This window comes from Phyllobates terribilis, unplaced genomic scaffold, assembly GCF_046119375.1.
Source record: "Phyllobates terribilis strain yellow unplaced genomic scaffold, ASM4611937v1 Scaffold_5__5_contigs__length_657084704, whole genome shotgun sequence".
Classification (NCBI taxonomy): domain Eukaryota; kingdom Metazoa; phylum Chordata; class Amphibia; order Anura; family Dendrobatidae; genus Phyllobates; species Phyllobates terribilis.
The window spans coordinates 400,301,354-400,373,243 of NW_027362765.1; the positions used below are offsets into that span (position 1 = coordinate 400,301,354).

At 47.5% G+C, this 71,890-nt stretch overlaps 1 protein-coding gene across 1 annotated transcript; it reads right to left on the reverse strand.

Annotated features, from left to right (window-relative positions):
- Window positions 1–24,772: 24,772 nt before the first annotated feature.
- Window positions 24,773–48,097, reverse strand: CLRN3 (clarin 3). The gene is made up of 3 exons (XM_073685063.1): window positions 47,793–48,097; window positions 30,640–30,822; window positions 24,773–25,485 (listed from the first exon to the last, which is right to left on the reverse strand). Exons 1-3 carry the CDS (start codon window positions 48,025–48,027, stop codon window positions 25,211–25,213), a joined length of 693 nt encoding a protein of 230 aa, XP_073541164.1. The 5' UTR covers window positions 48,028–48,097; the 3' UTR covers window positions 24,773–25,210.
- Window positions 48,098–71,890: the final 23,793 nt, after the last annotated feature.

Genomic DNA, 71,890 nt, shown 5'->3' on the forward strand with positions numbered 1-71,890 from the left:
CTGTCACTCGCTACCTGTCCTCCATCTGTAGTGTGGGGTCTGTCACTCTCTACCTCTCCCCCATGTGTAGTGTGGGGTCTGTCACTCTCTATCTACCCTCCATGTGTAGTGCGGTGTCTGTCACTTTCTACCTGTCCTCCCTGTGTAGTGCGGAGTCTGTCACTCTCTACCTGCCCTCCATGTGTAGTGTGGGGTCTGTCACTCTCTACCTGTCCTCCATGTGTAGTGTGGGGTCTGTCACTCTCTACCAGTCCTCCATGTGTAGTGTGGGGTCTGTCACTCTCTACCTGTCCTCCATGAGTAGTGTGGGGTCTGTCACTCTCTACCTCTCCTCCATGTGTAGTGTGGGGTCTGTCACTTTCTACCTGTCCTCCATGTGTAGTGCGGGGTCTGTCACTCTCTACCTGTCCTCCCTGTGTAGTGTGGGGTCTGTCACTCTCTACCAGTCCTCCATGTGTAGTGTGGGGTAAGTCACTCTCTACCTGTCCTCCATGTGTAGTGCGGGGTCTGTCACTCTCTACCAGTCCTCCATGTGTAGTGTGGGGTCAGTCACTCTCTACCTGTCCTCCATGTGTAGTGCGGGGTCTGTCACTCTCTACCTGTCCTCCCTGTGTAGTGCGGGGTCTGTCACTCTCTACCTGTCCTTCATGTGTAGTGCGGGGTCTGTCACTCTCTACCTGTCCTCCCTGTGTAGTGCGGGGTCTGTCACTCTCTACCTGTCCTCCATGTGTAGTGTGGGGTCTGTCACTCTCTACCTGTCCTCCATGTGTAGTGTGGGGTCTGTCACTCTCTACCTGTCCTCCATGTGTAGTGTGGGGTCTGTCACTCTCTACCTGTCCTCCATGTGTAATGTGGGGTCTGTCACTCTCTACCTGTCCTTCATGTGTAGAGTGGGGTCTGTCACTATCTACCTCTCCTCCATGTGTAGTGCGGGGTCTGTCACTCTCTACCTGTCCTCCATGTGTAGTCCGGGGTCTGTCACTCTCTACCTGTCCTCCATGTGTAGTGTGGGGTCTGTCACTCTCTTCCTGCCCTCCATGTGTAGTGCGGGGTCTGTCACTCTCTACCTGTCCTTTCTGTGTAGTGTGGGGTCTGTCACTCTCTATCTACCCTCCATGTGTAGTGAGGTGTCTGTCACTTTCTACCTGTCCTCCATGTGTACTGTGGGGTCTGTCACTCTCTACCTGTCCTCCATGTGTAGTGTGGGGTCTGTCACTCTCTACCTGTCCTCCATGTGTAGTGCGGGGTCTGTCACTCTCTACCTGTCCTCCATGTGTAGTGTGGGGTCTGTCACTTTCTACCTGTCCTCCATGTGTAGTGCGGGGTCTGTCTCTCTCTACCTGTCCTCCATGTGCAGGGTGGGGTCTGTCACTCTCTACCTGTCCTCCCTGTGTAGTGTGGGGTCTGTCACTCTCTACCTGTCCTCCATGTGTAGTGTGGGGTCTGTCACTCTCTACCTGTCCTCTATGTGTAGTGTGGGGTCTGTCACTCTCTACCTGTCCTCCATGTGTAGTGCGGGATTTGTCACTCTCTACCTGTTCTCCATGTGTAGTGTGGGGTCTGTCACTCTCTACCTGTCCTCCATGTGTAGTGCGAGGTCTGTCACTCTCTACCTGTCCTCCATGTGTAGTGTGGGGTCTGTCACTCTCTACCTGTCCTCCATGTGTAGTGTGGGGTCTGTCACTCTCTACCTGTCCTCCATGTGTAATGTGGGGTCTGTCACTCTCTACCAGTCCTCCATGTGTAGTGCGGGGTCTTTCACTCTCTACCTGTCCTCCATGTGTAGTGCGGGGTCTGTCACTCTTTCTCTGTCCTCCATGTGTAGTGTGGGGTCTGTCACTCTCTACCTGTCCTTCATGTGTAGTGTGGGGTCTGTCACTCTCTACCTGTCCTTCATGTGTAGTGCGAGGTCTGTCACTCTCTACCTGTCCTCCATGTGTAGTGTGGGGTCTGTCACTCTCTACCAGTCCTCCATGTGTAGTGCGGGGTCTTTCACTCTCTACCTGTCCTCCATGTGTAGTTCGGGGTCTGTCACTCTTTCTCTGTCCTCCATGTGTAGTGCGGGGTCTGTCACTCTCTACCTGTCCACCATGTGTAGTGTGAGGTCTGTCACTCTCTACCTGTCCTCCATGTGGAGTGCGGGGTCTGTCACTCTCTACCTGTCCTCCATGTGTAGTGCGGGGTCTGTCACTCTCTACCTGTCCTCCATGTGTAGTGTGGGGTCTGTCACTCTCTACCTGTCCTCCCTGTGTAGTGCGGGGTCTGTCACTCTCTACCTTTCCTCCATGTGTAGTGTGAGGTCTGTCACTCTCTACCTGTCCTCCATGTGTAGTGTGGGGTCTGTCACTCTCTACCTGTCCTCCATGTGTAGTGTGGGGTCTGTCACTCTCTACCTGTCCTCCATGTGTAGTGCGGGGTCTGTCACTCTCTATCTGTCCTCCATGTGTACAGTCATGGCCAAAAGTTTTGAGAATGACACCAAAATGATATTTTCCCATGATCTGCTGGCCTCTTGTTTTTATTAGTGTTTGTCTGATGTTTATATCACATACAGAAATATAATTGCAATCATATTATGAGTACCAATAGGTTATATTGATAGTTAGAATGAGTTAATGCAGCAAGTCAATATTTGCAGTGTTGCCCCTTCTTCTTCAAGACCTCTGTAATTCTCCCTGGCATGCTCTCAATCAACTTTTGGACCAAATCCTGACTGATAGCAGTCCGTTCTTGCATAATCAATGCTTGCATTTTGCCAGAATTTGTTGGTTTTTGTTTGTCCACCCGTCTCTTGATGATTGACCACAAGTTCTCAATGGGATTAAGATCTGGGGAGTTTCCAGGCCATGGACCCTAAATCTCTATGTTTTGTTCCATGAGCCATTTAGTTATCAACTTTGCTTTATGGCAAGGTGCTCCATCATGCTGGAAAAGGCATAGTTGGGTGCCAAACTGCTCTTGGACGGTTGGGAGAAGTTGCTCTTGGAGGACATTCTGGTACCATTCTTTATTCATCGCTGTGTTTTTAGGCAAGACTGTGAGTGAGCCGATTCCCTTGGCTGAGAAGCAACCCCACACATGAATGGTTTGAGGATGCTTTACAGTTGGCATGAGACAAGACTGGTGGTAGCGCTCACCTCTTCTTCTCCAAATAAGCTGTTTTCCAGATGTCCCAAACAATCGAAAAGGGGATTCATCAGAGAAAATGACTTTACCCCAGTCCTCAGCAGTCCACTCCCTGTACCTTTTGCAGAATATCAGTCTGTCCCTGATGTTTTTTCTGGAGAGAAGTGGCTTCTTTGCTGCCCTCCTTGAAACCAGCCCTTGCTCAAAGAGTCTCCGCCTCACAGTGCATGCAGAAGCACTCACACCAGCCTGCTGCCATTCCTGAGCAAGCTCAGCACTGCTGGTAGTCCGATCCCGCAGCTGAAACAGTTTTAAGATACCGTCCTGGCGCTTGCTGGTCTTTCTTGGACGCCCTGGAGCCTTTTTGACAACAATGGAAGCTCTCTTCTTGAAGTTCTTGATGATGCGATAGATTGTTGACTGAGGTGCAATCTTTGTAGCTGCGATACTCTTCCCTGTTAGGCCATTTTTGTGCAGTGCAATGATGGCTGCACGTGTTTCTTTAGAGATAACCATGGTTAACTGAAGAGAAACAATGATACCAAGATCCAGCCTCCTTTTAAAGTGTCCAGTGATGTCATTCTTACTTAATCATGACTGATTGATCGCCAGCCCTGTCCTCATCAACACCCACACCTGTGTTAGTGGATCAATCACTAAAACGATGTTAGCTGCTCCTTTTAAGGCAGGACTGCATTGATGTTGAAATGTGTTTTGGGGGTTAAAGTTCATTTTCTGGGCAAATATTGACTTTGTAAGTACAGTAATTGCTGTTAAGCTGATCACTCTTTGACATTCAGGAGAATATACAAATTGCCATTACAAAAAATGAAGCAGTAAACTTTGGAAAAATTACTATTTGTCTCATTCTCAATACTTTTGGCCATGACTGTAGTGTGGGATCTGTCACTCTCTACCTGTCCTCCATGTGTAGTGTGGGGTCTGTCACTCTCTACCTGTCCTTCATGTGTAGTGCGGGGTCTGTCACTCTCTCCCTCTCCTCCATGTGTAGTGCGGGGTCTGTCACTCTCTACCTGTCCTCCATGTGTAGTTTTGGGTCTGTCACTCTCTACCTGTCCTCCATGTGTAGTGCGGGGTCTGTCACTCTCTACCTGTCCTCCATGTGTAGTGCGGGGTCTGTCACTCTCTGCCTGTCCTCCATGTGTAGTGCGGGGTCTGTCACTCTTTCTCTGTCCTCCATGTGTAGTGCGGGGTCTGTCACTCTCTACCTTTTCTCCATGTGTAGTGTGGGGTCTGTCACTCTCTACCTGTCCTCCATGTGTATTGCGGGGTCTGTCACTCTTTCTCTGTCCTCCATGTGTAGTGCGGGGTCTGTCACTCTCTACCTTTCCTCCATGTGTAGTGTGGGGTCTGTCACTCTCTGAATGTCCTCCATGTGTAGTGCGGGGTCTGTCACTCTTTCTCTGTCCTCCATGTGTAGTGCGGGGTCTGTCACTCTCCACCTTTCCTCCATGTGTAGTGTGGGGTCTGTCGCTCTCTACCTGTCCTCCATGTGTAGTGTGGGGTCTGTCACTCTCTACCTATCCTCCATGTGCAGTGCGGGGTCTGTCACTCTCTACCTGTCCTCCATGTGTAGTGCGGGGTCTGTCACTCTCTACCTGTCCTCCGTGTGTACTGCGGGGTCTGTCACTCTCTACCTGTCCTCCATGTGTAGTGCTGGGTCTGTCACTCTCTACCTGTCCTCCATGTGTAGTGTGGGGTCTGTCACTCTCTACCTGTCCTCCATGTGTAGTGTGGGGTCTGTCACTCTCTACCTGTCCTCCCTGTGTAGTGCGGGGTCTGTCACTCTCTACCTTTCCTCCATGTGTAGTGTGAGGTCTGTCACTCTCTACCTGTCCTCCATGTGTAGTGTGGGGTCTGTCACTCTCTACCTGTCCTCCATGTGTAGTGTGGGGTCTGTCACTCTCTACCTGTCCTCCCTTTGTAGTGTGAGGTCTGTCACTCTCTACCTGTCCTCCATGTGTAGTGTGGGGTCTGTCACTCTCTACCTGTCCTCCCTGTGTAGTGTGGGCTCTGTCAGTCTCTACCTGCCCTCCATGTGTAGTGCGGGGTCTGTCACTCTCTACTTGTCCTCCCTGTGTAGTGTGAGGTCTGTCACTCTCTACCTGTCCTCCTTGTGTAGTGTGGAGTCTGTCACTCTCTACCTTTCCTCCATGTGTAGTGTGAGATCTGTCACTCTCTACCTGTCCTCCATGTGTAGTGTGGGGTCTGTCACTCTCTACCTGTCCTCCTTGTGTAGTGTGGAGTCTGTCACTCTCTACCTTTCCTCCATGTGTAGTGTGAGATCTGTCACTCTCTACCTGTCCTCCATGTGTAGTGTGGGCTCTGTCACTCTCTACCTGTCCTCCATGTGTAGTGTGAGGTCTGTCACTCTCTACGTGTCCTCCATGTGTAGTGCGGGCTCTGTCACTCTCTACCTGTCCTCCATGTGTAGTGCGGGGTCTGTCACTCTCTAGCTTTCCTCCATGTGTAGTGTGGGCTCTGTCACTCTCTACCTGTCCTCCATGTGTAGTGTGGGCTCTGTCACTCTCTACCTGTCCTCCATGTGTAGTGTGGGCTCTGTCACTCTCTACCTGTCCTCCATGTGTAGTGTGGGGTCTGTCACTCTCTACCTGTCCTCCCTGTGTAGTGCGGGGTCTGTCACTCTCTACCTTTCCTCCATGTGTAGTGTGGGGTTTGTCACTCTCTACCTGTCCTCCATGTGTAGTGCGGGGTCTGTCACTCTTTCTTTGTCCTCCATGTGTAGTGCGGGGTCTGTCACTCTCCACCTTTCCTCCATGTGTAGTGTGGGGTCTGTCGCTCTCTACCTGTCCTCCATGTGTAGTGTGGGGTCTGTCACTCTCTACCTATCCTCCATGTGCAGTGCGGGGTCTGTCACTCTCTACCTGTCCTCCATGTGTAGTGCTGGGTCTGTCACTCTCTACCTGTCCTCCATGTGTAGTGTGGGGTCTGTCACTCTCTACTTGTCCTCCATGTGTAGTGTGGGGTCTGTCACTCTCTACCTGTCCTCCCTGTGTAGTGCGGGGTCTGTCACTCTCTACCTTTCCTCCATGTGTAGTGTGAGGTCTGTCACTCTCTACCTGTCCTCCATGTGTAGTGTGGGGTCTGTCACTCTCTACCTGTCCTCCATGTGTAGTGTGGGGTCTGTCACTCTCTACCTGTCCTCCATGTGTAGTGTGGGGTCTGTCACTCTCTACCAGTCCTCCATGTGTAGTGCTGGGTCTTTCACTCTCTACCTGTCCTCCATGTGTAGTTCGGGGTCTGTCACTCTTTCTCTGTCCTCCATGTGTAGTGCGGGGTCTGTCACTCTCTACCTGTCCACCATGTGTAGTGTGAGGTCTGTCACTCTCTACCTGTCCTCCATGTGGAGTGCGGGGTCTGTCACTCTCTACCTGTCCTCCATGTGTAGTGCGGGGTCTGTCACTCTCTACCTGTCCTCCATGTGTAGTGCGGGGTCTGTCACTCTCTACCTGTCCTCCATGTGGAGTGCGGGGTCTGTCACTCTCTACCTGTCCTCCATGTGTAGTGTGGGGTCTGTCACTCTCTACCTGTCCTCCATGTGTAGTGTGGGGTCTGTCACTCTCTACCTGTCCTCCATGTGTAGTGTGGGGTCTGTCACTCTCTACCTGTCCTCCATGTGTAGTGTGGGGTCTGTCACTCTCTACCTGTCTTCCATGTGTAGTGTGGGGTCTGTCACTCTCTACCTGTCCTCCATGTGTAGTGCGGGGTCTGTCACTCTCTACCTGTCCTCCATGTGTAGTGTGGGGTCTGTCACTCTCTACCTGTCCTCCATGTGTAGTGCGGGGTCTGTCACTCTCTGCCTGTCCTCCATGTGTAATGTGGGGTCTGTCACTCTCTACCTGTCCTCCATGTGTAGTGTGGGGTCTGTCACTCTCTACCTGTCCTCCATGTGTAGTGTGGGGTCTGTCACTCTCTGCCTGTCCTCCATGTGTAGTGTGGGGTCTGTCACTCTCTACCTGTCCTCCATGTGTAGTGTGGGGTCTGTCACTCTCTACCTGTCCTCCATGTGTAGTGCGGGGTCTGTCACTCTCTACCTGTCCTCCATGTGCAGTGTGGGGTCTGTCACTCTCTACCTGTCCTCCATGTGTAGTGTGGGGTCTGTCACTCTCTACCTGTCCTCCATGTGTAGTGCGGGGTCTGTCACTCTCTACCTGTCCTCCATGTGTAGTGCGGGGTCTGTCACTCTCTGCCTGTCCTCCATGTGTAATGTGGGGTCTGTCACTCTCTACCTGTCCTCCATGTGTAGTGTGGGGTCTGTCACTCTCTACCTGTCCTCCATGTGCAGTGTGGGGTCTGTCACTCTCTACCTGTCCTCCATGTGTAGTGCGGGGTCTGTCACTCTCTGCCTGTCCTCCATGTGTAATGTGGGGTCTGTCACTCTCTACCTGTCCTCCATGTGTAGTGTGGGGTCTGTCACTCTCTACCTGTCCTCCATGTGTAGTGTGGGGTCTGTCACTCTCTGCCTGTCCTCCATGTGTAGTGCGGGGTCTGTCACTCTCTGCCTGTCCTCCATGTGTAGTGTGGGGTCTGTCACTCTCTACCTGTCCTCTATGTGTAGTTCGGGGTCTGTCACTCTCTGCCTGTCCTCCATGTGTAGTACGGGGTCTGTCACTCTTTCTCTGTCCTCCATGTGTAGTGCGTGGTCTGTCACTCTCTACCTTTCCTCCATGTGTAGTGTGGGGTCTGTCACTCTCTACCTGTCCTCCATGTGTAGTGCGAGGTCTGTCACTCTCTACCTGTCCTCCATGTGTAGTGTGGGGTCTGTCACTCTCTACCTGTCCTCCATGTGTAGTGCGGGGTCTGTCACTCTCTACCTGTCCTCCCTGTGTAGTGCGGGGTCTGTCACTCTCTACCTTTCCTCCATGTGTAGTGTGAGGTCTGTCACTCTCTACCTGTCCTCCATGTGTCGTGTGGGGTCTGTCACTCTCTACCTCTCCTCCATGTGTAGTGTGGGGTCTGTCACTCTCTACCTGTCCTCCATGTGTAGTGCGGGGTCTGTCATTCTCTATCTGTCCTCCATGTGTAGTGTGGGATCTGTCACTCTCTACTTGTCCTCCATGTGTAGTGTGGGGTCTGTAACTCTCTACCTGTCCTTCATGTGTAGTGCGGGGTCTGTCACTCTCTCCCTGTCCTCCATGTGTAATGCGGGGTCTGTCACTCTCTACCTGTCCTCCATGTGTAGTTTTGGGTCTGTCACTCTCTACCTGTCCTCCATGTGTAGTGCGGGGTCTGTCACTCTCTACCTGTCCTCCATGTGTAGTGCGGGGTGTGTCACTCTCTGCCTGTCCTCCATGTGTAGTGCGGGGTCTGTCACTCTTTCTCTGTCCTCCATGTGTAGTGCGGGGTCTGTCACTCTCTACCTTTTCTCCATGTGTAGTGTGGGGTCTGTCACTCTCTACCTGTCCTCCATGTGTAGTGTGGGGTCTGTCACTCTTTCTCTGTCCTCCATGTGTAGTGCGGGGTCTGTCACTCTCTACCTTTCCTCCATGTGTAGTGTGGGGTCTGTCACTCTCTGAATGTCCTCCATGTGTAGTGCGGGGTCTGTCACTCTTTCTCTGTCCTTCATGTGTAGTGCGGCGTCTGTCACTCTCCACCTTTCCTCCATGTGTAGTGTGGGGTCTGTCGCTCTCTACCTGTCCTCCATGTGTAGTGTGGGGTCTGTCACTCTCTACCTGACCTCCATGTGTAGTGCGGGGTCTGTCACTCTCTACCTGTCCTCCGTGTGTACTGCGGGGTCTGTCACTCTCTACCTGTCCTCCATGTGTAGTGTGGGGTCTGTCACTCTCTACCTGTCCTCCCTGTGTAGTGCGGGGTCTGTCACTCTCTACCTTTCCTCCATGTGTAGTGTGAGGTCTGTCACTCTCTACCTGTTCTCCATGTGTAGTGTGGGGTCTGTCACTCTCTACCTGTCCTCCATGTGTAGTGTGGGGTCTGTCACTCTCTACCTGTCCTCCCTTTGTAGTGTGAGGTCTGTAACTCTCTACCTGTCCTCCATGTGTAGTGTGGGGTCTGTCACTCTCTACCTGTCCTCCCTGTGTAGTGTGGGATCTGTCACTCTCTACCTGCCCTCCATGTGTAGTGCGGGGTCTGTCACTATCTACCTGTCCTCCCTGTGTAGTGCGGGGTCTGTCACTCCCTACCTGTCCTCCCTGTGTAGTGTGAGGTCTGTCACTCTCTACCTGTCCTCCTTGTGTAGTGTGGGGTCTGTCACTCTCTACCTTTCCTCCATGTGTAGTGTGAGGTCTGTCACTCTCTACCTGTCCTCCATGTGTAGTGTGGGCTCTGTCACTCTCTACCTGTCCTCCATGTGTAGTGTGGGGTCTGTCACTCTCTACCTGTCCTCCATGTGTAGTGTGGGGTCTGTCACTCTCTACCTGTCCTCCCTGTGTAGTGCGGGGTCTGTCACTCTTTCTCTGTCCTCCATGTGTAGTGCGGGGTTTGTCACTCTCTACCTTTCCTCCATGTGTAGTGTGGGGTCTGTCACTCTCTGAATGTCCTCCATGTGTAGTGCGGGGTCTGTCACTCTTTCTCTGTCCTCCATGTGTAGTGCGGGGTCTGTCACTCTCCACCTTTCCTCCATGTGTAGTGTGGGGTCTGTCGCTCTCTACCTGTCCTCCATGTGTAGTGTGGGGTCTGTCACTCTCTACCTATCCTCCATGTGCAGTGCGGGCTCTGTCACTCTCTACCTGTCCTCCATGTGTAGTGCGGGGTCTGTCACTCTCTACCTGTCCTCCGTGTGTACTGCGGGGTCTGTCACTCTCTACCTGTCCTCCATGTGTAGTGCTGGGTCTGTCACTCTCTACCTGTCCTCCATGTGTAGTGTGGGGTCTGTCACTCTCTACCTGTCCTCCATGTGTAGTGTGGGGTCTGTCACTCTCTACCTGTCCTCCCTGTGTAGTGCGGGGTCTGTCACTCTCTACCTTTCCTCCATGTGTAGTGTGAGGTCTGTCACTCTCTACCTGTCCTCCATGTGTAGTATGGGGTCTGTCACTCTCTACCTGTCCTCCATGTGTAGTGTGGGGTCTGTCACTCTCTACCTGTCCTCCCTGTGTAGTGTGAGGTCTGTCACTCTCTACCTGTCCTCCATGTGTAGTGTGGGGTCTGTCACTCTCTACCTGTCCTCCCTGTGTAGTGTGGGCTCTGTCACTCTCTACCTGCCCTCCATGTGTAGTGCGGGGTCTGTCACTCTCTACCTGTCCTCCCTGTGTATTGCGGGGTCTGTCACTCTCTACCTGTCCTCCCTGTGTAGTGTGGGGTCAGTCACTCTCTACCTGTCCTCCTTGTGTAGTGCGGGGTCTGTCACTCTCTACCTGTCCTCCATGTGTAGTGCGGGGTCTGTCACTCTCTACCTGTCCTCCATGTGTAGTGTGGGGTCTGTCACTCTCTACCTTTCCTCCATGTGTAGTGTGAGGTCTGTCACTCTCTACCTCTCCTCCATGTGTAGTGTGGGGTCTGTCACTCTCTACCTGTCCTCCCTGTGTAGTGTGAGGTCTGTCACTCTCTACCTTTCCTCCATGTGTAGTGTGGGGTCTGTCACTCTCTACCTGTCCTCCATGTGTAGTGCGGGGTCTGTCACTCTTTCTCTGTCCTCCATGTGTAGTGCGGGGTTTGTCACTCTCTACCTTTCCTCCATGTGTAGTGTGGGGTCTGTCACTCTCTGAATGTCCTCCATGTGTAGTGCGGGGTCTGTCACTCTTTCTCTGTCCTCCATGTGTAGTGCGGGGTCTGTCACTCTCCACCTTTCCTCCATGTGTAGTGTGGGGTCTGTCGCTCTCTACCTGTCCTCCATGTGTAGTGTGGGGTCTGTCACTCTCTACCTATCCTCCATGTGCAGTGCGGGGTCTGTCACTCTCTACCTGTCCTCCATGTGTAGTGCGGGGTCTGTCACTCTCTACCTGTCCTCCGTGTGTACTGCGGGGTCTGTCACTCTCTACCTGTCCTCCATGTGTAGTGCTGGGTCTGTCACTCTCTACCTGTCCTCCATGTGTAGTGTGGGGTCTGTCACTCTCTACCTGTCCTCCATGTGTAGTGTGTGGTCTGTCACTCTCTACCTGTCCTCCCTGTGTAGTGCAGGGTCTGTCACTCTCTACCTTTCCTCCATGTGTAGTGTGAGGTCTGTCACTCTCTACCTGTCCTCCATGTGTAGTATGGGGTCTGTCACTCTCTACCTGTCCTCCATGTGTAGTGTGGGGTCTGTCACTCTCTACCTGTCCTCCCTGTGTAGTGTGAGGTCTGTCACTCTCTACCTGTCCTCCATGTGTAGTGTGGGGTCTGTCACTCTCTACCTGTCCTCCCTGTGTAGTGTGGTCTCTGTCACTCTCTACCTGCCCTCCATGTGTAGTGTGGGGTCTGTCACTCTCTACCTGTCCTCCCTGTGTAGTGCGGGGTCTGTCACTCTCTACCTGTCCTCCCTGTGTAGTGTGGGGTCAGTCACTCTCTACCTGTCCTCCTTGTGTAGTGCGGGTTCTGTCACTCTCTACCTGTCCTCCATGTGTAGTGCGGGGTCTGTCACTCTCTACCTGTCCTCCATGTGTAGTGTGGGGTCTGTCACTCTCTACCTTTCCTCCATGTGTAGTGTGAGGTCTGTCACTCTCTACCTGTCCTCCATGTGTAGTGTGGGGTCAGTCACTCTCTACCTGTCCTCCTTGTGTAGTGTGGGGTTAGTCACTCTCTACCTGTCCTCCTTGTGTAGTGTGGGGTCTGTCACTCTCTACCTGTCCTCCATGTGTAGTGTGGGGTCAGTCACTCTCTGCCTGTCCTCCTTGTGTAGTGTGGGGTCAGTCACTCTCTACCTGTCCTCCTTGTGTAGTGTGGGGTCTGTCACTCTCTACCTGTCCTCCTTGTGTAGTGTGGGGTCAGTCACTCTCTACCTGTCCTCCATGTGTAGTGTGGGGTCTGTCACTCTCTACCTGTCCTCCATGTGTAGTGTGGGGTCAGTCACTCTCTACCTGTCCTCCTTGTGTAGTGTGGGGTCTGTCACTCTCTACCTTTCCTCCATGTGTAGTGTGAGGTCTGTCACTCTCTACCTGTCCTCCATGTGTAGTGTGGGGTCAGTCACTCTCTACCTGTCCTCCATGTGTAGTGTGAGGTCTGTCACTCTCTACCTGTCCTCCATGTGTAGTGTGGGCTCTGTCACTCTCTACCTGTCCTCCATGTGTAGTGTGGGGTCTGTCACTCTCTACCTGTCCTCCATGTGTAGTGTGGGGTCTGTCACTCTCTACCTGTCCTCCCTGTGTAGTGTGAGGTCTGTCACTCTCTACCTTTCCTCCATGTGTAGTGTGGGCTCTGTCACTCTCTACCTGTCCTCCATGTGTAGTGTGGGGTCTGTCTCTCTCTACCTGCCCTCCATGTGTAGTGTGGGGTTTGTCACTCTCTACCTGTCCTCCCTGTGTAGTGCGGGGTCTGTCACTCTCTACCTTTCCTCCATGTGTAGTGTGAGGTCTGTCACTCTCTACCTGTCCTCCCTGTGTAGTGCGGGGTCTGTCACTCTCTACCTGTCCTCCATGTGTAGTGTGGGGTCTGTCACTCTCTATCTTTCCTCTATGTGTAGTGTGGGGTCTGTCACTCTCTACCTGTCCTCCATGTGTAGTGCGGGGTCTGTCACTCTCTACCTTTCCTCCATGTGTAGTGTGAGGTCTGTCACTCTCTACCTGTCCTCCATGTGTAGTGTGGGGTCTGTCACTCTCTACCTGTCCTCCATGTGTAGTGTGGGGTCTGTCACTCTCTACCTGTCCTCCCTTTGTAGTGTGAGGTCTGTCACTCTCTACCTGTCCTCCATGTGTAGTGTGGGGTCTGTCACTCTCTACCTGTCCTCCCTGTGTAGTGTGGGCTCTGTCAGTCTCTACCTGCCCTCCATGTGTAGTGCGGGGTCTGTCACTCTCTACTTGTCCTCCCTGTGTAGTGTGAGGTCTGTCACTCTCTACCTGTCCTCCTTGTGTAGTGTGGAGTCTGTCACTCTCTACCTTTCCTCCATGTGTAGTGTGAGATCTGTCACTCTCTACCTGTCCTCCATGTGTAGTGTGGGGTCTGTCACTCTCTACCTGTCCTCCTTGTGTAGTGTGGAGTCTGTCACTCTCTACCTTTCCTCCATGTGTAGTGTGAGATCTGTCACTCTCTACCTGTCCTCCATGTGTAGTGTGGGCTCTGTCACTCTCTACCTGTCCTCCATGTGTAGTGTGAGGTCTGTCACTCTCTACGTGTCCTCCATGTGTAGTGCGGGCTCTGTCACTCTCTACCTGTCCTCCATGTGTAGTGCGGGGTCTGTCACTCTCTACCTTTCCTCCATGTGTAGTGTGGGCTCTGTCACTCTCTACCTGTCCTCCATGTGTAGTGTGGGCTCTGTCACTCTCTACCTGTCCTCCATGTGTAGTGTGGGCTCTGTCACTCTCTACCTGTCCTCCATGTGTAGTGTGGGGTCTGTCACTCTCTACCTGTCCTCCCTGTGTAGTGCGGGGTCTGTCACTCTCTACCTTTCCTCCATGTGTAGTGTGGGGTTTGTCACTCTCTACCTGTCCTCCATGTGTAGTGCGGGGTCTGTCACTCTTTCTTTGTCCTCCATGTGTAGTGCGGGGTCTGTCACTCTCCACCTTTCCTCCATGTGTAGTGTGGGGTCTGTCGCTCTCTACCTGTCCTCCATGTGTAGTGTGGGGTCTGTCACTCTCTACCTATCCTCCATGTGCAGTGCGGGGTCTGTCACTCTCTACCTGTCCTCCATGTGTAGTGCTGGGTCTGTCACTCTCTACCTGTCCTCCATGTGTAGTGTGGGGTCTGTCACTCTCTACTTGTCCTCCATGTGTAGTGTGGGGTCTGTCACTCTCTACCTGTCCTCCCTGTGTAGTGCGGGGTCTGTCACTCTCTACCTTTCCTCCATGTGTAGTGTGAGGTCTGTCACTCTCTACCTGTCCTCCATGTGTAGTGTGGGGTCTGTCACTCTCTACCTGTCCTCCATGTGTAGTGTGGGGTCTGTCACTCTCTACCTGTCCTCCATGTGTAGTGTGGGGTCTGTCACTCTCTACCAGTCCTCCATGTGTAGTGCTGGGTCTTTCACTCTCTACCTGTCCTCCATGTGTAGTTCGGGGTCTGTCACTCTTTCTCTGTCCTCCATGTGTAGTGCGGGGTCTGTCACTCTCTACCTGTCCACCATGTGTAGTGTGAGGTCTGTCACTCTCTACCTGTCCTCCATGTGGAGTGCGGGGTCTGTCACTCTCTACCTGTCCTCCATGTGTAGTGCGGGGTCTGTCACTCTCTACCTGTCCTCCATGTGTAGTGCGGGGTCTGTCACTCTCTACCTGTCCTCCATGTGGAGTGCGGGGTCTGTCACTCTCTACCTGTCCTCCATGTGTAGTGTGGGGTCTGTCACTCTCTACCTGTCCTCCATGTGTAGTGTGGGGTCTGTCACTCTCTACCTGTCCTCCATGTGTAGTGTGGGGTCTGTCACTCTCTACCTGTCCTCCATGTGTAGTGTGGGGTCTGTCACTCTCTACCTGTCTTCCATGTGTAGTGTGGGGTCTGTCACTCTCTACCTGTCCTCCATGTGTAGTGCGGGGTCTGTCACTCTCTACCTGTCCTCCATGTGTAGTGTGGGGTCTGTCACTCTCTACCTGTCCTCCATGTGTAGTGCGGGGTCTGTCACTCTCTGCCTGTCCTCCATGTGTAATGTGGGGTCTGTCACTCTCTACCTGTCCTCCATGTGTAGTGTGGGGTCTGTCACTCTCTACCTGTCCTCCATGTGTAGTGTGGGGTCTGTCACTCTCTGCCTGTCCTCCATGTGTAGTGTGGGGTCTGTCACTCTCTACCTGTCCTCCATGTGTAGTGTGGGGTCTGTCACTCTCTACCTGTCCTCCATGTGTAGTGCGGGGTCTGTCACTCTCTACCTGTCCTCCATGTGCAGTGTGGGGTCTGTCACTCTCTACCTGTCCTCCATGTGTAGTGTGGGGTCTGTCACTCTCTACCTGTCCTCCATGTGTAGTGCGGGGTCTGTCACTCTCTACCTGTCCTCCATGTGTAGTGCGGGGTCTGTCACTCTCTGCCTGTCCTCCATGTGTAATGTGGGGTCTGTCACTCTCTACCTGTCCTCCATGTGTAGTGTGGGGTCTGTCACTCTCTACCTGTCCTCCATGTGCAGTGTGGGGTCTGTCACTCTCTACCTGTCCTCCATGTGTAGTGCGGGGTCTGTCACTCTCTGCCTGTCCTCCATGTGTAATGTGGGGTCTGTCACTCTCTACCTGTCCTCCATGTGTAGTGTGGGGTCTGTCACTCTCTACCTGTCCTCCATGTGTAGTGTGGGGTCTGTCACTCTCTGCCTGTCCTCCATGTGTAGTGCGGGGTCTGTCACTCTCTGCCTGTCCTCCATGTGTAGTGTGGGGTCTGTCACTCTCTACCTGTCCTCTATGTGTAGTTCGGGGTCTGTCACTCTCTGCCTGTCCTCCATGTGTAGTACGGGGTCTGTCACTCTTTCTCTGTCCTCCATGTGTAGTGCGTGGTCTGTCACTCTCTACCTTTCCTCCATGTGTAGTGTGGGGTCTGTCACTCTCTACCTGTCCTCCATGTGTAGTGCGAGGTCTGTCACTCTCTACCTGTCCTCCATGTGTAGTGTGGGGTCTGTCACTCTCTACCTGTCCTCCATGTGTAGTGCGGGGTCTGTCACTCTCTACCTGTCCTCCCTGTGTAGTGCGGGGTCTGTCACTCTCTACCTTTCCTCCATGTGTAGTGTGAGGTCTGTCACTCTCTACCTGTCCTCCATGTGTCGTGTGGGGTCTGTCACTCTCTACCTCTCCTCCATGTGTAGTGTGGGGTCTGTCACTCTCTACCTGTCCTCCATGTGTAGTGCGGGGTCTGTCATTCTCTATCTGTCCTCCATGTGTAGTGTGGGATCTGTCACTCTCTACTTGTCCTCCATGTGTAGTGTGGGGTCTGTAACTCTCTACCTGTCCTTCATGTGTAGTGCGGGGTCTGTCACTCTCTCCCTGTCCTCCATGTGTAATGCGGGGTCTGTCACTCTCTACCTGTCCTCCATGTGTAGTTTTGGGTCTGTCACTCTCTACCTGTCCTCCATGTGTAGTGCGGGGTCTGTCACTCTCTACCTGTCCTCCATGTGTAGTGCGGGGTCTGTCACTCTCTGCCTGTCCTCCATGTGTAGTGCGGGGTCTGTCACTCTTTCTCTGTCCTCCATGTGTAGTGCGGGGTCTGTCACTCTCTACCTTTTCTCCATGTGTAGTGTGGGGTCTGTCACTCTCTACCTGTCCTCCATGTGTAGTGTGGGGTCTGTCACTCTTTCTCTGTCCTCCATGTGTAGTGCGGGGTCTGTCACTCTCTACCTTTCCTCCATGTGTAGTGTGGGGTCTGTCACTCTCTGAATGTCCTCCATGTGTAGTGCGGGGTCTGTCACTCTCCACCTTTCCTCCATGTGTAGTGTGGGGTCTGTCGCTCTCTACCTGTCCTCCATGTGTAGTGTGGGGTCTGTCACTCTCTACCTGACCTCCATGTGTAGTGCGGGGTCTGTCACTCTCTACCTGTCCTCCGTGTGTACTGCGGGGTCTGTCACTCTCTACCTGTCCTCCATGTGTAGTGTGGGGTCTGTCACTCTCTACCTGTCCTCCCTGTGTAGTGCGGGGTCTGTCACTCTCTACCTTTCCTCCATGTGTAGTGTGAGGTCTGTCACTCTCTACCTGTTCTCCATGTGTAGTGTGGGGTCTGTCACTCTCTACCTGTCCTCCATGTGTAGTGTGGGGTCTGTCACTCTCTACCTGTCCTCCCTTTGTAGTGTGAGGTCTGTAACTCTCTACCTGTCCTCCATGTGTAGTGTGGGGTCTGTCACTCTCTACCTGTCCTCCCTGTGTAGTGTGGGATCTGTCACTCTCTACCTGCCCTCCATGTGTAGTGCGGGGTCTGTCACTCTCTACCTGTCCTCCCTGTGTAGTGCGGGGTCTGTCACTCCCTACCTGTCCTCCCTGTGTAGTGTGAGGTCTGTCACTCTCTACCTGTCCTCCTTGTGTAGTGTGGGGTCTGTCACTCTCTACCTTTCCTCCATGTGTAGTGTGAGGTCTGTCACTCTCTACCTGTCCTCCATGTGTAGTGTGGGCTCTGTCACTCTCTACCTGTCCTCCATGTGTAGTGTGGGGTCTGTCACTCTCTACCTGTCCTCCATGTGTAGTGTGGGGTCTGTCACTCTCTACCTGTCCTCCCTGTGTAGTGCGGGGTCTGTCACTCTTTCTCTGTCCTCCATGTGTAGTGCGGGGTTTGTCACTCTCTACCTTTCCTCCATGTGTAGTGTGGGGTCTGTCACTCTCTGAATGTCCTCCATGTGTAGTGCGGGGTCTGTCACTCTTTCTCTGTCCTCCATGTGTAGTGCGGGGTCTGTCACTCTCCACCTTTCCTCCATGTGTAGTGTGGGGTCTGTCGCTCTCTACCTGTCCTCCATGTGTAGTGTGGGGTCTGTCACTCTCTACCTATCCTCCATGTGCAGTGCGGGCTCTGTCACTCTCTACCTGTCCTCCATGTGTAGTGCGGGGTCTGTCACTCTCTACCTGTCCTCCGTGTGTACTGCGGGGTCTGTCACTCTCTACCTGTCCTCCATGTGTAGTGCTGGGTCTGTCACTCTCTACCTGTCCTCCATGTGTAGTGTGGGGTCTGTCACTCTCTACCTGTCCTCCATGTGTAGTGTGGGGTCTGTCACTCTCTACCTGTCCTCCCTGTGTAGTGCGGGGTCTGTCACTCTCTACCTTTCCTCCATGTGTAGTGTGAGGTCTGTCACTCTCTACCTGTCCTCCATGTGTAGTATGGGGTCTGTCACTCTCTACCTGTCCTCCATGTGTAGTGTGGGGTCTGTCACTCTCTACCTGTCCTCCCTGTGTAGTGTGAGGTCTGTCACTCTCTACCTGTCCTCCATGTGTAGTGTGGGGTCTGTCACTCTCTACCTGTCCTCCCTGTGTAGTGTGGGCTCTGTCACTCTCTACCTGCCCTCCATGTGTAGTGCGGGGTCTGTCACTCTCTACCTGTCCTCCCTGTGTATTGCGGGGTCTGTCACTCTCTACCTGTCCTCCCTGTGTAGTGTGGGGTCAGTCACTCTCTACCTGTCCTCCTTGTGTAGTGCGGGGTCTGTCACTCTCTACCTGTCCTCCATGTGTAGTGCGGGGTCTGTCACTCTCTACCTGTCCTCCATGTGTAGTGTGAGGTCTGTCACTCTCTACCTTTCCTCCATGTGTAGTGTGGGGTCTGTCACTCTCTACCTGTCCTCCCTGTGTAGTGTGAGGTCTGTCACTCTCTACCTTTCCTCCATGTGTAGTGTGGGGTCTGTCACTCTCTACCTGTCCTCCATGTGTAGTGCGGGGTCTGTCACTCTTTCTCTGTCCTCCATGTGTAGTGCGGGGTTTGTCACTCTCTACCTTTCCTCCATGTGTAGTGTGGGGTCTGTCACTCTCTGAATGTCCTCCATGTGTAGTGCGGGGTCTGTCACTCTTTCTCTGTCCTCCATGTGTAGTGCGGGGTCTGTCACTCTCCACCTTTCCTCCATGTGTAGTGTGGGGTCTGTCGCTCTCTACCTGTCCTCCATGTGTAGTGTGGGGTCTGTCACTCTCTACCTATCCTCCATGTGCAGTGCGGGGTCTGTCACTCTCTACCTGTCCTCCATGTGTAGTGCGGGGTCTGTCACTCTCTACCTGTCCTCCGTGTGTACTGCGGGGTCTGTCACTCTCTACCTGTCCTCCATGTGTAGTGCTGGGTCTGTCACTCTCTACCTGTCCTCCATGTGTAGTGTGGGGTCTGTCACTCTCTACCTGTCCTCCATGTGTAGTGTGTGGTCTGTCACTCTCTACCTGTCCTCCCTGTGTAGTGCAGGGTCTGTCACTCTCTACCTTTCCTCCATGTGTAGTGTGAGGTCTGTCACTCTCTACCTGTCCTCCATGTGTAGTATGGGGTCTGTCACTCTCTACCTGTCCTCCATGTGTAGTGTGGGGTCTGTCACTCTCTACCTGTCCTCCCTGTGTAGTGTGAGGTCTGTCACTCTCTACCTGTCCTCCATGTGTAGTGTGGGGTCTGTCACTCTCTACCTGTCCTCCCTGTGTAGTGTGGGCTCTGTCACTCTCTACCTGCCCTCCATGTGTAGTGTGGGGTCTGTCACTCTCTACCTGTCCTCCCTGTGTAGTGCGGGGTCTGTCACTCTCTACCTGTCCTCCCTGTGTAGTGTGGGGTCAGTCACTCTCTACCTGTCCTCCTTGTGTAGTGCGGGTTCTGTCACTCTCTACCTGTCCTCCATGTGTAGTGCGGGGTCTGTCACTCTCTACCTGTCCTCCATGTGTAGTGTGGGGTCTGTCACTCTCTACCTTTCCTCCATGTGTAGTGTGAGGTCTGTCACTCTCTACCTGTCCTCCATGTGTAGTGTGGGGTCAGTCACTCTCTACCTGTCCTCCTTGTGTAGTGTGGGGTTAGTCACTCTCTACCTGTCCTCCTTGTGTAGTGTGGGGTCTGTCACTCTCTACCTGTCCTCCATGTGTAGTGTGGGGTCAGTCACTCTCTACCTGTCCTCCTTGTGTAGTGTGGGGTCAGTCACTCTCTACCTGTCCTCCTTGTGTAGTGTGGGGTCTGTCACTCTCTACCTGTCCTCCTTGTGTAGTGTGGGGTCAGTCACTCTCTCCCTGTCCTCCATGTGTAGTGTGGGGTCTGTCACTCTCTACCTGTCCTCCATGTGTAGTGTGGGGTCAGTCACTCTCTACCTGTCCTCCTTGTGTAGTGTGGGGTCTGTCACTCTCTACCTTTCCTCCATGTGTAGTGTGAGGTCTGTCACTCTCTACCTGTCCTCCATGTGTAGTGTGGGGTCAGTCACTCTCTACCTGTCCTCCATGTGTAGTGTGAGGTCTGTCACTCTCTACCTGTCCTCCATGTGTAGTGTGGGCTCTGTCACTCTCTACCTGTCCTCCATGTGTAGTGTGGGGTCTGTCACTCTCTACCTGTCCTCCATGTGTAGTGTGGGGTCTGTCACTCTCTACCTGTCCTCCCTGTGTAGTGTGAGGTCTGTCACTCTCTACCTTTCCTCCATGTGTAGTGTGGGCTCTGTCACTCTCTACCTGTCCTCCATGTGTAGTGTGGGGTCTGTCTCTCTCTACCTGCCCTCCATGTGTAGTGTGGGGTTTGTCACTCTCTACCTGTCCTCCCTGTGTAGTGCGGGGTCTGTCACTCTCTACCTTTCCTCCATGTGTAGTGTGAGGTCTGTCACTCTCTACCTGTCCTCCCTGTGTAGTGCGGGGTCTGTCACTCTCTACCTGTCCTCCATGTGTAGTGTGGGGTCTGTCACTCTCTATCTTTCCTCTATGTGTAGTGTGGGGTCTGTCACTCTCTACCTGTCCTCCATGTGTAGTGCGGGGTCTGTCACTCTCTACCTGTCCTCCATGTGTAGTGTGAGGTCTGTCACTCTGTACCTGTCCTCCATGTGTAGTGGGGCGTCTGTCACTCTCTACCTGTTCTCCATGTGTAGTGTTGGGTCTGTCACTCTCTACCTGTCCTCCATGTGTAGTGTGGGGTATGTCACTCTCTACCTGTCCTCCATGTGTAGTGTGGGGTCTGTCACTTTCTACCTGTCCTCCATGTGTAGTGCGGGGTCTGTCACTCTCTACCTGTCCTCCATGTGTAGTGTGGGGTATGTCACTCTCTACCTGTCCTCCATGTGTAGTGCGGGATTTGTCACTCTCTACCTGTGCTCCATGTGTAGTGTGGGGTCTGTCACTCTCTACCTGTCCTCCATGTGTAGTGTGGGGTCTGTCACTCTCTACCTGTCCTCCATGTGTAGTGGGGGGTCTGTCACTCTCTACCTGTTCTCCATGTGTAGTGTTGGGTCTGTCACTCTCTACCTGTCCTCCATGTGTAGTGTGAGGTCTGTCACTCTCTCCCTGTCCTCCATGTGTAGTGGGGGGTCTGTCACTCTCTACCTGTCCTCCATGTGTAGTGCGGGGTTTGTCACTCTCTACCTGTCCTCCATGTGTAGTGTGGGGTCTGTCACTCTCTACCTGTCCTCCATGTGTAGTGTGGGGTCTGTCACTCTCTACCTGCCCTCTATGTATAGTGGGGTCCTGCGCCTCCCTCATGTATAAAAGTGAGGAAGACTGAAAATAATGATTCCCTGAGTCTACCTGTCTGAATTAATATATCTGAGAATTGAAGTAAGCAACTCAACACCCCAAGTTATTGGTGCACCCCTTCGGCTTTTCTTATTTTTCAGGCATCATATTCTCCAAGGACATAAATTAGGAGAACATGAAATGTATTTTGCATATTTAGTAGAACTTTTGATCATCAGCAGAAATTTACTTTAAGTCACCGAAAGTTCAGTGAATAAGAAATAAGACCCAGAAGACGTGGGACAGATTTATTAAAACTGTCTAAAACTAAAACGGTCCTTGTTTCCCATAGCCCCCAACCACGGAGCAGGTTTCATTTTTATCATTTCCCTTGAAAAATAAAAGTTGCACTCTGGTTGCTATGGGCAACACAGATTTTTTTTCATCTGATGCTCTAAATAAAGTAAGTGAACCATACTACTGGACTCAGTCATCAATGGGCTTCCTTGATTTTGTATCTTCAAGTTGATGCATTAAAAGTTCACTGTCCAAAAAATACGCTTAAAGCTCCTCAGTTCCAGTGCAAAATTTGTGTAGATCCTCCAGGACTGCAGCTATCCTCTTATATTGCATAAACTGCCCCCAAAACCCATATTAATACAAGAACACCACTCCGTTTTAGCCTGGAACAGCCCTAAAATTGCCAAGGTTGTATCTGAAAAATTGGGATAGTCCCGGCAACTTCAGGACTGTTGCTTACAATGGTGTAGATATCACCTCAGGACATCAAGCAGTAAAATAAAGGGGCCACACAATATTTTTGATCCTTTAGTGCGTTTTTCAGGTTAGATCTGTAATAAATGTGTACCTCTTATACAAATAAATTAGGGTCTGCCCAAAAAAATTGCATTTACTTAATTTTTTGGGGCTTGAAACACATTGATGGCCTAGTAATGTGTTCCTGGTGAGTTTCTACTCCTAGCTCTTCTATACTTATCAAAACGCAGCAGTACATTCATATTGGCGCCTGTGCTTGGTACTGCCATTCTGCCCCATTCAAGATATAGATACTGCCCATTTAAAAAGAATCTGTCATCCGGTCAAAAGTGGGCAGTTTTTGCTCTTATTTTATTCCTGCTGCTCTCCTGCGTAGTGATGGGCGAACCCGAACAGTAAAGTTCAGGGTCCATACCGGACACCTAGTGTCCGTGCAGAGACCCTGAACAAGGACTTCTCACGGAAGTCCATGTTACTGTTCGGGTTCGGCAGCCCGAACAAAGCTTGTTGAAAGTCTGCAGCGCAGCCGATCAACAAGCTTTTCCGGTATGGGCACTTCCGGCTCCATGACAGCCATCCCTTCTATTTTTGATAACGAGAGTAGGTAAAACAGACAGCTGCGGGCTGCAGCCTACAGCTGCCCGATTTATTGTGGCTGGTTATAAAAAATAGAGGGGCCTCCATGCTGTTTTTTTTAATTATTTAAATAAATAATAAAAAAATGGAGTGGGGTCCCCCCTATTTTTGATAACCAGCCAAGGTAAAGCAGACAGTTGGAGGCTGGTATTCTCAGACTGGGAAGGTCCATGCCTAAAAACACCTGCCCGCAGCCTCTGCATGCTGTAATCCCCAGTTGCTTACAAGACAATTCTGAAAAGTTGGCAAGTATGGGTAAAGACCATAGAGAAATATAATGTCATAGACTATACAAACATCTTACTGAGGAGTGATGTAGCTGCAAAGGCTTAAAGCAACTCTCCACTTTTTGGCCAACATATTTAGAACATCCATCATTAAATTCTACAGAATATGTTGATTATCTTTGCAAATCCCTTCCTTTACTTTTCTTACGCCGCTTCTTAGCTAAATGATTTTTATTCTGCCTTCAGACAACTTTCTGCTGGTTTTCAGTTACAGGAGAGCAGTGCACATGACTTTCTGCACAGCACAGACAACCACATACACATTCCAAGACAAAACTTGCAGAATTCTTACTTTCATTTTGGTGTCAAAGTGCAAAGAAAATGACAAACGGCACAAAATCAGTGCAAAATAATGAAATGAAAGTATTTACAAAAAATCTCATCTCTTTATGTAGAATTTAATTGCAAAAGGTTATTAAGAAGTGGAGATTTCATCCAAGAGACAGCACCTAGGCCCCAGTGATAAGAATAGAAGTATATTCCAAGATATTTTTCATCAGGTGTATGGCAGGTAGAAGTGGTACCCGGATTGAGGTGCCTGATGGTCTTCAAAAGCCTCTGCCACGTAAGAAGACCCCGGTATTATAAATAGCACATGGCAGGAAGGAGCTGTATGCATTGGGTTGGATTTTGTATCCCAAAATGTGTTTAACCCTAGCAGTAAGTGATCCTCCCCACTGTCTAAGGTTGCTTTGTCCTATGGTAAAGGTCAAAGAGGGCCATTACGGCCACAAATATCATATCATTGCAATAATTCCCTTTGGTAGTGTTCATAGCGTAGATACTATGGAGCATGTAGACATTGGGGAACGTGTACTAATCCTGTCTACAAGTGCAAAAAATGACCCACGATAGCCCATGCTGGATAAAATCTTTAGCATAGTTTTAGAAACTCTACACCACCCCTTGGGGTTCTTACTTTGTGCCACTTATTGCACCTAATTTGTGCTGCAAATTGGTGCATTTTGTAAGATTTAAAGTCACATCCCCCTTTTTGTTAAGCTGCACACCTTTCACATGCACCACAATGTGTTTTAAAAGCATAATAACTGAAGGAGACAATTTACTGTCAAAGTTGAGGTGCACTTAACCCAGTGTATAGAATGGCGGCCAATTTCCTGATGAAGAAGTTTGTAACTTCGAAACGCGTTGACTAATAAACCACATTTCTGGATACCGCTTTTATCTTCCATCCATGATCTACTAGCGGTGCAGAATTAACCATTTCAGTCCTGCTAGATCTTTGCTAATGAGTAGAGATGATCGAATCTCCAGAAATTTGCTTGAATTGGTCAACAGATTCGATTCGGTCTTATTAAAATCGGTGTGAACGAAAATGCCCCGAATACCATGAAAAGAAGTTCATCATGCTTTAAATTCTCTCTAGACCCCAAAGTATAATAAACAATGGACTGGGAAGGGGTTGAAAATATAAAAATATACAGTACATAATACTAATTTGTACTTGGCCCTTACCTGACTCTTTACGTCACTTTTGCCATCGCTGAAGCTTCCTCATTCCTCCGGGCAAATCTCCAATTCTTTTGTCCCTAGACCCAAGTGCCGGGAGAGCCAAAGACGTACGCAAGGGACCGATGAAGCTGTTGCGGCAGTGTAGATAGCAATGAGTTAGACGAGGGCCTAGAACGTGTGTTTTTTTTTATTGTAGTATTCTGCATAATTGTGTCCAACTAGTCGGTCATTTCCAGAAATCGTGCAAATCCATTACCGAAAATTTCCAATTCATCGGAATCGTAAATTTTCGGGAAATCTGTAATGAATTTGATTAGTTACGGATCGATTTGCTCATCTCCACTAACGAGGCTTTTGTTATTGAGAACTCAAAGATAAAGAAAATATCTTCCAAATATAAAATTTAATAAAACTTCAGATTAATTAACAAACGCTTCATATATTATAACCAAGTGACTGGTCTCCGGCTCGTCTCGGCACCCCCGGTAGGATCCGTTACACCGTTCCTACAAATAATGTCAGCGCCTGCTGCGCGGGAGGATACAACTCCTGCCGTTAACAAAGAGAATAATTGTTTAATATAAATTGGCCCCTACAGTTCGGAAGCGTCTCCTAGCCTAACAGAATGTACATCTATTCACTTGCGGTATCTCTTCAACCTAAAGTGTCCAATAATTACGGGATATTAGAGTATTAAACGATCAGCGAAGCCCGATCATCCCCAGAAATCCCTGCTGCTTTATTACGAGTGCCTAGTAAGTCACATAATAAAGGCAATTAAATAATAAGTCTCTTCCTCAGTGAGGAGTCCGGGCCATTCCTTCAGAATAGGATAACATCCCGGCTCGCTGCCTCCATGGGTCTTTCTTTTTCTACTTGTTGGCTGTTTCTCATATGTTGGTAATAGTAAATAATTGCAATTGTGCCGAGATTGAGGAATAGGCTGAGTAGCAGGAGCCAGAATGAATATCCATATTTGTTGTGGGTAGATCCAAAAACATCACTGGTCCCATCCAGGGCGAGTGCAATTTCCTTTGGTAGGTTGTTGGCTTCTACATTTATTGCAAACAAGATCATGGCGAGGAGGATGGGGATCCCTGGAAGAATAAATCAGTCCGTTAATTGCAAGAATTAATCAACAACTGTCAGATATGTCCTTCCTTGTTTAATCCAAAGGAAATAGGTAAAAGATATTTGTATAGGAGTGGAGGCTAAATTTTCTTAAAAGGGTTGTCCAGGACATTAACATTGATGGTCTTTCCTTAGGATAGGTCATCAATGTCTGATCGGTGGGGGTGCGACACCCAACACCCCAATGATCAACTCTCTCTGGTGTCAGCGGCGGCCAGAACAGCTCAGTTGCATAGCTGCACAGTTCTTTCAATGGAATAGTGGCCATGGCCAGTACTGCACATCCATCCACTATTGATTTGAATACCTGATGGATGTGCAGTTCCGGCCGTGGCCACTATACAGTGCTGTGCAGCTGCGTAACTGAGCAGTTTCGGCCACCGCTGACACCGAGAACAGCTGATCAGCGGGGGTGCCAAATGTCGCACCCACACCGATCAGACATTGATGACCTATCATAAGGATAGACCATCAATGTTAAAGCCCCGTCTATCCCTTTAAAAGCGTAACTAAACTTTTTTTTTTTTTTCTGCATTTAAAGTTATAAAACTTTGCAAATCACTTCATTACCAGATTTGCCTCTGCTTTTACCAGTCTATTTGCCTACCTTCAGCTGCACTGATATCAGAAAGTTCTCATCTGGCATACAGATGATGTCAGTGATGGGTCAGCCCCGTCTCCTCCTCTGAGTGTTGTGTCTATCAGAACAATCTCCTGCAGCAGCTTGTCCCCAGAGTTAGGGACACAAGTGCTGAGCTGACCCATCACTGCCATCATCTGTGCTCCTAATAAGTACACTCTGATATCAGTGCAGCTGAAGGTGGCAAATAGACTGGGGAAAAGCAGGAGTTCGGAAGCCACTTTCATTAAACTTATTTTTACACTAATGCCTATGCAAGACTGTGATAAGCCAACTATTCACAAGTCAGGGCAAAGTGCTGCTCAGGAAGGAAAAGGTGAGCACTGTGACAGCGTCACTGGTGATATATATGAGGGGAGATATGTTTCACTGCGGCTACTAGCTTCAGTGAGCTAAACCCACAAATTTTCTCCAGCATGTTAAGTGTTGGGGGTTAAACCACCATTTTCAAAGAGAGTGTTTTTTTTGTGATTGACATTGAGAAGGGCGAGAGGTCGTTCACCATATCTCTACCTCAAGGTGTGGCTGGGCAAGTTAAATGCTCAGTCACTGTTTTTTTTCTCTGGTGTGGTCTGGAGAAGGAAGTCTCCAGACTGTGTGTGTGTGGAAGCAAGAGAGCTCCATCGAAGGACTTTTATTTGGTGAAACTTCATTGTGCTACCCGAAGCAGGTGAAACCCCGCTCACCTATGGACTGTACTATGCTTTATCTTTTTGTTTTTCATTATCCCCGAGAGGACGTGTTTTATTTTGTAGAACCCTGCTGAGGTTTATGCCGTATATTAATAAACCTGCCGAAAGTTAACCCAAGACGTGTTTCCTGTGTCTGCCTCTGGGAGAGCCGAGCAAGTCGCTGTACCACAACACATACTGCACATAGTTTTTCAGAAGCAAGACACCAACCTGGCAGTGAGAGCACTTCCTGAAGGTTCTCCAAACACCAATTGCATTTCTTGATCATTTTAATTAAAGTACATGGGTATGTGCCAAGGACGTCTTTATCAGGTGAATTCTACTTGGAATCAGCCTGAAAAAGTGCTAAAAAGAAGCTACAAAGAATAAAAATAATGCACAGTAGTGTCACAGCAGCATTGCTGTGCACATGTTCTGTCTTTTGCTACTTTTTTCACCGCTTCAGGCTTTGAAATCCGTGGAAGGGGCTAAAAAAAGTGATGTGTCCATATTTTGGGCAGCTTCCGCTTGGAAACATCTCACTTCAAAATGATCAAAAAAGGTTGCTACAAAAAAGACGTAGAAAAGACACTTCAAGAAAAAGATGGCCGGAGTTTTCCAGAAGTGTCTTCGCTTTGAAAAACTTAGTGGCTGTAGCATCGGCGTCTCTGCCTCTTGCCGGGCAGAAACGTTGTTCCCCTCACCACCGCGGTCCCGGTCCGACGTCCTCCAGCTCCCATGCTGCTGTTGCGCGCACCGCGCGCAGCTTCTCGGGCACTGTGCTTAGGGCACGCGCTCCCTCCCTCTTAAAGGGGCCATGCGCGCCGTCCTAAAGAGTCCCTGGCCAATGGCCGGTGGACCACTCCTATTTAAAACACCTCCTCCAAAATGGAGGTGCCTGTGCAAGGTTGTTGTTTGTGTGCTAACACTCTCCTCAGCCCCCAGGTTCCAGTGCCTACCAGTCTGTCAGCCGTGCCCGCCTGCCTGTCTTTCAGTCGTGCCCGCCAGCCTGCCTTTCAGCAGTGCCCACCAGCCCGTTTATCAGCCGTGCCCGCCAGCCTGTCTACCGGCCGTGCCCGCCGGCTTGCCTATCCGGATCACCTGTAAGGTTACCTGCTGTGCTCGCCTGCTTGTCTACCCGGATCACCTGTCTGGCTACCTGCCGTGCCCGCCTGCTTGCTTACCTGGATCACCTGTCAGGCTAGGCTACCTGCCGTGCTCATCCGCTGTACCTGTCAGCCTCAGCCACCTGATCCGGGGGAGTCACCTGCTCTCACACAAGGTCGGTCCCAGAGTGGCACCTGGTCCACCTGCCCCGTCCCTCCTTGGTTCACGGAGTCGACTAAGCCGCCGTGTGGCCAGGGTCGGTCTGAGTTGGCACTTAGTTACGCCCCTCTTGTCCCCCCTTGCATCCCAGCACAGAGGTTCCACCACCCGAATCCGTATCAGCGGCATCTAAAAGAAGATGTCGTGTTCACTTGACAAGTTTTTTAATTTTTGAAAAGAGAAACAAAAAATTGGATCTGACAATAACCAACATCAATTCTCTACATTTAGCTAAGGATTTCTGCTAGGGCTCGTGCACACGACTGTAAATATTATACTATATAATATAATATTATATATTATATTATATAAATAAATACGACTGTTATATTATGGGGCTGTGCAGATGTCCGATTTTTTAAATATATCGCAGAGTGAGTGCATGATTTGCCTTCAAGAATCGTATCGTACTCGCCCATTCAAGTCTATGGGTCCGTGAAAAAAAATCAGACCGCCCTCCAATGACTGACTGTATGGAGAAAGTGGAGAAACTTTTTTTTTCCTCTCTCTACCTCCGAGAAAATTGGATCCCACTCTGATCACAACCATGATCACACTCCGATCAGCATAATTGGACTGTGTTTCTCAGATGGAGAGAAAGCAGCGGTGTGACCCGAGCCTTAGCGTTCACCTCGCCTCAGATCAGTGCCACCAGGATGAAGTTATGGGATGGCTGGAACTGTGCTGTAATACATCATGCGTTGCAAATCAGGAGCATCGTTAATAAAGATAACATGGGTTGAGCTGACATTAAGCGCTATAAGAGCATTCTGCAATGACCTTTAGAAAATCAAGACCTTTAGCTGAATGTCTTGGAGGATTTTCCATTTTTTTTATGGACAAATATCGTCCAAGGAAAGCAAAATCCCCTTTAAGAAAACTTGTATGCGGTCAGCCGAGCACGCTCATCTACTACTGAGTTGGTAGGGATCTTTAAATAGACCCTATACCAATATCTTTATACCAAGCCAATAGGTCATTTTTTTTTTCCAAGTCATGCATCACGTCTCATAGAAAACATAAAATATCATCTATGTGATACGTTGTATATCTCCAACGCCTTTTGTTATTTTTACATTTTCTGATATTTTGTGCGATATTGAAAATATTTTTGCAATCTGGAAACCATCAGTAAACTACTGTTGATGGATCTGGTGTTCATATTACGGCGTTCTGCTACTTTGAATGCTTTGGGTTGTCCATCTGTAAATAGTCTACATGTCTCTACATGGTCCAGAAACATAAAATATATCATCTATGTAACATGTTTTTTTAACAGCCTTCATTATTTTCTAGTTTGCTTGTGTTCTGCGCAATGCAAAGAATATTATTTTTGCTACCTGGAAACCATCAGTAAGCTAATGTTAATGGAGCTGATATTTTTGTTATGTCATTATACTAGTTATCTACATGGGCTTTGGGGTATAAAGGGTTTTTCAACCAATAGAAGTGAATCAATAGTGCGAGGAGAAGCTATCACTTTCTGATCAGTGGGGTCTGGATGCCTGGACCCCCAATAATCATGAAAATAAAGGCTCCTTCACAATTTTTCTCTGTACAGCACAGCTCCATTCACTGGATCCAGTGATTAGACCATCACCACCAATAATAATGATGCAGCACATCCTACAGATATGCCATAGAATTATAAAATATGAATATTCCCATAGCAAAAACATTACTGTTGCACTGAAAATATTTTTGCCACCCGGAAACAATCAACAAACTACTGTTGATGGATCTGTTATTTTTACTATCTCATTAATTGCTTTGGATTTTCAATCTATAAATGGCTTAGATATGGCAGAACATAAAATATATCATCTTTATAACATACTGTATATTCTAAAGCCTTCATTACCTTTTAGTTTGCTTGCAATCTGTGCAATGCTAAAAAAATATTCTTTTTTGCTACCTGGAAACCATCAGTAAGCTACTGTTAATGGATCTGTCATTTTAATTTTGGTATTCTAATAGTTGTTTGTTTGGACTTTAGGATAAAAAAGGTTTTTCAACTATTTAGAATTAATGGTATATTGTTAGAATAGATAATCACTTCCTGGTTAATGGGGGGTCTACTGCTTGGTACCCCCCACCTATCCTCAGAATAAAGGCTCCTTTACATTTTTTCTCTGCACATCAAAGCTGCTGTCCACCACAGCTCTATTCCCTTGACCCAGTGGCCGGTCCCCCCATTAATCATAATGGTATGGCATATCATAGAGTGAAACCTTTATATATGGTATATTTAGATGTTCAGATGTTAATGAACCGAGTTATACAAGTCATATTATGTAAAAGGAAATAAATCTGTAATAAAATATTTCAGTAATAGCTATTCAGCTTGCTGACAGTTTCCAAGTGATGGAGATATATTATGAATGTGCCAGGTGTAACAATTACTGATGAGAGTAAAAAATATCCATCACAAATTAAACTTATATTTGTTAAGATGTAAATTAGTTACAATCCCACCTACTTACCATTGATTCCAGTCCACACATAAACCCCAAGAGGTCCCAGGAACGTCAGGTAAGGATTGCTGACGCTGTTCAGACATGTAGTCACCGAGCCCAGGAATGATGAAATAAGGCCGATAACCAGTAATATTATGACTAAGATGTGGATGATTTTAATGCTGTTTGTTTCCTTCAATATCTGAAAAACTAAAGTTTAAGTTCAGTTAGTAAATCTGGCAAAAAATAATTATCATCATGCAAGAAAACATTTCAAAGAGTCGTTACTTAAAGGAGATCACCATCAATGTTAACATGGACCTGTCATGGTGCCTTATCTGCATGTAGCGTGGTATCGAGCAGGACGAGTAGATTTATATATATATATATATATATATATATATATATATATATATATACACTGCTCAAAAAAATAAAGGGAACACTCAAATAACACATCCTAGATCTGAATGAACGAAATATTCTCATTGAATACTTCGTTCTGTACAACGTTGAATGTGCTGACAACAAAATCACACAAAAATCATTAATGGAAATCAAATTTATTAACCAATGGAGGCCTGGATTTGGAGTCACCCCCAAAATGAAAGTGGAAAAACACACTACAGGCTGATCCAACTTTGATGTAATGTCCTTAAAACAAGTCAAAATGAGTCTCAGTATTGTGTGTGGCCTCCACGTGCCTGTATGACCTCCCTACAATGCCTGGACATGCTCCTGATGAGGTTGCAGATGGTCTCCTGTGGGATCTCCTCCCAGACCTGGACTAAAGCATCCGCCAACTCCTGGACAGTCTGTGGTGCAATGTGACGTTGGTGGATGGAGCGAGACATGATGTTCCAGATGTGCTCAATCGGATTCAGGTCTGGGGAACGGGCGGGCCAGTCCATAGCTTCAATGCCTTCATCTTGCAGGAACTGCTGACACACTCCAGCCACATGAGGTCTGGCATTGTCCTGCAATATGAGGAACCCAGGGCCAACCGCACCAGCATATGGTCTCATAAGGGGTCTGAGGATCTCATCTAGGTACCTAATGGCAGTCAGGCTACCTCTGGCGAGCACATGGAGGGTTGTGCGGCCCTACAAAGAAATGCCACCCCACACCATTACTGACCCACTGCCAAACCGGTCATGCTGAAGGATGTTGCAGACAGTAGATCGCTCTCCACAGCGTCTCCAGACTCTGTCACGTCTGTCACATATGCTCAGTGTGAACCTGCTTTCATCTGTGAAGAGCACAGGGCGCCAGTTGCGACTATGCCAATCCTGGTGTTCTGTGGCTAATGCCAAGCATCCTGCACGGTGTTGGGCTGTGAGCACAACCCCCATCTGTGGACGTCGGGCCCTCATACCACCCTCATGGTGTCGGTTTCTAACCGTTTGTGCAGACACATGCACATTTGTGGCCTGCTGGAGGTCATTTTGCAGGGCTCTGGCAGTGCTCCTTCTGTTCCTCCTTGCACAAAGGCGGAGGTAGCGGTCCTGCTTCTGGTTGTTGCCCTCCTACGGCCCCCTCCACGTCTCCTGGTGAACTGGCCTGTCTCCTGGTAGCGCCTGCAGCCTCTGGACACTACGCTGACAGACACAGCAAACCTTCTTGCCACAGCTCGCACTGATGTGCCATCCTGGATGAGCTGCACTACCTGAGCAACTTCTGTGGGTTGTAGAGTCCGTCTCATGCTACCACGAGTGTGAAAGCACAGCCAACATTCAAAAGTGACCAAAACATCAGCCAGAAAGCATTGGTACTGAGATGTGGTCTGTGGTCCCCACCTGCAGAACCACTCCTTTATTGAGTGTGTCTTGATAATTGCCAATTTGCCAATAATTTCCATCTATTGTCTATTCCATTTGCACAACAGCATGTGAAATTGATTGTCAATCAGTGTTGCTTTCTAAGTGGACAGTTTGATTTCACAGAAGTTTGATTCACTTGGAGTTATATTCTGTTGTTTAAGTGTTCCCTTTATTTTTTTGAGCAGTATATATATATATATATATATATATATATATATATATATATATATATACAGTACAGACCAAAAGTTTGGACACACCTTCTCATTTAAAGATTTTTCTGTATTTTCATGACTATGAAAATTGTACATTCACACTGAAGGCATCAAAACTATGAATTAACACATGTGGAAATATATACTTAACAAAAAAGTGTGAAACAACTGAAAAAATGACTTATATTCTAGGTTCTTCAAAGTAGCCACCTTTTGCTTTGATGACTGCTTTGCACACTCTTGGCATTCTCTTGATGAGCTTCAAGAGGTAGATGTAGGGGGCGATATCATAGATTTTGCATGGAGGCTTAGTAGCTCCAAGTTATGCCTCTGACAGAAGCATAATCCTGGGGGGTGTCAAGGTCCCACCCTAAACCCTAAGTAATATGGAATAGCAGCCACCATATTTGTTTGAGAGGTTAGATGAGGATGCCGGCCCATGTGGTGTAGTAACCAATTAAATGGGTTATCCAGGACTATAGAATTTTTTTTACTGTGGGTGACGCGCCCCCTGGGCCGTGGGGTACCCGGTGCCGTGCCGGTAGATGCTGGGGGTTGTAGTCACGGTGGCGGTGACCCGGTCCGTGACCCAGGGCGGTCAATCCAAGGGGAAAGATATGTATAGGTTTTTATAATGTCCGACTACGCCACCTGTGGAGTGCGGCTAAAGGGGGCCGCTGCTGCGGAACAGTCTTCTGAAGCTGGTGGTTGTGCAGCAATGATGGTATAACTCCCCACAGGAAGAGTTAGCTTCAGGGCAGTGTGTGGATGATGGCGGTTGTGCAGGTTGTGCTGGGCGCAGTAGTGCAGTGAGGGATGGCGCAGCAAGAAACACAGAGACAAGATAGTGCAGTCCCAGGGTATTTACTCACAGTTATTGCAGTCCAGATTACAGAGCTCAATGTAATTGGCCACGTCGTTCTGTGCTTACTCAGTGAGGGGCTCAGTCCACCCTCAGGTATTTCCAGAGCACTTAACAGGACCACTTTGTATGTGCCTTCCTCAGCCGTCTTCCTGCGCTGGCTCTCAACCTCCTGCCCTGCTCCTCACAGTCAGTGTCCCAAGCCAGTGGCCTCGGGTCTTGGCGGGCGACCTGCAGTCCCCTGGGCCCTATGTGGCCACCTTTTCGGCGATTGTTAACTGTGGTAGTGGGCAACTGCACCCTGAAAGTAAAGCCACCTCCGGTTGCTAGTTGGACTTAAAGTATCCGTACTAGTTAAGGGGCCGGTCCCCTCTGCGGTTTGATCCTTCCACTGTCTTGCAGATTCGGGCGTACGGGTGGCCTCCAGCACTGCCCGTACCCCTAGGATCCCCTCATTCCTCCTGGAGCCTTTCCTGCTCCCCTTCTCTTCCCAGACTTGGGCCTCACTGTCCAGGCCCGCCTCTGGAGCAGAGCTCATACAGAGCCTCTGCTCCTGTCACTTCTCCTCCTCTGACTGGCTGCACTGAACTAAGATGGTTTCCTATTTATACCTCCTTCTGAAGTGTTCCCTTGATCTACGTCTTCCACCCACACCCACTACATGGTTCCCCCTCTCTAGGTGGTTCCCCCCACTAGGTGGTTCCTCCCACTCCCGTCAGGGACCAGGGACTGTGCTCTCCCGTAGGAGCAATCTCGCCCTGTCCCCCGGAAATGTGGTGTAGTGAATGCAGGTGTTAGGGTCCTGAGCTGTACTCCATCCTTACCTGAGAGTGAGGTACCACACCTCTGGATGAGATGCAATACCTCTGTGGTGACTGAACCCTCAGGGGTGCCACATGTGCCTAAGAACTAACAGGCAAGTAGTTGTTAAGTTCCTGGCTGTTGTGCCCAGTGCCAAGCTCTGCCTGAACAGAGCACTCACAGACCGCTCCTACCGGAACAGAGGACTCACAGACTGCTCCTACCGGAACAGAGCACTCACAGACTGCTCCTGCCGGAACAGAGCACTCACAGACCGCTCCTACTGGAACAGAGGACTCACAGACTGCTCCTGCCGGAACAGAGCACTCACAGACCACTCCTGCCGGAACAAAGAACTCACAGACCGCTCCTGCCGGAACAGAGCACTCACAGACCACTCCTGCCGGAATAGAGCACTCACAGACCGCTCCTGCCGGAACAGAGAACTCACAGACCGCTCCTGCCGGAACAGAGCACTCACAGACCGCTCCTGCCGGAACAGAGCACTCACAGACCGCTCCTGCCGGAACAGAGAACTCACAGACCGCTCCTGACGGAACAGAGCACTCACAGACCGCTCCTGATGGAACAGAGCACTCACAGACCGCTCCTGCCGGAACAGAGCACTCACAGACCGCTCCTGATGGAACAGAGCACTCACAGACCACTCCTAATGGAACAGAGCACTCACAGACCGCTCTTGCTGGAACAGAGCACTCACAGACCGCTCCTGCCGGAACAGAGCACTCACAGACCGCTCCTGCCGGAACAGAGCACTCACAGACCACTCCTGCCGGAACAGAGCACTCACAGACCGCTCCTGCCAGCGATTCAGCGGCTTCCACTTACGTCACGTCGACAGAGCAGAGGCTTCTCTACCGCTCTGTTGATGGGGCATTTCTGCCAAAGCAATGCTGATTGACAGCTGGCACCACTCTGCCTAACTATGGACAGCTATCTGTCAATCAGCATGGTGCCAGCAGTCATGCCCCATCAGTAGAGCAGCCCGGAAGAAGAGGAGCTGCTCTGTTGACCAGGAGAGGCTGAATTGCCAGCAGGAGAGGTCAGTGACCATTCTGAGCCATCACCGAGTAGAACAGGTAAGTAGTTGCCTCTGTTAGTATGACGCCCAGCTGCGTTTGGTATCACAGATCCTAGAAGGGTGTATTGAAGGATTCCTCCACAAGAGGCCCCCATAACCATTTACACATCTCCACCTTCCACCTCAGACCACCAGAGGGAGCCCGTCAGGGATAGATATATAAGGGAAGGTGGAGCCAGGCAGCAGTTAGTCTATTCTGGTTTAGCAGTGAGTCCAGTACAGTCTGTGAAGAGTTACCTCAGAGGACAAAAGCCTGTTCCAGTTCCTGCAAATGCTATCCTGCAGTGGAGCTTATCCAGATCAAGACTCAGTGTAGCTCAGAGAGGTGTGCTGGCGCCATAAGATCGGTGAAGCACGGCAAGCTGCCGTTAGTGTGAGTAGCCTAGTGAGGGCCCGAGTAGGCCGAAGGCGAGTAGAAAGTTAGTCCATAGGGGGCAGAGGAGCTTAACTAGCTGACCCCGAAGAAGCAGTTACCGGACACCGGGTCCAAAGCTTACCGGGATCTCTATGACCCAGTAAGGCAAACCGGAATCCCTGGAGAACTACAAGTCCCAGGATCGCTAATGTGCTGATACGTACCAGAGCCAGGAGACACGTAGGCCCCGTAGGTCGGGAGCATGTAATCCAAGAAAAGGCCCTACCACAAGGTCAGCCAGCGCAGGACAGAGACAAAGTTAGGCCTAGCTCCAGGCAGGTCAGAAACTTACTACTCAGAAGCAAGAAACAGGAGGCCCAAAACCCGCTCATTGGGGAGGATCCAGACATACACCCTTCACAGTGCTCCGGGAAGTGCCTGAATTTCCATCAGTAAAAGGTACTGAAGTGACTATCGTGTCTGTCCCTGTTCTTGCTCTGACCCGGCTGGGTCTCGTCTGTCTTGCATTCCCCGTCCATACACTGGCCTGAGGCCTAGCTCCACCTGTGGGGAGCTATACCATCAAGCTGCCTTATCACCGGCCTCAGTGGACTGCGCAGCGCTGGTGAATATCACCAGAAACCACAGGTGGCGTCACAAACTCTTTTATAAACTTAACATAAATCACTAACCCTTTTTAAAGGAGCAACCCCAGGGTACGGGCCCGGGAGCCAACCACCACGATATCCCTAAAGGCCAGGCTAAAAGCCCCGGTACCGAGTCATCCCCATTCCCCTGGGCTAGTCATCTCCAACTTGACGTCACGAACAGGATTGCGTGCCCGCTGCAACGACAGTGTGTTATTCCCGTTGCCACCGGGTACTGTGCGCCTTTATTCTGAACTGTGTACGTAAAGTTGTGGTGAAGGTTGCCGCCATTGTTGGGCCGTTGAGCGAGAAGAAGGGCGTAACCGCGGGAAAATAAGGGGCGTACCTGCGAAAGAGCGCGAAGCCTCGGACACGCCCCACGCCTCGACGTCAAAGCGAGAAGCGCCAGGTCCTGTAAGGAGTGTTGCTGAACGCGCTGACGTAGGACGCAAGGTCCTGAAGATAACTGTCACCTGCGGAGCTGCGGCCTACCGGAAGAAAAACCAGAAGGTAGGCCACGGTTAACTAGGGGGGCGCCAAGATGTCCGACGAGCAAGAGCAGAACGCCGACATGCCGGCCAACGTCCCTGATATTCAACCCGCGCCCGATGATGAGCAGGCCGAAGCCGCCGCTCCACCGGCAGCGCCTGTAACACCTGTCATTCCTATGACTTTACCGTACATTCCTGGAGCAAAGTGGCTCCCCCAGTACAACGGCAAACCAGATACCCTGTCTGGATTTAAACGGAAGATATGTGGTATCTTGGACATGTACTCCATGAACATGCAAACAAAGAGCTGCCGTTGTATTAGGACAACTGACTGGTGCTGCGGAACGGGAAGTGGAAACATGGTCGGCCGCAGACCAGGAGTCAGTGTCCGCAATATTCCAAAAACTACAGACTGTCTTTGAGGACCTTACTGAGGCGGACCTCCGGATGAGGTTCTACAGCTGCTCCCAACAACTGGAGGACAATGTTCGGGACTACGCCTGGCGTCTTCAAGGGGCCCTGCGGGCTCTGAACCAGGTTAGTCCAACCAGCGTTGAGAATGAGAACAAAATGCTGAAGGAACAGTTTGTCCGGGGACTGAGGTCTCCAGAGGAGAGCAGGACTGTGCGTTGGTGGTCCCTGGATCATCCAGATGCCACCTTTCACAATCTCAAGGACATGGCTATAAAAGGACTGCAGCCCCTGAAAACAAATGCCATCCAACGTTACCAGGGTGGGGCTACCCCAGAGCCTGCAACACCCACCTTTTCCCCAGTGACTGCTGAAGCTAAGGTTCCAGCAACGTCCCCTAAAGAGCTGGACCGTCTGCGCTCTGAAGTGCGTCAGTTGAGCAAAACTCTGACCACCGTGCTGAGTGCTCTGCAGCTGCGGACGGAGCCTGAGGAAGGAGGGAAGATCCTGTTAGCCGATAGCCCTGAGGATGTCCCCTGGATGCGGAGGAGGAGGAGGCCAACACCGCCCTCGCCGAGAACCAGTGACCAGTGCCGTCCACAGAAGGACCCTGCCTGCTACCGCTGCCGCAAGACCGGACACATCGCCAAGAATTGTCCTTTAAACGAGAAAACCCTGGGTCCGAGGGCCGACGCCCAGGAGTAAACTCACCTGGCCCATCAGACTGGTACAACAGGTTCGTCGGAGGAAGACCTTTCCTGTCGGATCCCGACCCATGCCCTGCTGGACACAGGATCTCAGGTAGCCATCATGCCTCAAGTCCTCTACAAGAGGTTCTGGTCCATGGACGACCTATGTCCGCCAGCTCCAAATTTGTCTGTATATGCTTCAAATGGACTCCCCCTTAACCTACTCGGGGTTAAGAACGTGACTGTAAAGGTGGGGAGAGTGGAGCTGAAGGACCAAGAACTAATTGTAGTAGAGACTAATCCTGATGACGCTAACCCGTATATGGTACTTGGCACTAACATTGTTGGTATCTGTTTGGGAGAGGTTGTATTCTTGCTCCAACAGATCGCCGACACTGCCAGACCGAGACAGAGAAGGGCACAGCAGAGGGAGATCCGCGTTCTGATGTATCAACAGCAAGTAAAATTAACAGACGGTGAAATCGGTAAAGTGCGGGTAACAGACCCCATACCCATTGTCATTCCCCAAATGAGTGAAATGCTCATCTGGTGTAGAGCTGCCATAGGTCTTAGAGGACAGAGCTACCAGGTGGTAGTAGAACCCCTTTGCTCCAAGCATAGACCCACGCTCTTAACCGCCAGGGGAGTGGTAGACGTACGTAATGGGAGGGTGCCTGTCCGTCTTCTCAACTTAGGGGAAGATGAGGTCAAACTGCCACGTTATGCCACTGTTGCCAAATTACATGCTGTAAATAACAACTGTATCCATGAGGTGGAGTCCTTAGCCTCACCAGACGAAGTGGAGGATAATGATCCTGCAACCCAGGTGGAGGATTGGTGTCAACAGCTTCATGTTGGGACCGCCACCACTCCTGCCCATCAAAAACAGGGTGTACACCGGGTGGTTCAAGAATACTCGCAGATGTTCAGTAAACATCCACTAGACTTCGGGAGGGTTAAGGGGGTTCAGCATCATATCCCCACAGGCAACCATTCCCCAATCAAAGAACGTTATAGGCCTATACCCCCAGCTCACTACTAGAAGGCAAAAGAAATGCTGCATAATATGAGAAAGGCGGGAGTAATAAGGGATAGTTGTAGTCCCTGGGCAGCTCCCCTAGTGCTAGTTAGGAAAAAGGATGGGAGCATGAGAATGTGAATAGATTACCGTCAAGTAAATCGCATTACACATAAAGATGCATACCCTTTACCACGCATAGAGGAGTCCCTAGCTGCCTTAAAGTCTGCAAATTACTTTTCCACCCTTGACCTCACTAGTGGGTACTGGCAAGTAGCTGTGGCTGAGGAGGATCGGGAGAAGACGGCCTTCACCACCCCGATGGGACTCTGCGAATTCAACAGTATGCCGTTTGGACTCTGCAATGCCCCCGGAACGTTCCAGAGATTGATGGAGTGCTGCCTGGGACACCGCAACTTCGAGACTGTGTTACTTTACCTGGACGATGTAATAGTGTACTCCAGAACGTACGAGGACCACCTGAAACACCTGGCAGAGGTATTTGAGTCACTGTCCCGGTACGGGATGAAATTGAAGCCCTCAAAATGCCACCTGCTCAAGAGAAAGGTACAGTACCTGGGGCACATTGTCAGTCCGGAAGGGGTAGCACCAGACCAGGAGAAAGTCACAGCCATCCAGAAGTGGCCGGAGCGGAAGAACCTCAAGGAGGTGCGTCAGTTCTTGGGACTAGTAGGATACTACCGGAGGTTCGTAAAGGACTACACCAAGAAAGCAGCTCCTCTGCAAGACCTCCTGGTAGGGCAGTCCCCCAAAGGCAGAAATCCCCCATTCCACTGGGGTAAGGAGCAAGCAGAGTCGTTTCAGGAGATGAAGGAGATCCTGACAGGTGATGAGATCCTAGCCTACCCTGACTACAGCCAACCATTCCTGCTGTATACAGATGCCAGCAATGAAGGTTTGGGAGCTGTCTTAAGTCAGAAGCAGAATGGCCAAGAGAAAGTGATCGCATATGCAAGTAGGAAGCTCCGCCCGACTGAGAGGAACCCAGAGAACTATAGCAGCTTTAAGTTGGAGTTCCTGGCCTTGGTCTGGGCCATCACTGAAAGGTTCAAGCACTATCTGGCCTCCAGCAAGTTCACTGCCTTTACTGATAACAACGCCTTGACCCATCTTGAAACAGCTAAGTTGGGGGCACTGGAACAACGATGGATGGCTCGGCTGTCAAACTACCAATTTACAATCAAATACCGGGCGGGCCGCAAGAACGCCAACGCCGATGCCCTGTCTAGGATGCCTCACCAGTCAGACACGGAACAGGAAGTGGATGACTTGGAAGAGATTGAGCTACCTGCCTTTCATCGGAGTGCGATGATTCACGAGCAACGAGCTTCCAGGAAGCAGCGTGGAAAGACGTTAAACCCCCTGCCTCACCACAGCTGGAAAGAGACCCAGGACAGCGACCCGGTTGTCAGCCGCATCAAACAGCTGATAACCCAAGAAGGTGCCTCCCTGGAGAAGGATGCGTCTCTGCAAGCAAAGCAGCTGTGGAACGAGAGAAGCCGGCTGTTTATTTACCGTGAGAAGCTGTGCCGGAGGTACGTCAATCCAAAAACCCATGAGATGGTATGGCAGATAGTGGTCCCGAAGACAGACATCCAGATGGTATTAGAAGCTTACCATGATCAGGCGGGGCACTTTGGCTGGAAAAAGCTAGAGACCCTGCTGAAATATCGATTCTACTGGGTTGGAATGCGCAGCTCCATTGAGAGGTGGTGCCGGGACTGTGGACCCTGCAGCCTAAGAAGGAAAGACTTCAGCAGCCAGAAGGCACCCCTGCAACCTATCAAGACGACTTGGCCCCTGGAGATCGTAGCCCTGGACCATGTCAAGCTGTCCCCCAGCAGGTCAGGGTACTCTTATGCTCTGACCATGGTGGATCACTACTCACGTTTCCTGGTGGTCGCCCCCGTCAAAGACCTGACGGCAGAGACAGCAGCAAAGACGTTCCCAGCGTATTTCTGCAGACCCCATGGTTACCCTGAGCAGGTGCTGATGGACCAAGGCCCGGCCTTTGAGGCTGAGTTGTCCAAGGAGTTCTGCCATCTGTGCGGGTGTAAAAAGATAAGAACTACACCATACCACCCACAATCTAACGGTCTCTGCGTAAAGATAAACAACATCATCATCGACCTGCTGAAGACCATACCACTTGAGGAGAGAAACCAGTGGCCAGACCTACTACCTGACTTAGTGGATCTGTACAATCATATACCAGTGAGTTCCACTAATTGCACTCCAGCATATCTCATGCGAGCAAGACCAGGAAAGCTGCCCATGGATCTGGAGCTTGGTGTAGTTGAACCTGAAGCTGATATGACCACTGAGGACTGGGACACCACCAGACAAGAGCAGTACAGGAGGGTACAAGCTTGTGTCAAGGACAGTCTTACTCGGGTGAGAGAAAAGCAGGAAGTTCAATACAATAAAAACGCACCCGCAGAACCTTTTACACCTGGTGAAAAGGAAAAGACGTAACCACAAACTTGATGATCAGTGGGAAAAAGACCCCTACACTGTGTTACCGTCAAGGTTTGACAACAAAAAGACATGCATAATCAGTCGCGATGGAGGAAGAACCACCTAAAGTTGTGTCCAGACTTACTGAAACCCCAAGAAAGAGTGCCTCTCACAATCCAGGAAGAAACTAAAGAAGCAGTGATCCACACTGACCTAGGAGACTTCCCAGCGGATTGGCCTCAAATAGGAGGTGCGGTAATTATTCCAGTACTAAAATTCTATGAACAGCCAGAAAACCCTCCACAGCAAGTTGAACCTGTAAGTGCTGCAGAAGAGCCAGCTCAAGAAGTATCCCCGGATGAAGGATCCCCGGCAGGAGCAGAGCAAGAGGGCCCAGCCAATGGTAGACTTGCCAGTCCAAGAGAGAGGTTAAGGCAGTTTTACAACATGGTTACACGTAGAACTGGTAGAGTAACTGAGAATACAGACACTGACACCCCATCAACCATTGTATTATGCAGATCAGTACGCAGCACAAGAGGTAAACCTCCTGTTAGGTACACTCAGTAAATAGTTAGATTTCTGAGAGTGTAGATAGTTACCCCTGGGGTATTAAATTGAATTGTATTAAATTGAAATGTACTGAATCACTTGTGTATTTTCATGCATATGTCTCTATCAATTTGTGCTTTTTCCTATTAATTTCTTTATTACCTACATAATGAACTTCGTGGCTGAGGACTGTGTGCAGCCCAAAAAACTCTAATTGTATATAATTGCGCTCCCTGGAGTACCCTTTAGGTGACCTCAGAAAAAAAAAAAAAAACCTGTCTGGAGTGGCTCTTTTGGAGGTCCAACACGGGATCTTCATGCCCTGCAGCCACCCCAGGGCCTACGTAGAGGGTTTAGGACAGGTCCTTCAAAACCACCAAAGTACTCTGCCCTGTGAGATGGACATCCTGCATGGGAACCTCACCACAAGAGACTTGAACTCTGAGGACACTTTGTATCTGTTTATGTTTTATTATGTAACGTTTAAGATTCGTGCCTCCCATAAACGGAAGATCGTTCTTGTATTGCTTATGTTTCCTATTGTTATATAAAATGTACTTCAGCCCGGGAGTGCTGAGTTTAACTAGGGGGGAATGTGACGCCCAGCTGCGTTTGGTATCACAGATCCTAGAAGGGTGTATTGAAGGATTCCTCCACAATAGGCCCCCATAACCATTCACACATCTCCACCTTCCACCTCAGACCACCAGAGGGAGCCCGTCAGGGATAGATATATAAGGGAAGGTGGAGCCAGGCAGCAGTTAGTCTATTCTGGTTTAGCAGTGAGTCCAGCACAGTCTGAGAAGAGTTACCTCAGAGGACAAAAGCCTGTTCCAGCTCCTGCAAATGCTGTCCTGCAGTGGAGCTTATCCAGATCAAGACTCAGTGTAGCTCAGAGAGGTGAGCTTTAGGTGTGCCGGCGCCATAAGATCGGTGAAGCACGGCAAGCTGCCGTTAGTGTGAGTAGCCTAGTGAGGGCTCGAGTAGGCCGAAGGCGAGTAGAAAGTTAGTCCATAGGGGGCAGAGGAGCTTAACTAGCTGACCCCGAAGAAGCAGTTACCGGACACCGGGTCCAAAGCTTACCAGGATCTCTATGACCCAGTAAGGCAAACCGGAATCCCTGGAGAACTACAAGTCCCAGGATCGCTAATGTGCTGATACGTACCAGAGCCAGGAGACACGTAGGCCCCGTAGGTCGGGAGCGTGTAATCCAAGAAAAGGCCCTACCACAAGGTCAGCCAGCGCAGGACAGAGACAAAGTTAGGCCTAGCTCCAGGCAGGTCAGAAACTTACTACGCAGAAGCAAGAAACAGGAGGCTCAAAACCCGCTCATTGGGAAGGATCCAGACATACACCCTTCACCCTACAGTGCTCCGGGAAGTGCCTGAATTTCCATCAGTAAAAGGTACTGAAGTGACTATCGTGTCTGTCCCTGTTCTTGCTCTGACCCGGCTGGTTCTCGTCTGTCCTGCATTCCCCGTACATACACTGGCCTGAGGCCTAGCTCCACCTGTGGGGAGCTATACCATCAAGCTGCCTTATCACCGGCCTCAGTGGACTGCGCAGCGCTGGTGAATATAACCAGAAACCACAGGTGGCGTCACGAACTCTTTTATAAACTTAACATAAATCACCAACCCTTTTTAAAGGAGCGACCCCAGGGTAAGGCCCCGGGAGCCGACCACCGCGACATCCCTAAAGGCCAGGCTAAAGGCCCGGGTACCGAGTCATCCCCATTCCCCTGGGCTAGTCATTAGCAACTACCTGCCTGTTAGTTTATAGGTCCATAGTTAAAAAAATAATAAAATAGTCCTGGACAACCCTCTAAGAAGGATTTTACTAGGAAGGTCATGGGCCAACTACAAGATGCACATGAAGGTTACTAACCATCTGTACAAATAGTGGACTTTTGGCCAATGTCTATGATGAAGAAGATGAAGAATTAACAGTCTATGCCTTGTTTTTTGGTTGGCATATACGGTATATACATATATATATATATATATACTGTATATAACAAAAAAACAAAACATATACAGTACAGACCAAAAGTTTGGACACACCTTCTCATTTAAAGATTTTTCTGTATTTTCATGACTATGAAAATTGTACATTCACACTGAAGGCATCAAAACTATGAATTAACACATGTGGAATTATATACTTAACAAAAAAGTGTGAAACAACTGAAAATATGTCTTATATTCTAGGTTCTTCAAAGTAGCCACCTTTTGCTTTGATGACTGCTTTGCACATTCTTGGCATTCCCTTGATGAGCTTCAAGAGGTAGTCACCGGAAATTGTCTACCAACAATCTCGAAGGAGTTCCCAGAGATGCTTAGCACTTGTTGACCCTTTTGCCTTCACTCTGCGGTCCAGCTCACCCCAAACCATCTCGATTGGGTTCAGGTCTAGTGACTGTGGAGGCCAGGTCATCTGGCGTAGCACCCCATCACTCTCCTTCTTGGTCAAATAGCCCTTACACAGCCTGGAGGTGTGTTTGAAGTCATGTCCTGTTCAAAAATAAATGATGGTCCAACTAAACGCAAACCGGATGGAATAGCATGCCGCTGCAAGATGCTGTGGTAGCCATGCTGGTTCAGTATGCCTTCAATTTTGAATAAATCCCCAACAGTGTCACCAGCAAAGCTTCCCCACACCATCACACCTCCTCCTCCATGCTTCACGGTGGGAACCAGGCATGTAGAGTCCATCCGTTCACCTTTTCTGAGTCGCACAAAGACACGGTGGTTGGAACCAAAGATCTCAAATTTGGACTCATCAGACCAAAGCACAGATTTCCACTGGTCTAATGTCCATTCCTTGTGTTCTTCGGCCCTAACAAGTCTCTTCTGCTTGTTGCCTGTCCTTAGCAGTAGTTTCCTAGCAGCAATTTTACCATGAAGGCCTGCTGCACAAAGTCTCCTCTTAACAGTTGAAGAAGAGATGTGTCTGCTGCTAGAACTCTGTGTGGCATTGACCTGGTCTCTAATCTGAGCTGCTGTTAACCTGCGATTTCTGAGGCTGGTGACTCGGATAAACTTATCCTCAGAAGCAGAGGTGACTCTTGGTCTTCCTTTCCTGGGGCGATCCTCATGTGAGCCAGTTTCTTTGTAGCGCTTGATGGATTTTGCAACTGCACTTGGGGACACTTTCAAAGTTTTCCCAATTTTTCAGACTGACTGACCTTCATTTCCTTAAGTAATGATGGCCACTCGTTTTTCTTTACTTAGCTGCTTTTTTCTTGCTATAATACAAATTCTAACAGTCTATTCAGTAGGACTATCAGCTGTGTATCCACCAGACTTCAGCACAACACAACTGATGGTCCCAACCCCATTTATAAGACAAGAAATCCCACTTATTAAACCTGACAGGGCACACGTGTGTAGTGAAAACCATTTCCGGTGACTACCTCTTGAAGCTCATCAAGAGAATGCCAAGAGTGTGCAAAGCAGTCATCAAAGCAAAAGGTGGCTACTTTGAAGAACCTAGAATATAAGACATATTTTCATTTGTTTCACACTTTTTTGTTAAGTATATAATTCCACATTTGTTAATTCATAGTTTTGATGCCTTCAGAGTGAATGTACAATTTTCATAGTCATGAAAATACAGAAAAATCTTTAAATGAGAAGGTGTGTCCAAACTTTTGGTCTGTACTGTACATATATTTTTTTATTATTATTATCTTTTTCAATAATTTTTGCTTTTCAGTTGTCCACGATTTTTTGTCAAGTCTTCTCCTTTGTGATTTGTTGGAAATTTTGTAAGTGTGGCGCCCCTGAGGGTTCAGTCGCCACAGAGGTACTGCATCTCACCCAGAGGTGTGGTATCTCACTCTGAGGTAAGGAAGGAGTACAGCTCAGGACCCTAACACCTGCATTCACTACACCACATTTCCGGGGGACAGGGCGAGATTGCTCCTACGGAAGAGCAGAGTCCCTGATCCCTGGCTGGAGTGGGGGGACCCACCTAGAAAGGGGGAACCATGTAGTGGATGGGGTGGAGGACGTAGATCCTGGGAGCACTTTTGGAAGGAGGTATAAAATAGAGATACCATCTTAGTTCAGTTAAGCCAGTCAGTCGGTGAGTTCTGAGGAGGAAGGTGACAGGAGCAGAGGCTCTGCACAAGCTCGGCTCCGGAGGCGGGCCTAGCACTGAGGCCCAAGCCTGAGAGGAGAGGGAGCAGGACAGCTCCAGGAATGAGGAGTGAAGGGACCCTAGGGGTAAGGGCCGTGCAGCAAGCCACCCGTACGCCCGCTGCTACTAGGAGATAGAGGGGTCAGGCCAGATAAGGGGAACCGGTCCCTCAACTAGTGGAGAAAACTACGAAGGCTCAACTAGAAACCGGAGGCTGCAGCACCTTATGGACTGTAAGCCAGAAGTCCATGCCAGCTTCACTAAGAAGGTAGCCACATAGGACCCAGGGGACGGAACACACGTCGCCCGCCAAGGCCCGAGGGTACCGGATAGAAGTGTCGCTAGGTGTGAGGTGCAGGGAGAAGGCCAGAGAAAGGACACATAGAAAGGGGTCCTGTTAAGTGCTCCGGAAATACCTGAGGCTGGACTGAGCCCCTCACTGAGTACGCACAGCAAGACGGGGGAGATTGCTCTGGTACCTGTAATCTGGACTGCAACAACTGTGAGTAAAGATCTTGAGACTGCATCACTTGGACTCTGTGTTCTTTACTGACTCCCTGCACTACAACCACCATCATCCACCTACACTGCCCTGAAGCTACACTCTTCCTGTGGGGAGTTATACCACCCTCGCTGCCAAACCACCAGCTTCAGAGGACTGTTCCGCAGCGGCGGCCTTATTAGCCGCACTCCACAGGTGGCGTAGTCGAACATTTACACCCATATATATAAATACGCCTTGGATTGACCGCTCTGGGTCACGGACCGGGTCACCGCCACAGTGACTACAACCCCCAGCATCTACCGGCCCGGCTCCGGGTACCCCATGGCCCAGGGGGCGCGTCATAAGCCTTACATGAATAGACCTTGGGAGAAAGCAACAGCCGAGACGTCAACGGAAAGAGTCATCTCAGCTCCTATTGAGGTCAAAAGGGCTGCGAGGAGGGTTTGACATTACAATGTAATAGCGCAAGTCCCAGTGCTGTAGTCATATTGAATACACTGCAAACCATTGTCAAACTTGGGCATAAAACATTTGTGGTGTTGCAAGCTGAAAAGTCAGATAAAGTTGCAGAACTTTGGGAAAGGGTGTCTAGTCATATGAATTACTACCTGCTTTAAAAAAAGAAATTGTGTATTAAAAAAAAGACTTTTGTAATTTTTCATTGTTTCCATACAGGACCGGAATAAGATTAGTAAAGGCTCCTGTGTGAAAAAGTTGTTGGTGGCCACCGTCCCATTCCTACCCCTTGAAATTAGCCACCACCTCATCCCCTATCGTAGCTACATAGGTCATTAGTATATTATAGTCTATGGGACTTTTGGAGACAGCCAAGCCCGCGAATGCATAGATTTATTACAAAAAAGCAAATGCATGTGTGAGCTCCTCTACACTAGATGGGTCACCGAGTGCCCATCAGGAAAGGTAGAGAGGTCTTCTCCTAGGACTTCATAGTGGTGAGGGCCCCATGATACGTCCATGATGCCTTCCCTTAAGTGTTAAAGGATGTGTACTATTGAACCTGCAGAAAGTACTGATGCACTGGGGGTAACCGATGACTTGCATAAATTTCTACCATAAAAGTCAAGTGTTACCTTCATGTCGAGTCTTTGGGGTGTTGAGCCCCACTCCCTGAGTGATCGTCTTAGCATGACTGGTCTGGAACAATCCAAGGTTTACATCCGCAATTCCGGAATAATTTGTCCCGGTGAATTGGACCTCACTGGAGACCCATTCGGGAGTGGCCAGACAAGTGCAGATGATGGCAAAAGACCCGATACTTGACACGAAGCCAGCGGAGAACAGCAGGGTCTTCTGCTTAGACGGCATTCTTTACAGAGCGTTCCTCTGTACACCGTCCTCACGGACCACAGTCCACCCTTGTGAAACTTTGCTGCTTCTAGTAAGACATAAACAGGATTTAATATTTGCAGAGAGTTTTCCCATTGAACCTTGCACTCTCGGTAGCCATAAATGTTCCCAGTAATTAATCCCTGATCTTTAGTACTGTAGTACGTTGCTGTAGTCACAGCAGATAAAAACTGACGGTCAGGAAAATACGCAAAGGTTTTTTTTAAGAATTTGAATATGATATTCAAATGTAGCAAAGCCGAGTTGATTATTTGGCGCTGCTAGTCGTGATGTCACATGTTTGACTTCCCATATTATGTCAGGTCTGTCTACTGCTGCAGGTTGGATAATGGAAATGTAATGACTGTGCACCCTGTTAAAATGTAACTTTTACTGCCTGTATTTATGTCTAAATTATATAGTGAATCATAAGCCTTCACATACATCAGATCAAAGAGTGCCGAATCCACCAATAATGGTGGAATTTGCCAATCTAGGGGCTCCAGACAGATGTTTGAATTCACCCAAGCCATTTGTTCTCCGGACAGAAAAGCACCGACAGCAACCTTCTCCTCTCTTCCCAATGAAATCACATCAACGATAGTCTCAGTTATCATGTATATGGATAATTGTAGGTGGTAGTACGTGAAACGGTAGGGTGCGGCATGATTTTGTGAGCCTTTGAATCCCTGTGCCATGTATTGCCCCCCCTCTGGTTTTTCACTAATCTTTACCTTTGCTAGTATATTATGGAAGTAAAAATACAGTATATTCTCCTCCACTGTAGTTTTCTGAGGCTACTCCATTTATATCAGTCAGTACCAGGACTTGTGCACAACTTGACCATGTGAGGGGTGTACCGATAGTGGATGCATGGGTTACAGGTGCACCGAGGCACTGGAGCCTAAGAAGGCCCTATAGGAGCCTTTGGTATATATGAGCATGTTATTACTACTTAATGACCCATGATCGTTGGCGGCCCATTGAAAGGTCCCAAGTCACACTACTGACTGTTTCCCTAAATTGGAGGTACCTTACCGTATTGAAATTATTGCTATTGTCATGCAAAATGTTTTGGAAATGCCGCCATTGTTATGTGACACTCATAAGTGGCCGCGCCTGGGGCTGTCCAGGATTAAAATATTGACAGTATAGATCATACATACGAGATTAGTCAGGGTAACTTAAATGGAAGATGAACTGCAGTACCCGGAGTGGTCACTAAACCATGGATGGAGCTGTTGTGTTCCGCTCCGTACATTGCATATATTTGGAGCAGATATCAGATGATTGTTGGGGGTGCTGGGAGTCGGACCACCATTGATCTGATCAATCGTTTAGTCCCTTTGAAAGCTTGAGCCTTAAAGGGGTTGTCCAATCTTAAGCTACTAGTCTGCAGTCACTCAATGTAACTGCAGACTTGGGCATCCCCACTTGGCGCGCACTGCCAGGAGTGGCGGCGCATGACTGCTAGAAAGCGATTTTCATACATGCGGTCACGTGCCGACTAGATGGGTGCTTCATTACTCAATGCAAGTGTATTGAGGAGGTCAGATACAATCTATTCGGAATATGGCTCCCAGCGCTGCGATGTCCGGATTCACAAGTCTGCAGTCACATACACTTAAGACTAGACAACCCCTTTAAAGAGGCATGCCCTTTATTCCACAGGATATGCGATGAATGTCTGACTAATGCGGGTCCTTCAATCTGGAGGTCTCCGAAGTGGGGCTTGCATCTTTTTGATATGCAATCAATGTTAAACTGATATGACCCCTTAAAAGAGGTAAGAGATAGATGATAACTGTCTGATTAGTGGGGACATGACCTCCTCTCTAAAAATGAGACTGTAGTCATGACCCCCACCCTGCGGTATAACCCTGGCAAAAAAAAGTTTAATTGGAGTGTCGGTAGAGCATGAAGTGGATAAGTGATGCATATATTTGGCCAGAACACCCCTTTAAAAACAACTTCCTTAAACTTTGCTGCAAGTTAATTGTTGCCCTAATAAAATGTCTACAAAATATGATAACCATGATGTCAGTAATATTAATAGTAACAACTATCACAAGAATTATAATACTGATAATGATGTAGCAAACACTGTTATCTCTATCAGTGATCTGACCTCGACTTGTGAGTGCACCGCGTTTCCTGACCAGCCGTGACTCATCCGGATGACGTCAGCAAGACATTCATAGGAATACGCCCTCTGATGTATAAAGAGCTGGCAAATATATATACACTACTCAAAAAAATAAAGGGAACACTTAAACAACACAATGTAACTCCAAGTCAATAACACTTCTGTGAAATCTACCTGTCCAGTTCACTCATTGTGAATCAATTTCTTCTGCTGCTGTGCAAATGGAACAGACAACTGGTAGAAATGATCGGCAATTAGCAAGGTACCCCCTATAAAGGAGCGGTTCTGCAGGTGGTGACCACAGACCATTTCTCTGTTCTCATCCTTTTTGGCTGCTGTTTTGGTCACTTTTTCATTTTGCCATTGCTCTCACCCCTAGAGGTACAGTAGCATGCGGCGGTGTCTACAGTACAACCCACAGAAGTTGTTCAGGTAGTGCAGTTCATCCAGGATGGCACATCAGTGCGAGCTGTGGCAAGAAGGGTAGCTGTGTCTGTCAGCGTAGTGTCCAGAGGCTGGAGGCGCTACCAGGAGACAGGCCAGTACACCAGGAGTCATGGAGGGGGGGTAGGAGGGCAACAACCCAGCAGGACCGTTACCTCCGCCTTTGTGCAAGGAGGAACAGGAGGAGCACTGCCAGAGCCCTGCAAAATGACCTCCAGCCGGCCACAAATGTGCATGTGTCTGCACAAACGGTTAGAAACCGACTCCATGAGGGTGGTATGAGGGTCCGACGTCCACAGATGGGGGTTGTGCTCACAGCCCAACACCGTGCAGGACGCTTGGCATTTGCCACAGAACACCAGGATTGGCAAAGTCGCCACTGGCGCCCTGTGCTCTTCACAGATGAAAGCAGGTTCACACTGAGCACATGTGACAGACGTGACAGAGTCTGGAGACGCCGTGGGGAGTGATCTGCTGCCTGCAACATCCTTCAGCATGACCGGTTTGGCAGTGGGTCAGTAATGGTGTGGGGTGGCATTTCTTTGGAGGGCCGCACAGCCCTCCATGTGCTCGCCAGAGGTAGCCTGACTGCCATTAGGTACCGAGATGAGATCCTCAGACCCCTTGTGAGACCATATGCTGGTGCGGTTGGCCCTGGGTTCCTCCTAATGCAGGACAATGCCAGACCTCATGTGGCTGGAGTGTGTCAGCAGTTCCTGCAAGATGAAGGCATTGAAGCTATGGACTGGCCCGCCCGTTCCCCAGACCTGAATCCGATTGAGCACATCTGGAACATCATGTCTCGCTCCATCCACCAACGTCATGTTGCACCACAGACTGTCCAGGAGTTGGTGGATGCTTTAGTTCAGGTTTGGGAGGAGATCCCACAGGAGACCATCCGCAACCTCATCAGGAGCATGCACAGGCGTTGTAGGGAGGTCATACAGGCACGTGGAGGCCACACACAATACTGAGCCTCATTTTGACTTGTTTTAAGGACATTACATCAAAGTTACATCAGCCTGTAGTGTGTTTTTCCACTTTAATTTTGGGGGTGACTCCAAATCCAGGCCTCCATTGGTTAATAAATTTGATTTCTATTGATGATTTTTGTGTGATTTTGTTGTCAGCACATTCAACGTTGTACAGAACAAAGTATTCAATGAGAATATTTCATTCATTCAGATCTAGGATGTGTTATTTGAGTGTTCCCTTTATTTTTTTGAGCAGTGTATATAAGATTATCTGTTGATCATTAAATGTTGCTGGATAACTGGAGATGTAGAATTTGCCTCTGCTCCGTACTGCTGACACAATGGCCATGTATCCTTTTTTATTTCAGTTTCTTTTATGTTCGGTGTTACACTGTGTTTATTTTAGTTGTGAAATAACAATAGTTCTTTGAATGTTTATATAAAAGAATAAAACATGTAACATTAGTACAGAATGCATACAGCACCGTAAAGACAGCTATATACAGATCTTTCAGTACAGAATGTTGTGATACAAGGAGACTGTCAGCAAGCAGGCCAGCTGCCATTTATATATTTCATTTTTCTTTCATTCTTTTTTTATTACGATTATTATAATTATTATCAATTTGTGTTCTGAATGGGCCATGGTTGTGTTAAAAGGGTATTTCCTTTAAGAATGAGACCCCACCATTCCAAAAATGTGCATGCAAAAAAAACCTCACCTGTTGGATTCTTGTTTACCAGTCAGGAGATGTCATCGATCCGTCAGCATGTCCCCACAGATTGTTGGTAGAACGTGGAAATCATAGTATCAACCCTCCACTATTCTTTTATCATTTAAACTGCAAGAAAGAGCCACTAAGCCAGTGATCTCCAACTTATGGTTCTCCAGCTATTGTAAAACTACAATTCCCAGCATGCACTGGCAGCTGAAACCTGTTAGTAAGAATTTGTTTGGACAGAATGGGAAAACTGCAGCCATCAGCGACTCTGGTCTAGGAGGTACAGAGTACAGGTTGCTTTTTTTTTCTCCACAATAATTTTAAAGTGTTGAAAAACCTCTTTAATGTATAACTGTATGCAGTGAGCTCCCTCTAGTGGGTGCTGCAGGAAAATAGACATTTATTATATAACTATGTCTTTGCAGGGAATTCTGAGCCTTTCATTTGAACCTCTGACTGCTATTAAATCACAACCAATTACTTGATATAGATTATTGGAACCATTACAGGGGTATTTCCATCTCCAAAATCCTATCCCCTTATGTAGTAGATGTAATAATAATAATAATAATATTAGCAAATACCTCCAAGTAGAAATGTAGGATAGTTCTTCTGATTAGCTATGTCGCTTTCCCCATGTGCAGGACATTACATTAGCTTAGGTATCCATGGTTATGACCACTAAGAGCTAACTAACTGTCACTATATGAGTGGTTGTAACCATGGATACCTAAGCTACTGCAATGTGCTGCACATGGGGTAAGCAACATAGCGAATCAGAAGAACTATACTATATAATTGGAGGTATTTGCTAAAATTATTATTATTATTATTATTATTATTACACCTACTACATATTGGGATAGGATCTTGGAGATAGGAATACCCCTTTAAGGTTAAAAAACGAAAATGTCTTCAAATGTTAACTTCTATGTTATGATGCTGAACCAAAAAATGGTTATCCCTTTAAAGAGGACAAGTCACTTGTCAGAAATATATATATATACAGTACAGACCAAAAGTTTGGACACACCTTCTCATATAAAGATTTTTCTGTATTTTCATGACTATGAAAATTGTACATTCACACTGAAGGCATCAAAACTATGAATTAACACATGTGGAATTATATACGTAACAAAAAAGTGTGAAACAACTGAAAATATGTCTTATATTCTAGGTTCTTCAAAGTAGCCACCTTTTGCTTTGATGACTGCTTTGCACACTCTTGGCATTCTCTTGATGAGCTTCAAGAGGTAGTCACTGGAAATGGTCTTCACTTCACAGGTGTGCCCTGTCAGGTTTAATAAGTGGGATTTCTTGCCTTATAAATGGGGTTGGGACCATCAGTTGTGTTGTGCAGAAGTCTGGTGGATACACAGCTGATAGTCCTACTGAATAGACTGTTAGAATTTGTATTATGGAAAGAAAAAAAGCAGCTAAGTAAAGAAAAACGAGTGGCCATCATTACTTTAAGAAATGAAGGTCAGTCAGTGCGAAAAATTGGGCAAACTTTGAAAGTGTCCCCAAGTGCAGTTGCAAAAACCATCAAGCGCTACAAAGAAACTGGCTCACATGAGGACCACCCCAGGAAAGGAAGACCAAGAGTCACCTCTACTTCTGAGGATAAGTTTATCCGAGTCACCAGCCTCAGAAATCGCAGGTTAACAGCAGCTCAGATTAGAGACCAGGTCAATGCCACACCGAGTTCTAGCAGCAGACACATCTCTTCAACAACTGTTAAGAGGAGACTTTGTGCAGCAGGCCTTCATGGTAAAATAGCTGCTAGGAAACCACTGCTAAGGACAGGCAACAAGCAGAAGAGACTTGTTTGTGATAAAGAACACAAGGAATGGACATTAGACCAGTGGAAATCTGTGCTTTGGTCTGATGAGTCCAAATTTGAGATCTTTGGTTCCAACCACCGTGTCTTTGTGCGACGCATAAAAGGTGAACGGATGGACTCTACATGCCTGGTTCCCACCGTGAAGCATGGAGGAGGAGGTGTGATGGTGTGGGGGTGCTTTGCTGGTGACACTGTTGGGTATTTATTCAAAATTGAAGGCATACTGAACCAGCATGGCTACCACAGCATCTTGCAGCGGCATGCTATTCCATCCGGTTTGCGTTTAGTTGGACCATCATTTATTTTTCAACAGAACAATGACCCCAAACACACCTCCAGGCTGTGTAAGGGCTATTTGACCAAGAAGGAGAGTGATGGGGTGCTACGCCAGATGACCTGGCCTCCACAGTCACCAGACCTGAACCCAATCGAGATGGTTTGGGGTGAGCTGGACCGCAGAGTGAAGGCAAAAGGGCCAACAAGTGCTAAGCATCTCTGGGAACTCCTTCAAGATTGTTGGAAGACCATTTCCGGTGGCTACCTCTTGAATCTCATCAAGAGAATGCCAAGAGTGTGCAAAGCAGTCATCAAAGCAAAAGGTGGCTACTTTGAAGAACCTAGAATATAAGACATATTTTCAGTTGTTTCACACTTTTTTGTTAAGTATATAATTCCACATGTGTTAATTCATAGTTTTGATGCCTTCAGTGTGAATGTACAATTTTCATAGTCATGAAAATACAGAAAAATCTTTAAATGAGGTGTGTCCAAACTTTTGGTCTGTACTGTATATATATTTTTTTCAGCTGGTATGAATGTCGCTGTTTTCCTGAATCCGGCGTTGTTTTTCTTTTATTCTTGAGCCTCTCCGTTCATGAGATATGGTTCTCTCTTCCATGTACCATATATAAATGTAGTCTTTTTTTCCAACTGGGCGTGGTCCTCAAGAAAACGCCCACAAAGTAGATTTGAGGACTACGCCCAGTTGGCTAAAAAAAGACCAGATTTACTGTACATACCGGGAAGAAGGAATGGAGAGGAGCAGGAGCGAACGAAAAACAATGCCGGATTCAGGAGAACAGCGGCATTTACACCAGGTAAATATATATATATTTCTGCCACTTGAAAGATTAATGATACATAGAATGTAAAAATAGACTAGAAAACAGATTTTACAGATGCAGTTTCAATAGAATCTAGGTGCCCGCACGTTACTTTTCCTCCAGGATTTTCTTGTTTATCACATTGGTCCATTAGAGCTTACTTCTGTCTCCATATAAAGATTGATGGAGCAGGGAAGCGCTGGCTTATTCAAAACTGAGGGCGTCTGAGTCCTTGGGAATTGGATTGTAAAGGCCATTATTCATTCACGATATGAACATTAATCCTCAGATTCCACTCAATCAAGAAGGAACGTATAAACAGGCGCCGGCTAGAAAGAAGCCATGTTTTATCGTCAGCTGGAAGGAAAACTTACGCCTGTCTGCAGCAAACTCGATATATTGCCCTGTCTTCAGAATAGTCTTACTACTTTATTTTTTGGGGAAGAGGAGCAAATAAAATAAAAAATAAATATTCACGCAAATCAGATCATTCCATATAGAGATGGCTGAATTCAGTGTCTATATACCTGTGTTTCGTAACCTTGTTATACATAACTTTTAGTAAGTTACAAAAAAAAGGTTAAAAGTAATGCAAAATTATTTACTACAACCTAAAAATTTACTAAGTAAATAAAAAGCATGTCCTAATTGTCCAGGCTTGAGTCTCAAGTCTGCAGTCACTCTATGTGACTGCAGAGTTGTGAATACTCAAAGTGTGTGCAGTGAGCGCTGTCAGGATTCTCCGGTGCCGGGAGTGGGAGTGGTACTTCGTGCAACATTCCGACTAGACTTGTCGGGGCTCACTCAATTCACTTGTATTGAGCGAGGCCGTGCACGTTTAGTCTGCATGTGACTGAATGTATGAAAATCTCATAATTCCGATCACATGCCCACCCACTTCTGGCATCGGCACTGGAGAATCCTGACAGCACGCACACTAAGCGCTTTGAGGATTCACAAGTTTGTAGTCACATGTAGTGACTGCAGTTTTGAACCCCAAGCGTGGACAACCCTTTTAATGTAGATCTGTCACCAACATTCAAAACGCAGTCTTCATATATTTTTTAAATAGATCTCTTAGACCAGGTGAAGCTGGTGTACATACTTCAAAAATCCATGTTAAAATAGATGTATAATCCTGACTTTAAAATAAGCATTTCTTGAGTCCAGCGAAAAAGTGAGTCTCATGGGTCCAAGTTATTCATTCTAAGTCCACCCAGCCTGACTGACAGATGCAGCTTGTACATAGCAGTGTGGGATCTCAGCAGCAGCAGGGAAGAGGAGGAGGGACACTGAGGATCATTTAATCAGGTTAGGTTGGCGGAGATTAAATTTAAGCTTTCATAAAGGATTATACAGCCATTTTTAAAATAATTTTCATAGTAAATACACAAGACTCATCAGGTCTAAGAGATCTATTTAATCTATGCAGCTTGCATTGCAAAATTTGGTTGGTGACAGATCATCTTTATATGGGACGACTTATGATGATCTTAGGTCATAGCGATGTCATACAGGGGGTCCCAGATTTGAAACACACCTCTATGAGCCACTAATGAAGAACAGCTCTTGAAGACCTCCTTCGTCCTTTTTCTTTTTACATTTGCTAGTGTTCATTTGCTATGAAGATCATCCTTGAAGGATGGAGATCATTGTACCTGAAAGGAGAAGTCATCTGCTTGCAGAATGTTTCAGTAGTTGGACCCGCAATGCCAGGGCTACCGCTGGCTGACATGACTTGTCCTGATGAATCTGTAACATTGGACATGCAATTCAATCTGCAGGAAGTATGTGATAGAGATGGAGGAGCTGAGAACATTGATCTATAGGTCTGTGGGACAAGAGTCACTTGACTCTAAGGAGTCCGGTGGGCGGTCTTAACAATGATTGACAGTATAAATCTGCATGTAAATGGCCTTCTGAAGAACCCATAAGGATAGGGCGATACCTGAATATTAGTGCCCTGATATAAGGATGAATATGGAGGAAGACAGTAAAGCACAGATTGAAATTTGGTTCAGATAACAATGGAGAATTTGCCTAATTCAAATATAGCAGGACCATTAATTAACCAGTCAGCTGTATTATGGATTTATTATGCTTCACACCCTTTGAAATAGTCCCATCAAGCCATGTGCTAAGCCTAAAGCTGTTCCCCCTGACACCCCCATATTAATGCACATTCAGCTTGGTTGTGCTCTCCATACAGGGAGAAAGCTGGTGACAGATGTGGCAGCTTATCTGCCTAAAGAACAAAAGGATCAGGCATGTTGAAATCCAACATGTCCAACCTTTCTCTTCTCGTACATTTACCATTGGGAAAAAGACAGGAGGCCCCCATATACACAGCAAATGGTGTGCGTCTTACCCAAATCACCCGATTCAGCCAACAGTCATTAAATATGTATGGCCTTTTAATTCATCAGTTTTAGCTGTAGTTTTTTTTTAGTGTTCACCTCACCCAATTTTCCCTTTTTTGGTATTTTTTTAGATTTTCCTTACAGTGTAGCATGAAATGTATATACTGTATAAATATATATACAGTTGAAACCAGAAGTTTCCATACACTATATAAAAAGACACACATGCATGTTTTCCTCAATATCTGACATGAAATCAGAATAAACCTTTCCCGTTTTAGGTCAATTAGGATTACCAAAATTTTTAATATTTGCCAAATGCCAGAATAATGAGAGAAAGAGAGAGAGAATGTTTTAAGGCATTTTTATTACTTACTGCAAAGTTAAAAGATTACATACACTAAGATTACTAAGCCTTTAAACAATTCTGGACTGCCCATATAATGATGCCATGTGTTTGGAAGCTTCTGAGTTAATTACAGACACACCTGTGGATGTATTTTAATGCACACCTGAAACACACTGCTTCTATATGTAGCATCATGGGAAAGTCTAAAGAAATCAGCCAAGATATCAGGAAGATAATTGTGGACTTGCAGAAGTCTGGCTCATGCTTGGGTACAATTTAATGATACCTGAAGGTGCCTCGTTCATCTGTACAAACAATTATACACAAGAACAAACAAGATGGGAATGTCCAGCCATCATACCACTCAGGAAGGAGACGGGTTCTGTGTCCCAGAGATGAACGTGCTTTGGTCCGACATGCGCATATCAACCAAAGGACAAAAGCAAAAGACCTTGTGAAGGTGATGGCAGAAGCTGGTAAGATTGTGTCAATATCCACAGTGAAACGAGCACTGTATCAACATGGTGTTATGTTCTGCTACCAAAGCTAAGGAAAGAGAGGAGATCTGTCCCTACTATAGGACTCAGCTGAATCCCTACGATGTAACAGGGAACCTGATCCTGCGATCAGACCTGCTAAAGTCCTAATCTAGTCTGTACGGAGACCTATAGATGTGGGGAGGGAATCCCTACAAGTACTAAGGACTGGGAGGAATATGGGACACCTCCTAACAGAAATAGTAGCAGACACGAACAAACAAAATAGATAGAACATAGAGGTCCGTAGACCAAGCAAACTAACAGAGTTAGATACAGAGCACAGGCTAGCTAGAAAGTAGATATACAATGAAGTCCAGCAAAGCCAGAAGGGCGGAGCAGGACTAAATAGGCCAACAAGGTCATGTGACCAGCAAAGGAAAAAAAACCTAACAGCAAGGTTCTAACAGTACCCCCCCTTCTAAGAGGATCCTCCGGATCCCCTAGGACCAGGCTTATCAGGAAATCTCCTGTGAAACGCTCTGATAAGTCTGGACGCGGAAACATCATCTGACCTCACCCAAGAGTTATCCTCGGGTCCGAAACCTTTCAAGGCCACAAGATACTGCAAACTACCTCTATACCGTCTAGAGTCAAGGATGCGAGAAATTTCATATTCCCCGTCCTCCACCACCGGAGGAACAGAGGCAGAGGCGTCACCATCCGACACAACAGCTTTTTTTAACAGAGAGACATGAAAGACCGGATTAATTCTCCAGGAGGTAGGAACCTCCAACCTAACAGCAGATTGGTTGACAACCTGAAGCACCTTAAAGGGCCCTACAAACTTGGGACCCAATTTCTTAGAAGGAATCCTCAACCGCAGATTCCTAGAGGACAACCAAACCATGTCACCAACAGCGAACAAAACCTCCTGTTGTTTCCTATCAAAGTAGTCTTTAGATTTTCTGTTGGCCTCCTGAAGATTACCACGCACATCCGTCCAAACTCTTTCCAAATCACCGGAAAAATTCTCCTCCTCAGGCACGGCAGATCCCAACTTGGAGAACGACCCAAACGACGGATGTCTCCCAGAACAACAAAAAAAAGGCGAACAACCAGCAGAAGAAGATGTATGATTGTTCAGAGCAAATTCGGCAAGTGGCAGAAACTCAGACCACCCCTCTTGATTGTCTGCCACAAAACAACGCAAGAACTGCTCAACATCCTGGTTTTTCCTTTCTGTCTGGCCATTAGATTCAGGATGATATCCGGACGAAAACGACAAATGAATTCCCAACCTGTCACAAAAGGCACGCCAAAAACGAGCCACGAACTGAGGACCCCTATCAGAAACAATGTCAGTAGGAACGCCATGAAGTCTGACAATTTCCTTGACAAAGGCCTTAGCGAGAGTTTTAGCGCAGGGCAGTTTGACGAAGGGAACCAAGTGACACATCTTGCTAAAACGGTCCACGACCACCCAGATGACAGTAAAACCCTCAGAGGGGGGAAGGTCAGTTATAAAGTCCATAGCCAAATGTGTCCAAGGAGCACTGGGGACCTCCAAAGGACAAAGCAACCCCGCAGCAGGAGTATGTGAGGACTTAGATCTAGCACATATAGTACATTGGCGCACCCACTTAATGACTTCCTTCTGCCATCCAGGCCACCAAAAACTGCGACCCACCAGTCTCTTGGTCTCAGAGATTCCGGGATGACCTGCCAACCGAGATTCGTGACACTCAACAAACAAATCTCTCCTAAAGGTCCCAGGCACAAACAACCTCCCATGAGGAGTGTTAGATGGGGCATTCTCCTGAGCTTTAAGAATCTCATCTTCCAAAACGGAGTCTAAAGCAGCTATCACAACACCTTCTTGTAAAATGTTTTCCTCTTTCTCAGCACCGACTATGGGAGAAAAACTGCGAGACAAGGCATCCGCCTTAACATTCTTAGTACCAGGGATGTAAGTAACGGAGAAATTAAACCGCGAGAAAAACAGTGCCCACCTAGCCTGACGGGCATTCAGGCGCTTGGCAGCATCAAGATATATCAGATTTTTATGATCCGTAAGAACCTGAACGGGAAATTCCGCACCTTCCAAGAAGTGGCGCCAGTGTTCAAATGCGAGTTTAATAGCCAATAATTCCGGATTACCAATATCGTAATTCAATTCAGTCTCCGAAAATTTTTTTGAAAAAAAGGCACAGGGATGTAATCCATCCCCGTTATCCTGAGACAATACTGCGCCAACCCCCACAGAGGAAGCATCAACCTCAACCAAAAACGGCCTAGTAACATCAGGCTGCATAAGGATGGGAGCAGAGGTGAACCTCTCCTTGAGATACACAAAAGCTTCAATGGCCTCAGAAGACCACTGAACCGCATCAGCACCTTTCCTGGTGAGATCAGTCAGAGGTTTGACAATACTAGAAAAAATTTTTATGAACTTTCTATAGTAATTGGCGAAACCCAAAAACCTCTGTATCGATTTCAAACCAATAGGCCTAGGCCATTCCTGCACAGCCTGAACCTTAACCGGATCCATCTCAAAACCTTCGCTGGAGATAATGTAACCCAAAAAACTAATTCTCTGTACAGCGAACTCACATTTCTCCAGCTTAGCAAAAAGCGAATTGTCCATTAATAACTGTAATACCTCACGCACGCTCCGCCAATGAGACTCCAGATCTGGCGAATAAATCAAAATGTCATCCAAATACACAACCACATTTTTACCGATCAAAGGTCTAAGGATGTCATTAATCAGATTCTGAAAAAATGCAGGAGCATTAGTAAGACCAAAAGGCATAACCAGATTCTCAAAATGACCCACAGGAGTGTTAAAAGCAGTCTTCCATTCATCACCCTCCTTCATGCGCAACAGATTGTATGCCCCCTTAAGGTCAATTTTAGAGAACCACTTGGCCCCCAATAACTGGTTAAACAGATCAGGAATCAATGGCAGTGGGTAAGGATTGCGTACCGTAATTTTGTTAATCTCACGAAAATCCAGACAAGGACGTAAACCGCCGTCCTTTTTTTTTACAAAAAAAAATCCAACCGCCACAGGAGACTTAGAGGGCCTAATGTGACCGGCGGCCAAGCTTGTCTGTATGTATTCCTCCAAAGCCTTCCTCTCAGGAATAGTAAGGTTAAATAAACGACTCTTAGGAAGAGTCGCTCCAGGGACAAATTCAATAGAACAATCATAGTCTCTATGGGGAGGCAAAACCTGCGATTCTTTCTCAGAAAAAACTCTCCAAAAATCCTGAATAGGAACAGGCAATTCTCCCCTATCCAAAGCTGCAATACGCCCGTTACAACACTTGTCATAACATTTATGGCTCCAGGATTTAATTTCACTGGTAGACCAATCCAGTACAGGATTGTGAAATTTTAACCAGGGCAAACCCAATATTACTGGAGAAGGCAAGTTATTCAACACTACCAAATCCAATTTCTCATGGTGAACACCATTAATAGTGAGAGGAAATTCACAGACCTTGAGAGTAATATTCTTCAAAGGGGAACCATCCACAGAAACCACAGCAATGGGGGATGATAAAGGTTCAGGTTTTAAATTGAGTTTTTCCACGAATCCCCCATCAATTACATTCAGTGTAGACCCGCAATCAACAAACACCCGAAATTCCATCAATTTTTTCTGAGCAATCGTGGAAGCAGCTAAAAATACACCCTTGGAATTTAAACAGGCAATACGGGCGTGACTGACCATTTTTTTTTCTTTCTTCATACGAAGCTCACAGCCTTTAATCAAATGACCAGATTTTCCGCAATAGAAACACAAGCCTTCCGAAAAACGACGGTCTTTTTCTTGAGAGCGAGGTGCCACCGATCCAATCTCCATCGGTTCACCACTGTTAATACACACATTATCATAACCAGAAACTGACATAGCAGAGGATTTGCTCTCATTAACCCTAGCACGCAGTCTTCTATCCACCCGTATAGCTAATTGCATAGCCTGTTGCAAATCCTCAGGTGTAGGATAAGCAATTAGCAGGTCTTTAACCCTTTCACTGAGCCCAGCAAGAAATAGACTTTTCAGAGCAGAATCGTTCCACCCTGTTTGAGTGGACCAACGACGAAAATGTGTACAATATTTTTCCACATTACCCGATCCTTGTTTTAAACGTCTCAACTCAGTCTCAGCTGATGCGACACGGTCAGGATCATCATATAATAGTCCCAAAGCAGAAAAAAAACTATCCACTGATCTGAAGCATGAATCACTAGGTTGCAAAGAAAAGGCCCACTCCTGAGGCTCTTTGCGCAAAAGTGACATTATGAACCCTACGCGCTGGGATTCATCCCCAGAGGACTTAGGTCTCAAACGAAAATACAATAAGCAAGCATTTTTAAATGAAAAAAATTCTCGGTGTTCACCAAAAAATAAATCCGGCAAACATACCTTAGGCTCCAAGAAATGTGCTCCAGGACAGTTACTCACGTGCTGACGGAGCTCGGCCACCTCCAGAGAGAGTCCCTGCAGGCGATGAGCCAAATCCTGAACCGACACCATGATGGAACAGAAAAATCTTTCCTTAGAGAATTTGCTGGCTGGACTTACTGTTATGTTCTGCTACCAAAGCTAAGGAAAGAGAGGAGATCTGTCCCTACTATAGGACTCAGCTGAATCCCTACGATGTAACAGGGAACCTGATCCTGCGATCAGACCTGCTAAAGTCCTAATCTAGTCTGTACGGAGACCTATAGATGTGGGGAGGGAATCCCTACAAGTACTAAGGACTGGGAGGAATATGGGACACCTCCTAACAGAAATAGTAGCAGACAGACGAACAAACAAAATAGATAGAACATAGAGGTCCGTAGACCAAGCAAACTAACAGAGTTAGATACAGAGCACAGGCTAGCTAGAAAGTAGATATACAATGAAGTCCAGCAAAGCCAGAAGGGCGGAGCAGGACTAAATAGGCCAACAAGGTCATGTGACCAGCAAAGGAAAAAAAAACTAACAGCAAGGTTCTAACACATGGGCTGAAAGGCCACTCTGCCAGGAAGAAGCCATTACTCCAAAAGAAACATTAAAAAGCCAGATTAATGTTTGCAAATGCACACAGGAACAAAGACCTTCATTTTTGGAGACATGTCGTGTGGTCTGATGAAACAAAAATGTAACTTTTTGGGAATAATGACGATCATTATGTTTGGAGGAAAAAGGTAGAGGCTCGGAAGCCTAAGAACACCATCCCAACTGTGAAACACGGGGGTGGCAACATCATGTTGTGGGGTTGTTTTGCTGCAGGAGGGACTGGTGCACTTCACAAAATAGATGGCATCATGAGAAAAGAAGATTATGTGGCAATACTGAAGCAACATCTCATGACATCAGCCAGGAAGTTAAAGCTTGGGCAGAAATGGGTCTTCCAAATGCACAATGACCTGAAGTATACTGCCAAAATGGTAACAAAGTGGCTCAAAGATGACAAAGTCAATGTTTTGGAGTGGCCATCACAAAGCACTGATCTCAATCCTATTGAAAATTTATGGGCAAAGCTGAAAAGGCTGCGAGAAATGCGACCTACAAACCTGGATCAGTTACACCAGTTTTGTCAGGAGGAATAGGCCCAAATACCGACAAACTATTGTGAGAAGCTTGTGGAAGGATATCCCAAACGTTTGACCCAAGTCATTCAGTTTATGGGCAATGGTACCAAATACTAATGAAATGTATGGAAACTTTTGACTTTGCAGTAAGTAATAAAAATGCCTTAAAACATTCTCTCTCTCTCAATATTCTGGAATTTGGCAAATAATAAAAATTCTGGTAATCCTAATTGACCTAAAATGGGAAAGGTTTATTCTGATTTCATGTCAGATATTGAGAAAAACATGCAGATGTGTCTTTATGTAGTGCATGGAAACTTCTGGTTTCAACTGTAGATAGGTAGATAGCGAAACAAATTCAAGTTCATGCATCCATTTCCTTCTTTGTAAATATATCATCACTACATTATTCGACCCAGGGAAAACGATACTGCTGATACAGTATTCTCATTATTTGCATCTGTTTAGTACTTTTAGTGCACAATGTTACCATCTGGTGAGAGGGATATGGTTGTGACTGGCTAATTAACACTTTAGCACACCAATTCATGCCAATTATCCAGATGTAGCTGGGACGGCCCCTTAAAGGAGTATTCCCGTCTCCAAGATCCTATACCAATATGTAGTAAGTGTAATAATAATAATATTAGCAAATACTTCCAATTAGAAATGTAGTATAGTTCTTCTGATTCGCTCTGTTGCTTACCCCATTTGCAGGGAATTGCAGTAGCTTAGGTATCCATGGTTACAACAGCTAACAACTAACTAACTAATTAACTGTCACTATATGAGTTTTCCTAAACATGGACACCTAAACTGCTGCAATGCCCTGCACAAGGGGTAAGCGATATAGTGAATCAGAAGAACTATACTACATTTCAAATTGGAGGTATTTGCTAATATTATTATTATTATTATTCCTACTACATATTAGGATAGGATCTTGCAGATAGGAATACCCCTTTAAGTTAGTCAGAAAAATGTATGAGGCTTTGTAAATTGTACCTCCAAAGAGGCATTTTGTGTATTCCCCGACTAGAGCTATGATTTAAATTTCCGGGTTTTGTGCTTACAAACCTTTATAACTATGGGCTGCTGCTGCTTTAACTCATGAACAAGCACTGTAGGTATAAGGTTTGCACTATATACACATCAGTCTGTTTGGATGTAATGGCTATTTAATCACAATAAATTACAAGTACATACTTACAGCATGTAGCCTCCTTGCTGACGGTTTCCATGCATTTACAAATTGCTTTTTTCTAAGATGCACAGAAAAAAAAAATTAACATCTCTTTAAGGTATTTACTAATCTATTCCCACTGTGCCTCTTAGGATACTTTTATATTCTGATCGATGATCTGCTACCATTCCTGACCTTGTGTCTTTCATTAATGGAACTGTAATTGCAGAAACATCAATAATCGTCCATGTTCTAGTTAAATATGTGGGATCAATGGATGTAATGTAGTCGGGTGCGGGGAGCGTGCAGTATGTGCACTGTGTGCTCTCCATCTGTGTTCTGCCTGGTGTGTATTTCATTTCATGTTAGAAAATTGTACTGCAAATGTGTCCACATATCGAGGCCAATAAATTGTGATAAATTATACAGTGCTATGCAACCTGTGAGACTACAACTCCTATCATATCCTAACAGCCACACGCAGAAGCCATCATCCATGTTTCTTCACCTCAGGATGACAAATAGTTATGTGATATTTTTACTATATTATCATTCATGTTATGTTATTGTTAGCTATGATCTTATAAAGTCCTGACATAATCATAGAATCATAGAATCATAGAATCATAGAATGGTAGAGTTGGAAGGGACCTCCTGGGTCATCTGGTCCAACCCCCTGCTCAAAGCAGGATTCACTAGATCATCTCAGACAGATGTCTGTCCAGCCTCTGTTTGAAGACGTCCATTGAAGGGGAACTCACCACCTCTCGTGGCAGCCTGTTCCACTCATTAATCACCCTAACTGTCAAAAAGTTTTTTCTAATATCTAATCTGTGTCTCCTCCCATTTAGTTTCATCCCATTGCTTCTAGTCTTTCCTTGTGCAAATGAGAATAAAGATGATCCTTCTACAATGTGACAGCCCTTGACATATTTGTAGACAGCTATTAAGTCTCCTCTCAGTCTTCTTTTTTGCAAGCTAAACATTCCCAAATCCTGCAACCGTTGCTCATAGGACATGGTTTGCAGACCAGTCACCATTCTGGTCGCTCTTCTCTGAACTTGCTCCAGTTTGTCGATGTCTTTTTTAAAATGTGGTGCCCAAAACTGTACACAGTATTCCAGATGAGGTCTGACCAAAGAGGAGTAAAGACCGATAATGACTTCACGTGATCTAGACTGTATGCTTCTGTTAATACATCCCAGAATTGTATTTGCCTTTTTTGCTGCTGCATCACACTGTTGACTCATGTTCAGTCTATGATCTATTAGTATACCTAAGTCTTTTTCACATGTACTGTTGCTTAGCTCTATTCCTCCCATTCTGTATATGCTTTTTTCATTTTTATTGCCCAGATGTAGTACTTTGCATTTTTCCCTGTTAAAAACCATTCTGTTGGTTGCTGCCCACTGCTCCAGTTTATTTAGGTCTTTTTGAATCCTCTCTCTCTCTTCTCTAGTATTAGCTATCCCTCCTAGCTTTGTGTCATCAGCAAATTTAATCAGTTTACCCTCAATTCCTTCATCTAAATCATTGATAAAGATGTTGAACAATACAGGTCCCAGGACGGAGCCCTGTGGTACCCCACTTGAGACATTCATCCAGCTGGATGTGAAGCCATTTACAACCACCCTTTGAGTCCGATCACTAAGCCAGTTATGAATCCACCTAACAGTTGCCTGGTCCATTGCATACTTGGTCATTTTTTCAATAAGGATGATGTGAGATACTTTGTCAAATGCTTTGCTGAAGTCAAGATATACTATATCTACAGCATTTCCCTGATCCACCCAGTCAGTGATTCTGTCATAGAAGGAAATTAAGTTAGTCTGACATGACTTGTTAGTTACAAACCCATGCTGACTCTGGTTAATCACTTCATTCTTATCCATGTACTTACATACATGTTGTTTAATAATTTGTTCAAAGATCTTTCCTGGTATAGAAGTCAGACTCACCGGCCTATAGTTCCCTGGGTCCACCTTCTTCCCCTTTTTGAAGATAGGAACAACATTTGCTCTTCTCCAGTCTTCTGGGACTTCTCCTGTTCTCCAAGAATTTTCAAAGATTATGGAGAGTGGTTCTAAAATTTCTTCTACAATCTCCTTCAGTACTCTGGGGTGTAATTCATCTGGACCTGGAGACTTGAACTCATTTATGTTAGCTAAATATTCCCTCACAATCTTTCTGTTTACTGATAACTTGGATTCCTCTATTCCTTTAAAAGGACAGTGAAGATCAGTTGATGTTACATTTTCTTTCTGAGAGAAAACAGATGCAAAATAGGAATTAAAAAGTTCGGCCTTCTCAACATCCTCTCTTACCATTTCTCCATTTTCATCCTGTAAAAATCCTATAGCATCTTTGACTTTTCTTTTACTTTTGACATACCCCCAAAATCCTTTTTTATTGCTTTTGACATCTCTTGCAAGCCTTAATTCATTGTCAGCTTTAGCTAACCTGATACGTGCCCTGCAGGATCTGCAGACTGCATTATAATCTTCTTTAGATATGCCTCCCTCTTTCCATTTAATAAACATTTCTTTCTTTCTTTTTAGCATGTGTTTAAGTTCTGTGTTCATCCATCCTGGTTTCCTTAAATGCTTCCCATTCTTCCTACTTTTCGGGATTGTTAACGATTGTGCTTTGAGAATCTCATTTTTAAAAATTTCCCATCCTTCCTGGACATTTTTGTCCTTAAGGACATCCAGCCATTGGATCCCTCCTATTCTCTTTCTGAGTCTCTTAAAATCTGACTTTCTAAAATCTAACCTTGAAGTTTGAGTCTTCACATGTCTTCCTCCTCTAGTTATCCAAAATTCTATAATAGCATGATCGCTGCCTCCTAGGGTCCCAGCCACCTTTACCTCCTCAACCATTTCCTCCCTGTTTATAAGGATTAGATCCAAAGTAGCAGATCCCCTTGTTTTCTCCCCTACCGTTTGGAAGATAAAGTTGTCAGCAAGAGAGGATAAGAATTTGCTTGACCTGTTAGTTTTACTTGAGAGAGATTCCCAACAAATGTCTGGATAGTTGAAATCTCCCATGACCACTACGTCATATTTTTTGGAGAACTTGGTCATTTGATACATAAAGAGCTCATCCATATCTTCAGCTTGCCCAGGTGGCCTGTAGTAAATGCCTACAATGGTGTCCTTTCCGTTGTTCTCTCCTTGTATTCTTACCCAAACAGTTTCCACAGAACTCCCAGTCTCTGAAGCTTCAATCTCTGTGCAGATATACGCTTTTCTAATATACAATGCAACACCTCCTCCTCGTTTATCAAGTCTGTTTCTTGCAAATAAGTTGTATCCTTTTAGCCTTTTATTCCAATCATGTGTATCGTCCCACCAAGTTTCAGTGATTCCAATGACATCATATTCCTTTTCCTGCATTAGTAGTTCCAATTCTCCTTGTTTGTTGCCCATGCTTTGTGCATTTGTATAAAAACATTTTAGTTTGTGATTGGTTTCTCTTCCTCCCATATTTTTATTATTTAAATTGTTTTGTCTTTGTTCTTCTTTCCACTTCCAGTAGCAGAGATCTCAATAGTATTTGTCAGCTGTATGGCTTTTTCTGGCCTTTTGCTTCCCTTCCCACATTGTTCTAGTTTAAAGCTCTTCTGATGAGTGTAGCAAGGCGACTTCCAAATACATGTTTTCCAGTCTTCGTAAGGTGCACCCCATCTCTAGCAAGTAGTCCATCGTATAGGTAATTCATTCCGTGATCCAGAAATCCAAATCCTTGTTGACGGCACCATCGACGTAGCCAGTTGTTCACCTGTAGAATCTTATTCCACCTCATTGTTCCATGGCCATCCACTGGGAGGATGGATGAGAAGACCACCTGCGCTCCCAATTCTTTCACTTTCTTGCCTAAGTCTTCAAAGTCACTGCAGATGGTTTCCAGGTCCTTTCTTGCGGTGTCATTTGTCCCCACATGTATTAGCAGGAATGGGTAGTGATCTGTAGGTCTGAAGAGTCTTGATATCCTGTCAGACACATAACTAGGATTGCAAATAAGTTCTGAGATTGGGATGTTCTTTTGTGGAACCAAGGGTGCAACAATCAAGGGTGCAACTGCGACCGGGCCCATATGGGAATGGGGCCCATTGACACCGGCACCAATTTCACATGGATGTGCGTCCTCTGATGCACATTAAGCTGAAATGTATTGTGGTGCAGAGACCAGTCGACTCCCTGCGCTGCAATACATGTTGCTGATGTCATGCACCGTCCGAGCCGGCACACCAAAATCAGCTACCGGCTTCAGCTCCAGCTATAAAGGACACTGCACGTCGTGGGAGCCGGGAAATGTAAGAATAATCATTTGCTTCTTTTTAAAATGTGCTGGAGAAGAATGAAAGGGGCCCAGGATGGGGGACATTATACAAGGAAGGGGCCCAGGATCGGGGGCATTCTACTAGGAAGGTGCCCAGAATGGGGGGCATTAAACTAGCAAGGGTCCAAGGATGGGCGGTATTATAAAAGGAAGGGGCCCAGGATGGGGGCATAATACCAGGAAAGGGCCCAAGATGGAGGACATTATACCAGGAAGGGGCGCAGGATGGGGGGCATTATACTAGGAAGGGGCCAAGGATGGCGGGATTATGCCAGGAAGGCACTTAGGATGGGGGCATTATACCAGGAAGGGACCCAGGATGGGGGGTATTGTACTAGGATTGGGAACATTATACAAGGAAGGGGCCCAGGATAGGGTACATTATACCAGGAAGTAGCCCAGGATGAGGGACATTGTTTTAGCATGGGGTCCAAGATGGGGGGCATTATTTCTGGAATGTCCCAGAATGTCCCAGGATCGGGGGCATTGTACCAGGATGTGGTACATTATACCAGTAAGGGGCCTAGGATGGGGGCATTATTACTGGAAAGCCCAGGCTGGGGGACATTATTCCTGAAGGGGGTCCAGGATGGGGGACATTATTACAGGAAGGGGCCAGGATTGGAGGAGATTGCTACAGGAAGCTGCCAGGACAGGAAATACAATTTAAATAGGGGGCAACCATGGATGTCTTTATAGGATTTATGCAAATTGCCTCTTCAAAGAGGTAAAGGATGTCAACTCTATTGGAAGCATTAATCCTAAAAGTCAATATCAACTCTTTAACAAACCTTGCCTCATGACTTAGGGTAAAAGCAAAACCAGAATCTCAATTTGTAGACAGTGTTTTGGGGTGCTGCCCCTCATCAGTGCACAGTATGAGATATAATTTGGCTAGGTGAGAGGCTCTTGACTGAGATCTAAGGGGTATCGTTTCTCCTTGTGGAGAGTGACATACCTGACATGCCAGTGTAAGGAGGCCTATATTGTAGCGCCCCGAGGGTTCGGTTGCTACAGGGGTATTGCACCTCAACCAGAGGTGTGATATTCCACTACCAGGTAAGGATGGAGTATGGACCAGGGCTCAGTTAGCTGCATACACCACACACACCCCATTTCTGGGGGACAGCTCGACGGTGCTCCCATGTATATATATGCAGGCACGACTGACCATGTCCCTGGCATGAGTGGGGAGGGGGGAGAGAACCCTGTGATGTAGGAGCAGAAGGGGACGGTTTCTGGAGCATAGGAAGGAGCTCATTGGTTGCAGGTCACCTGAGCTCAGACACAGTGAAGCAGATAAAAAGGTGGGAGCCATCTTAGGAGGGAGTTGAGTGTTCTGTGAGAGGAGAAGGCAGGGAGCAGAGCTGCTGCATGGGCTCTGCTCCCTGGGCAGGCCTAGCACAGAGGCCGGAGCCTGAAAGGAGAAGAGGAGAAGGAGAAGGAAGGAAGAAAGGTGGAGAGAAAGAGGAGTAGAAAGGCTCCAGAAACAAGAAGGCAGAAGGGACCCTAAGAACCCACGAGATAACGGGTGAAGGGTCGGGCAGAATAAGGGTACCGGATTCCCAAGTTGGTGGAGGTAAATTATCCCTCAGCCAAAGACCGGAGGTCGTGATCATCTATTGGTGCGACCCCCTGCTACACCCACTAGGAAGGCACCACATAGGGTCAGGGAAACCGGCGACAGGTTTCACCAAGAGAAGGCCCAAGGCAGCTGGACAGAAGTGTGGTCACTGGTGGGGCACGAGAGGCCAGAGAAAGGATAGAAGGGAGTCCTGTGCCACACTCCTGAGTTGCCTGGGGGTTGACCGGGCCCCTCACCTGGTGGACGCAGCACGGCTTGGGCAGTCATTCCCTGCAGAAGTGACTCGGATAACAACTGTGAGTAAAAGACCCTGGACTGCATCACTGACTCTGTGTTTCTTACCGCGCCAGCACTAACGGTACTGGGACGCCCTGCACCATACCCCCACCATCTACGCTCACTGCCCTGAGGCTACACTCCTCCCGTGGGGAGTTATACTATTCTCTGCTGCACCCACAACACCAGCCTCAGCGGTCTGCCCTGCAGCGGCGGTTCACTCTGACCGCAATCCACGGGTGGCGTAGTCGGACATTCATAACTATACTAATAGACTGCCACAGCATTTGGTCTGACCACCCTGAGCCACGGGACCGGGTTGCCACTACTACCCCCATCAGCACCGTACACTAGAAGCCCGGTTCCGAGTGCCCCACGGCCCAGGGGGCGAGTAATATATGCCCTGCAATGCTCCTCTGGGAAATTAAATATGCAAATTGCT

What these genes read in the sequence shown, in the direction of transcription:
- CLRN3 (XM_073685063.1), bottom strand. Translation starts at nt 48,027, where the DNA reads ATGCCGTCTAAGCAGAAGACCCTGCTGTTCTCCGCTGGCTTCGTGTCA. An exon ending in CCCAAAGACTCGACATGAAG is followed by an intron (nt 30,823 to 47,792) that starts GTAACACTTGAC and finishes CTTAAACTTTAG; the next exon opens with TTTTTCAGATATTGAAGGAA. An exon ending in TGTGTGGACTGGAATCAATG is followed by an intron (nt 25,486 to 30,639) that starts GTAAGTAGGTGG and finishes TTATTCTTCCAG; the next exon opens with GGATCCCCATCCTCCTCGCC.